Source organism: Aptenodytes forsteri, unplaced genomic scaffold (assembly GCF_000699145.1).
Source record: "Aptenodytes forsteri isolate BGI_AS27 unplaced genomic scaffold, ASM69914v1 Scaffold53, whole genome shotgun sequence".
Lineage (NCBI taxonomy): Eukaryota > Metazoa > Chordata > Aves > Sphenisciformes > Spheniscidae > Aptenodytes > Aptenodytes forsteri.
In genome coordinates, this window is record NW_008795909.1 from 8,101,598 (window position 1) to 8,169,444 (window position 67,847).

At 43.5% G+C, this 67,847-nt stretch overlaps 2 protein-coding genes across 2 annotated transcripts in view; both read left to right on the forward strand.

Annotated features, from left to right (window-relative positions):
- The window catches only part of CUNH3orf67 (chromosome unknown C3orf67 homolog), an 86,449-nt gene extending 56,352 nt beyond the window's left edge, over window positions 1-30,097 (forward strand). The window contains exons 14-17 of the mRNA XM_019473455.1: window positions 3,725-3,928; window positions 10,037-10,098; window positions 24,904-24,995; window positions 29,922-30,097. Coding sequence (XP_019329000.1) covers window positions 3,725-3,928; window positions 10,037-10,098; window positions 24,904-24,995; window positions 29,922-30,034 — 471 coding nt within the window. The 3' untranslated portion in view covers window positions 30,035-30,097. The remainder of the gene's footprint in view (window positions 1-3,724; window positions 3,929-10,036; window positions 10,099-24,903; window positions 24,996-29,921) is intronic.
- A 25,612-nt stretch (window positions 30,098-55,709) lies between these two features.
- FAM3D (family with sequence similarity 3 member D) lies at window positions 55,710-60,332 on the forward strand. Its single transcript, XM_009284395.2, has 9 exons — window positions 55,710-55,722; window positions 56,311-56,592; window positions 56,912-56,932; window positions 57,604-57,727; window positions 57,930-57,988; window positions 58,364-58,414; window positions 59,686-59,770; window positions 59,906-60,032; window positions 60,243-60,332. The coding sequence occupies exons 1-9, from the start codon at window positions 55,710-55,712 to the stop codon at window positions 60,330-60,332; spliced, it is 852 nt and encodes a 283-aa protein (XP_009282670.2).
- The last annotated feature ends 7,515 nt before the right edge of the window (window positions 60,333-67,847 follow it).

The window sequence follows — 67,847 nt, forward strand, 5'->3', positions numbered from 1 at the left end:
AAAAAATTCTTTAAACAACAGGTTTTGTCAATCTAAAGTTTTAAGCGCTTAATAGAAATATTTTATCATAAGGGGAGGATATGCAAAAAGACAAGAAAAGCTTTTATTTACTAAATGAAATATTAATTTTAGACAAATTTGTGAGTATTGCAAAATTACTTACATCAAAAGTTTCTCCTAAATTACAAAGTGAACTTAAATTCAGTTTTCAAATTCTCTCTTTGAAAATTGGCTAAGACAATATAAAATTTGTGAAGAGGCTTTTTTGTAGTAGTCCTCTGAAGCTACAGAATAAATAGTCCAAACTATTTCTCCTTTATTACAAGGAATTTATTGTACAGGAAGTTTAACACAGAAAACTGTCATGACATCTGTTTTCCTTTCGGAGTATAGTATTTCTAGGGTGAGACCATTACTAGAAAAGAAAACAGAATGACGATTTGAAATAAGCTGGGGAGAAAAAAACGACAAATGTTTTGAATTGTTTTGTAAAAATTCCAAAAATCTGTGCATCTTTCTTCATAGACGTAAAGGAAAAGACAAGCAGGGTTGGGCAATGTTTTGCCTTTATTAAAAAGAGAATAAGAAAAATGTTCTTTCGATGCTTAGTGCTTTTATTCTGCATAGCACTATTTCATGCTGTCATTTTAATGACGGCATGCCAATTGCTTCTTATATGAGGTAAGAAGGATAGGCCAAAGCTTCTCATAATAATCAAATAAATGCAGAAGGCTTCTATAGGGGAAAATTAACAGGAAATCAGTATCTTCAGTAAGATCAATAAAAGTTATAGCAGCTGTAGATCTGGTAGAATACTAATACATCAGAGCAAAGCAGACTTTCCAGACGTAACATAGCAAGCCTCATATGAAGTAAACAAATAACTAATAGTAACTGAGCTAATAACGTATGTTCAGTAAGGGTCTAGAGAAAACATCATGTATTATTTTAGGATTAAAAATGGTAGTAATAATCACGCTATTCAGGAATGAAGCTTGGACTTCAAAAGCCAGAGGTAAAAAAGGGGTGGCAGCTGTGTTAACAGCTTCTGTCATCTTATACCTCGTACAAAATGCATTTATCTGAGCCAAAAAGTAGCCTCTGAGTGCTTGAGGTGATTCCGTAGGAAAAATCTGTGCAAAGACATTTGACTTAAGAATTTGAGATACATAGTAAAAAATCAAAAATGTTTGCAATAGGCTTTGTGAAAAAGACAATTAATTCTAAAGATTTGCATACTTGCACATGCAACTGTTTCCATGTGAGCGCCCTTCAGTCATAAATCCTGTTTTATGTGATATATTTACCTGCTGATTGTCAGCTTGCAGGCACACTTCCCATCAAAGGTAGTTTACTTTATTTCAGTGCTAATTTTCTTTTTGACTGGTTATTTGCAATGGATGGTTTTAAGTGAAATCTAATATCATGGTAGTCTGAATGAAATGTCTAAAATATATGATGGAGTTGCTACTCCCAAAAAGTTAATGTTGGGCAGCAATCTTTACTGAATGGTACTTAATTTCTTAACTAGAATTAAAATAGGAAGTATTACTTTACATATTATTGAGATAATAACTGTTGATTTCTTTTATGGCACCCATGAGGAAATAAAAATATGCTACATGTTTTTATATTCTAAAACTATTTTTGCAAATACATAGTAAAATATTCTAGAGCTTGAGCTGAATTAAGGTTCTGTACATTGCATGATGCCATTACATGTATCATTAATAAGGAAGGGTTTCTCCATCTGTCCTCGATCCAAAATTCCCTTCCAGTGTGCATTGTATTGCACATCCTATACTTGGAGTTCAGCACTGTGAATGAATCTATGAGCATATCCCCAGTGAAACTTCTGGAGGGGAAATAAGTAATGTGGTATCCTTCATTATCTGGCTTTGCTCTGATCCCAAGGACAAAAAAAGCTGGCAGGAAAGGGGATCAGATGGACAATAATGCTTTTCTGATTCACAGAAAATATAGTTTTATTAAGGTATATGGAACTCCGTAAAACAGAAAAAAGTACTGTGTCACTGAAAAGAACCTTCTTTTTCAGCAGTGTTGTCATATAATCTTTCTAGTGAAAGTGTGCACTTTGCATGTGAGATACTAAGCAATATACATGAAAATCTAGGATATATACATATCTTTTTGCACAATTTTCTTAAAATAAGGAAATCAATGTCCAATATATAACATCTTTTGTGGGCTGTTTGCATCATACCTCTGTGGAGCTGAATAATTGAACCTATATAATATTTTAGTAATCACTTGCATATATTCATGAGTGTTTTTAAAAGCAAATGTTGTGTTTGTGTGATGTCATAGCCTGAAGGTATTGAACGTTCCTGTACTATTTCTCTTACTAAGATAAAGCTGCAGTTCAAGTTTTCCTATGTCTCAGGTGTGACCAATTCATGATTATAATCCACACAAAAGACTTAGATATGTCTTGTATACATAGGAAGAAAGCAGAGGAGGTTGTTGTAATAATTCCAGTGTGTAGTATTTCAGTGTGTCTTTGTAAGGTGGCTTTTGTACTCCCAGAAGACACACTGAAATATTACACACTGGATTTCATAGCAGGAAAAGCTAGCAATGTTCATATCACTAGTACTGCTGACTTGCTTGTGTTCTTGAGGTCTTCAGTTACACTGTACCTCCCCACAGCAAAACAGACTGTGAGATTGCCTCTTCTGCCAGGAGCATGATAAATTCCTGGTCTAAAAGCCCCTTTCTCTTCACTAGAATCAAAGCACTGTCCCTCTGGGATAGTGTTACGTAGTGTCTTGCAGTCCACTGGCCATATTCCAGTGATCTAAATCCTCTGAAGTCCTGGTCACTACTTGGATTCGCTTTTCAAGCAGAAATGCTTTGTAATTCCATTCAGAATCAAAACTAGAGGCCTCAAGTATTAGACCTGTTCCTTTGTGAAACAGCAATCTATGTGGACCCTTTAAAAAAGGGACAGTTTTTCTTAAAGAAGGAGTTCTTTAAACAAAGATAATGCCACAGCAGGTTGGGTGAACGTAAATAATCTTATCATGAGGTTTTGTGTGAGGCATAAGTACAAACTGCAAAATAGTTAATACATGTTTTTAGCTTTTGGCCTGTGGATCAAGTTTGATATAACGATTAGAGTTACACTAACAATTCAACCAATGAATATAAAGGAAAATGAAAATACAGTGATGTTTATTTTAAAACGTATATGCTAGCAAGTTACCAAAATAACTTTTAAAATTTAGTGCTGACATGTGTAGCTTTCCAGAGAAATTTTATGCTGCGCTTGACAAATAACTAAATGTTATGTTGATGGTGTTTATGATACTATGATAACTGTGTGATTGGGTTCATTTCAGGATTTGCATTTAATGCTTAAGCAATTTTAGCTGCTGGAGTTTTGAAGTTCTGAAAGCCTGCTTTTATCTTCTGTTTTTAATTGCAGTGGAACAGCAACTTCACCAAACACCCTGGATCCAAACTGCCATCCATAACAGTGTTTGTGTTCGTCTTCCTTCCTGTAATTATGTGTAAATATGCTTGATCTTCATAGCTGAACAGAAATCTGTTAACTAATCTTTTGTAGTAAACATTTTGTTTTTCTTTTAGTATTGTAGCTTCTTGAAGATTCCTCTAGACATTCTCCAAGGTATCTGTTTCATTCATATATTCTGTTCCATGATCCTGTCTATATTGTTGACTTTTCCATTTTATTTCACAGGAGTATGACTGGAAAAATTACCAGTCAAATAGACTGAGTTCATCTGAACTACAGATGCTGGCTAGCATGAAGAGACAACAAAATGAAGAATTAAGGGATACTGGGATCTCACATGGGCTGAGCGCATCACAGATAGACAACTGCAATGTTAGCATAAGTACAAGCAGTGATGATACAGCAACCTGGAACTCTTGTTTCCCACCAGTAAGTCTAAACCCACGGTATTTTCTCTATTCTATCAATTCTGAGATTCAGGATTCTTGAATATTAAAATTTCTTTTATTAGCTTTGAAATTTAAGGTATCATTACCAAATGTTTTTTAGAACTTATCAAGTAAAACACGCAACCAAAACACACACACTTCCAGCAGGTTCTGTGGTACCACCATGGACAAAGAGCAAATCTATTACACATATTCCTTCCTAGAATCCTGAATAATCATGTAGGCTGTACAGCTTGTCACAATAGTGGCTGACAACCTGCAGGTGTGTGATATAGTACTTAAAAATAGTTCCAAAATGAATGAAACCCAGAGTGAGTAATGGAAAATAATTGCTTCTTAGAATGATAAAGACTCATTACTGAAAAGCTAACTGTTTAAAGGACTGAAGCAGAACAGCGGCATAAAGCTGCAGTCGTTCTGAGTGCTTAGAATGTGATCCTTCTGTATTTCACACCTTGAATCCTTATTTGTCCTGGTACAAAGTGGTACAAAATCACACACAGCTGCACTATGTGACAGAGTACTGTTATAAGAGGCAGAGGAGTATTTGTTACACTCCACCGAAGAGTATTGAGTGTATGAAGTCACTAACACTTCAGCAACTATATAAAGGTACTTGCAGGAGCTGCTGTAAAACTAGATAACCTCATACTCCATTTATATCTCAGCAACATAGTTTTATTATAGGTGAATCAATAATAAACAATGAATGTGGCTTAAGTAAAGCACACAACACAACTCTCAGAGGCAGATCCAATGTTAGAAGAGTAAACACTGCTGTGTTACCCCAATATAAACTATTGTAGAGTAAATGCTCTAAAATGTTACATGCAAATTACCTTCAGGGATCTATAGGGCTCAAATAGAGGCCTGTAGTAGCAAACTTCCCTAGTGAACGATCAACACAGTGTTGGAACTTTGTGGTACACTGGTAGATGAAGGTTTCAAATGAGAAGAGATGTATCGATAAGTGGGTAATTGTACAAATAAGAACTTGGTTGACAGAGTAATATTTTGCAGGATGTCAGAGAAACATTAGTTGGTTTTAAGTATTTGAAATATGTCAACATTACACATTTAGTTGATTTCGTCATATTTCCAATGCGTTTTCTCAGTACTCGCTAAATAGACTCAAACATGGTGTAAATCTGCAAGACTGGACAAATGAACAAATAAAGAGAATAGCAGTCTCATTAATTTTTGAGTAGTTTGATTATAAGGAAATTTATAAGAATATTTAGACATGTCAGGTTTGGTTAATACAAATTACATGACTAAAACAAAATGAACTTTTAAAGTAAAATGTACTGATCCAGTATTCAGCGAAGCACAATGTGATTGCAAAGACAGTTCTTTGATCTTACTGCCTTGATCAGCTTCTGTAGCATCAGACTAATAGCATCAGTCTAAAAAAGTGTTTAGATATAACAAGTTAGTCATTTAAATGGTAATTTAATATAGCTGTAGTTTTTCATAATAGTCCTTTGTGGCCATCTTTCTCTACATAAATCAAGCGTAAAAGGCAACATATTAGTCTTTGAGAGAGAAGTTTTTCAAATTTCAGTCAGTTGAGTGAAGTGTTGGCGTGTCTTACACATACAGCCTTGTCAGGTTTCTCCTCTGCGTCTTGCAAGGTGGGCACTGAGGTTTTAAGATTTAATGGCAAGAACTTCATTTCCAGGAAGAGGTAATTTAGAAAGCAAACCTAATCTTTCTCAGATAAGGACTAACCACTTAGTGCTGAAATTCAGCTTCCGTGGTCTTCCTTACCCGTATACCTCTGCCTTTACGCAAATAGACTCTCTGTACCAGTAAAATGTCGCTTAGTCCACAGCATCTATTGATTCTGTTTTCCTTTCTGAGATAGCTGCCACAGCACCAGCTATTCATAGATGTGGTACAAGTTTTTGGAGTATGGACTTGTGTGTTTAACTGCTTGATGTAATTGTGTTCCAATAGTTGGAAAAATGCAGAGTAGTTATGTGAGGGTGATAATTCATTTTCTAGACCTTTAGTATCTAAGAAGGTTATAAACAACATTTATTAGGGAAGGTGATTATTTAATCATCCCAAGTTGTTTATCACAGAAGCTTTAAAAGAGTAATTGGGGGCATTTTTGGTATGCTGGTGTTAAATTTGAGTATATTTTTATATGCTTACAACATTTCAGAAGACTGAGCAGAGTGATGCTATGCCAGTATTCAAATGGGTAGCTGAAATGAAAAAGTTAATGTAGGCCAGTTAGTCTGATAACATTGTCAAAACAGTGAAAAATCTGGTGTGGGATTCGGTTAACAGATTTAAAGGGTGGTAATATGGTTAATGATAGTCAAGATCGTTTTATAGAAAAAATGTCCTGTTCAAAAAAAATCTGTTTTTCTTGATGAAGTTACAATTGATAAGAGAACTGCTTAGATGTAACATACTAAGACCATTGTAAATACTTGTTTAAAAATGAGCAGCATGCAATATTGATAGAGCACACCCTGAATGAATTTAGAACTGGTCAACTGACAAATATCAAAAGCAGTCAGCAGGGAAATATCTGTGAGTCGAATATATTCAGAGGGACCCACTTCACAGTTCATTCAGTTCTAGACCTGATGATGTTCAGTGTTTTTTATTGGTGAGCTACAGTTTAATAGCCTGTGACATACATGTGGTCATGAGTTGATCTAATTCTTCCCTCTGGCTTTCAAATCTGTAATCTATCAGATAATTTCATATAGTTGTTTTCAGTGAATCCCCACACATAGCATTCTCATGTGCAGTAAATGTGTTACTCTATGCATAGGTAGTCTACATAACTGAGAGATCAAAATCAGCCTAGCTGGAGTCATTAGAACACGTTCGAAGGTTGTTGCTAGTGGATTTCAGTCTTCTGCCATGCATGACTTGGTGTAAGACCTAAAATGAGTAAAACCATTGTTTCTTCAGCTTCCAGTTTTTACCAATAAGTGTTTCTTATATATGTATTTATTCCTTATATATATATTATGCAAAAAATGTGTAGAATAAAAGCAAATTTGTTTTTATGTCACCGATCTTTAGTACTACTATCATTTGAGTTGAGTCAAAAGAATTTGCAAATGATCAATCCTTCCAAAATCAGATGTACAAACTGCAGAAAAGTTTGTATGTATCTGTAGCCATCTTCCAGTTGCGTAGGCAAATGATTTTAGCAGTGCAGTATATAGAAAAGAAATAGAAATAATCCTTGTATTGTAGTTAGAGAAATTAAGGACAGCTTGAAATTCTTGTCATGATTAAACTTTCATGCTTACATGTGTTTCCAGGTTGTAGCTTTCTGATTATTTAAATCAGTAGTATCTATTGCTTTCTCTTATGTTCTTCCAAGATAAGTAAGGAGTATTTTTATTCCAAATTTTCCTTCATTTTATACAACATTTTTGTCCTTTAGTGGAATCTATGGCAACAGCACCACCAGAAGGCAGCTTTTTGTGTATCTTTCATTTTTAAATACCTATGATGTTTTGCAAGGCAAGGGCAGGATATAATCATGTTAGATAGTGAACTTATGCATCAAAGTAGTGTTTTATATATAAAACATTTTAGTGGGTTTATTTTTTCCATCACTTGCCATTGTTAGTCTGATTTCCAGATTCACTGAAAATTCTCATGTTACTGACTAATGAAGCTCAGAAACCCTTCTGAATGTGAAGGCACATAGATCAATCATATTGCTAAGTTGCAGTTAGAACAGATGTCCTTAAACAACTATAAAACAGATATATGAAAACTATATTTTACAACGTATGATAGTTTACCAAGAACTGAATATATGCTGTCAGGAGGAATCGTTGAAATGTAAGTTGTTTAGCAGCTGCTGTAAACTATGAGAGCCAAAAAGGAATAAAATAGCTTTGAATATTATACATTACCCAGCTTTGCTGTCAGTTATAAATATGGAAAACTTCTATTTTAAAATGGATTTACTTTGAAGGAGAATTGTAAACCCTTGTAAAATGTGTGTGGGGCACAGTGACAAATAAATAATATGTGTACGTGGAACTAAATATTTTAAAAGACTTTATTTGACTGTGTCTTACCTGAATGTTTTCTTAAATCTTAAGGTCTATGAAATTCCATGTTAGCTTTGCAACAATATGAAAGACACAGTTCTGTATATTGCAGAGTGTAACGTGTTTATACCCACACATATACAAATTATCCAAGAAAAGTTGCAAAGCTTACAAAATATTTCTGCTTAAATGCCTTGCTTTGTTCTAGAGATCCAGTAAGACCTTCCTGCCCTGTCAGGGAATTGGCCCATTCTTAGATAGCCGAGTCCACACTTCAGACACCGCTTCAGATATAACACAAACATTCTGGAGCAAGATCATATATGAAGAGAATTCAGGATATCTTCTTGCATATGGTCCCTGATTCTCAGTCAGAAATGCAGAGAAGGAAGATTCTCCTAGACTGCTCATTGATATATCCTAGAAGCTTGTAGTGGTATAGTGCTCCATGAGCAGATTCCAACATACGCTCACCACTAAGACCTGTCTTTCGAGTAAGGAGTACTCACAGAGAAGAAAGATTACTTGTTCCCCAAGCAACTTCCTAAATATAAATTCAGTCACATAGGCCTTGATCTGCAAAATATCTGACAGGGGTACTTCCAGGTTCATACCTAATTTGTGGAAGGTCTTCTGTCCTCCTTTGTAATGATTCAGAAAAGAAAGGCACTTAACACAAAAATGATCTGGCAGAACTGAAGTCTGACAGACAAGAGGAGTGATATTTAAACTCAGAATTATTCCAACAGAGAGCTCAGTTTGACAACCCCTGGAGGGATCTGTTCACATCAAGTCAAATTGCAAAACTGAGGCAGACTATTCTTTACTGTGAAATAAGACTAAAAATTATTTAGACAGATACTCTGGTTCATAGACTGACTAATTCACTTTCTATCTCATCCTCAGTCTTCCACTAGCCATCATTTGGGAATTGCAACTATCCACCACCAGGCAGTAGCTCATATCTGGCAGTAATTAGGATGTCATTCATCCTGAACATATATTTTACAACATCCCTCCCTACTTCCTGAAACCATGAGAACATACTCATTTTTATATTGATTTCTGAAAAAAAAAAAATATTGCTTTCATAATGCTTAGTATTTATTTTTAGCATTTCATGTAGTAAAATGTACAAGTATTGTTAATGTATGCTTGTATTTTCACTTCTTTTGCATTTGCTTCAGTGATTTTTTAGAACTGCTTTTGAGGTGTGTGATAATGGCAAGGGGGGGGTCTCTTCTGGGAGCACTACATACATACTGAGAGAAAATGTATTTCTGAATTTTAAGATTCTTGAATTTTTATACCAGTTTATGAATATTGATCTTTCTTGCAAATAACTGTTTTTAATGCCATAAACCAAATGTAGTATAAAACCTTTGGGGCACATTCTTACAATGGGTAGGTAAGATTTGAAGACTGTGGAAAATCATCATATTTTGTATGAATATTCATACAGTCCACCGTTAGCTATTCATGAACAGCTTAATCCAGGTTTCAAATTGGCAGTGCCATAGAGAAGCGTATGTGCTTCAGCAAACTTCATTTGGGACTGCTAAGATTGCTGTTAATGGTGCTTCTGAGAGAGAGGAATCATGTCTGCCAGCCCCATTAGCTCTGGCTCAGGGTTGTCTAGTCTTAAGAATGGCTGGTTCTGCACAGATCCAACTAAGAATCCCTGCACCATGCTTCCTATACACGTACAGTCCAGACTGTTCTATCAGACAAGACTTGGCCACCCTTCCCTCTCTGTTTCCTGACTCTGTCCCCACACAGGCAGTAGAGAAATGACCATGTGGTTGACTCCTTAATTCATATGTATTTCCACCCAGACAAGAATCATCTGTTAAGTTGTACTTTTGCACAGTTAGGATCTGAATATATCCCTTTTAAATTTCACAGATAAGAAAAAAAGACTGTAAAATTCTACTGTCAGAAGCTGCAAATGTGTACGCTCATAAAAGATCTCTTACATACTTCTAAACATTCTGAAAGAATATTTGCGAAGTTATTTTCTCACTATTATTTTTTGTTTTCCGTAGCCCATCAGTCAGGAGCATCACTATCAGAAAGAAATGAGCCCACTTTCTCATTCCAACCCACGGTAAGATTCCAGTTATAGCCTAGGCAGTAAGGATTCAGTTAAGAGTGTTCTGAATATTAAATGTGACATTCTTTGATTTAATCTTAAATCTCTTTTCAATTGCAGCCTCGTCTCAGAGGGCTTTACTATTGCTCGTTTTAGTCATTGTCTGCAGTATGTCTGTGTTGTCCTGGAATGCAGAACTGAATTCTGCATGTTCTGGATGTACCACTGTGTATTTAAAGTAACTGACATAGGCCTTGCTCCTACACCTGCTTTGATGCATGATTCGGCAAATCTTCCTCATCTGACATACATACACCTATCTCTTTCTCCCTCTCTTCCTCTCTGCTTTGAAGACTTAGTACTAGAATTCTGTACGTGACTGTAGGTGTCAGGGAATCTATTTGTTACAAAAGATTTTAATGTTACTTATTTAGACGGGACTTTTCAATAGATAGCCCAGTCAGGAAGAGGGTGTTACAGCGCTGTAGGATAGTTCAAAGGGATCCTGTCTACGTGTTTTGGCTGTCAAGTTTTCAGCTTGATCTGTTTTGTTTAGAATCAGCAGCAAAATCCCTGTGACTTTAAGGTGAGATGGGGATTTGAAGACAAGGGGAGAGGGTGGCTAGGGAGAAATAATCAAATTGAGACAATCAAAATTAATTGTCCAGTTTCAGAACTGCCTTGTACCTGTGAAACCCCAACATCACTTTGTCAATTTTTTAACAGCCTGAACAAGAAGCATACTTATTTTAGGAAGTAGTCCTGTTTCATTTTCACTTTGTGCTATTAATGTGGATTTTGCTTGTCCAAGTTTTAACTGGAAAATGTATGTGTGTTGGGAAGGGTAGGAGGAGAGGACATTTCAGATCCAACTTCTTTATCTTTTATCAACAGTCTGAAATGTTTTATGATAGTGCACTGCCAGTCAGTTGTGCAGGATAATACGCATTTCTCCTCACACAGATGTTTTCAGTCACTTGTCTCGCTTGCCATCCACATTTTTATTATCTTCTTGTTAGATTTTATGAAGTGAACACTATGAAACTTGCTGTGCAAGTTCACCCAGATGCATCAGTTATTGCAACATGCAGCCATATGTTTCCTAGTGCACGCAATATTACTGGAGTTAAAGTATAATCCTGGATTCCTGTTCCCTTTCATATGTAAATCAAAGTGCTCATGTTGGTCTAGAAAACCACTCTGCCTTGGGTGCTGGTTATCAAAGGAACTATCTCTGTCCTTATGAATTGTTACAATGAATGAAATGGACAGTGACACTTGACTGTAGTCCACAGAGTAAGATATCAGGTACGTTGTGACTGACACTTTGTCGAGGACTCTTTATTCCAGAATCAATTTCATAATTCTGCTGGCCTTAGAATTGCCTATATTTTAGTGCAAGCTACGTTGTTTGTCTTCTTTTTGCCCGTACATTGGTTGAGTCAGGTTTTATTAAGTTATTTTTATGTATGTGCTAAAGCAATTTGGAACTCGGTACATTTTATATACTGAAAAACAGAATAAACACCATTATCTGTAAAAATAAAGCGTTTCATCACATCAAGTTAATATGATCAACAATGAAAACTTGTATTTCCATATAATAAAATTTAAAACAAAATAGTATAAATTACGACTTAGTTCTTACGCTATTTTAATCCAGTACACACAGTAGACTTAAATTTCTCTAGAAATCATTTTTGAGAAATGCAGGCAAAGTATTTGTAAAATACCTAACTTGGAAGTGCCTCATAAATTCAATAGCCCTTGTGAACTGCCAGAAAAGCATTATTGGGCTGTAAATACAGAAGATGACAAAATTATGAGGTCAGTTTGCATCATGATATAAAAACTGGAGATGATGTGACTTGAATACCATTATTCACATCATTACCTTTCATTTATGATGGAAAACTCTGTAATGTTTTTCACAGAGAGTGTGTACCTAAATGAGAGGAAGATAAAATTAATGGTAATTCTATAACTTAGTTCCTAAACTGTTTGTAAAGCCAATTTTAACAAGTAATGTGTGAGCAACTGGGAAATGTCTAAGTCTTTGTAAGCCTACTGTAGCGGTGTAGGGGAATACATAGAATATTTGAAAAATTGATATATCCTATGTAGATGAGCGGGTATAAATGCCATGGCATGATGACAGTTACGTGATGCACTAACTGAAACAACGAATAGTTTGTTGTAAAGAGTGGTAAAGAATTTGACAGGTCTCAAGTAACTTTAAAAAGTGTTGTAGTGATATTTTCTGGGAAATGAAAAGAGCAATGTGGAAGCTATTGTCCAGTAAATGTAGCTTCTGTCCATAAGATAAAAGAACAAGCCAGGAAAGAAAGCACCTGTGAAGATAATGGAAATGCAGTCAATAAAAAGACCCAGCTAGACTCATTTTCCATTGGTTCCACTGGGTAAAGGTCATAAGTCTGCCAAGAATATTGCTGCTGCAATACAAATGACCTCCACATCATGCTGCTTTGCAAGGCGTAGAACCAGTTAATGAAAGGAGACAGTCTGATTGCAGAGGCTACAGAGCCAGATGAACAAGATGATGCGCAGTTGTTGCAAGCCTTAGCTATGCACTTCCCACTGACTGTTGTGCTGTATGGTTCTAGCTGAACTTCAGAATTGCACTCTCCTCTTCAAATAGGAAGCTGTAACTATCTATGTAACTTCTTCCTCCAGTGCAGGGGCTGGAAATTACTATGTACCCTGCATCTACTTAGTAAGCTTTTGTCCTCCAAAATACTTGTGTGTCATAGAAGGTTTGGAAGTTTCATTAAAGGAAATCCTGAAAGAAAGTAAATATTCTAGAGGAATTTCAGCCATACTGAACTGCAAAATGTGGAGCTGCTGTCTGAAAAAGATCACTTGAGCCTAATCTTATGAATATATTTTCTGAACTTCTACAAATGCTCTGCAGAAAATTCATTTCTGATAAAAGCTGATTTTTCCATCTTTGAGAGAGGGGTTTTTTATAAGTTGAAACCTATCTTTGTAAGCATTGCCTTACCAGATCCTCTCTTGGCATCCTACTCAACTCTTCCCAAGCTACCAAATAAAATTTGTTCCTCTGAAGTTCAAACAGCTGTTCCCCAGAAACCACACTAAAGTAGGACACAAATATTTCAGTATTTCATTGGGTATCCTTTCACAAGACGTATATTTTACTTAAGCAATTTCATACAAAATGTACACAGCCAAATTTCCAGTTAGGTTTTTCCTAGATGTTTAACTCTACCTGTTAAAATATTGTATTCCCATCGTGATTTGTGGGTACAGAAATTTGATGACAGTAAATGTCTGATTTAGACTATAGCTGAGAATACAAGATCAGCACAGGCATCATGTTATGAGAAAGTCTATTGAGCAGTGGTCTCAAACCAAAGAACTAGTGATCAAGCTGTTTCATTCACAAATGAAAATAATTGTTAAACTGAAGTTTAATTTGTTGTCCCTATTAATGGCTGGTGGGTTTCATATGTTAACAGCTCTAAAATCAACAGCCTCCCCAAACTACTCCATATATGTGGGGCTAACAGCTTTTTCAAGGGTGGTTGAAACCTGCAGAAGTTAATTAGTGTATCAGTCAATGAAAATGATCTTTTGAAGTATTGTCTGTGCCTCTGCTGTGGGCTTTGTCAGGGTTACCTGCACAGAATTACCAGGAGTAAATAAAACTGTACTCCCTTGTTAGCTCCACGTCTATCTCCTCTGCACTGCTCGAAGCTCATGCTTGTCAGGCTGGTATGTGAAAGTGTTATATGCATCAGTATATAGCGTACCCTACCCATTCAGCCCTATGTGTTGGAATTCACCCCACCTGATGGATGATCATGACCCAATGTGGGAACAGGAGGAGAGTCTTAAGCCTCCTCGCTGATACTGAGAGTCTTGTTCTTCTTCATGACCTTCTGACCTGCAACCATGGACATTATTATCTCCATAGGTTTTGCTATGAAAAGTGAGTATTACAGTTGCTCTGAAGTGGTAGGATTCAGGACCATCCTCAAGCCAGTCCAGTAGCTAACTTGTAAAATAAGCTAGATTTATCTGCTCTGTACATGCAAGTCAGTTGCTTCTTCAGTGGGATTTTTTTTGTGTTTAAATTAGATTCCATCAGTGGGTTTGTTGTGAATAAAAAAGAAACCTCTTAAAACTAAGGAGCATACAAGGTCCCTAAAATGTTAAGGAAAACCAGTGATATTTTGAAGTGTTTACTAAAATTGCTAAATGGAAATATGATGCAATTCAGGCCAGCATTTTGTCTAGATTTATGTTTTATCTATAAAAAGTGTCACCACTGTACTGTGGTTTAAATCCTTTGTAGCTTTGCCACTTGTGGATGTGATACAAAGTTTCTTGCATCTATAATTGGCTGATAAGGGCCTGCAGTCTTTGACAAATGATTAATAGTCACTGATCTCACTTCACGTGGGCTTGGTACAGGCTGACTAAAGCAAGCTGTCTTGTCATTGTAACCTACATGTGTTACATTGGACTGATCAGGATATCATCATTCTTCTTTCCTCTAGAGTCCAAAAAAAAAACCCAACCCAAAAAAACTAACAACTTTTTCTTCCCTTTTTTGGTAAAGGTATCTCTCCAATTATGATAAATCTCAAATCTGTAACATTTATCATCACAAAAGAAATATTTCATTGACTTGCAGATTAACATGTTTGAGGAGGACAATAACTATACACTTCCCAGAAGAAGTTGTAGGTTTTACCATAAGATGAAAAAAGCAGAACCCATATCTTTAATTACTACTTTATCAAACAATGTGATTTTCTTATTTTTTGTAATGATATGTACGCACAGTAGTCCAGATAATTGATCATGAAATAGATAAACATGTTTAAATACATGTTGACTTCTTTTCAAACTTGATTATTAGTAAAATTCTGGTAAATTAGTTAAATATAATGAACACCTCTTTCTATGCATAACTGACCACTCTCTATTGATTTTAGGAAATAAATTATTTCTTTCACTTTCTTTAAAAGTTTATGCTACAGAAGTCTCTTTTTAGAACCTATTGTTGCCATAAATGTTGCCGTTATCATGCCACCTGAAGTTTGCGTAATATATCAATGATTCTAACACAAAAACACATCCACTGCAAACTCTCAAGTATTAACAGTATGTTCAGCTTTGAGACTACCATTCAAGTACTCTCATCTGTCCCAGATGAAAACTAAACATTCCAATAGCTCATGCATGTGTTACTATACCATTGAGAGATTCAGTAAGATTAAACTCACCTACAAAATGGTGCAGTAAAAGAAGGATTGTAGTTATAACATTTATTTGCACTACACCAGAACTTCTCCAACATGCATGCTGTGAAATTCAGACACAAAAGGTCTTTGTCTCCTGTGTTTCCAAGGAAAGGCTTAAATAGCAGAATAACTTAAAGTTAAGAAGCAAATTTAAAGATTGAGTTTTGCAAACAAAGAAGCGTATTTATTTTTATGATTCATTACAAGATCAAAGTCATACAACTCCATTACTTCTGCAAAACAGACAATATTACATTATGAAGTATTATAAAATTACAAAACAGTTGTCAAAATAAGTGAACAAGAACAATGTATCACAAAATGTACTTTGGTTTTTCATTGTATTGTTCAGTTACTTTACTCATCCACAAAATAGAGTAATTTGCAATAGGTGTCCCAGTCGTTAATCTGAATTAGCAAAGTTCTGCTGCATTTGTCAGGCTATAATATGCATGAAAAAGAACATGACAAATGAAGCAAATGGCACAGGAAACATCTAATTGAAAAGGTTAAATTTTTTAATCATGATGGTAAAAAGCTTAGCTGCAGAAAGGTTTTTGAGAACCAAGTGGCTAACACGTAAAAGCTTGTTAAAATAATCCAAAAATGGCTTTCCCTTGTATGGGAATCTGAGAACATGAAAACGTGGCAGCATATACACTAAGGGTCAGCCACAAGCTAGCATCTAAGGTCTGAGTCCAACTTCTGACAAATCTTAGAGCCTTGAGATTTTAGGGTAGTTCACAGGGCGGGCAAGCTTCCAAATAGGTTTCGACCAGTGGTGGTGTTCCCTTTTCTGGAGAGAAAAAGCTTACTACCACTAGCTAGCCCCCCATCTATGGAAATATATATTTATTTCTCCATCCTCCTTCTGAACTGGAAGCTTATTTAAATACAGACAAATCAGGCTCCTTGACCGATATCCCACACGCATACAACATTTTCTTACAGAGCAAAACTGTCTGGGTTTCCAAGGGCACAAATGCCCACAGTGCCCTTCCCTGCTATTCCGGTATCATTTGTGCAAGAGTGTTGTTTTTGATTCCTTTATGTTACTTTACATTTGTTGTTGATTAAACTGAGGTAGCATCATTCTCTCTTTATGGTAATGATTAAGTTTCCAGCTTCATGCTGTACCATTCATTGCATTAATATACTAAAAGGTCAGAGTTTTCTTACGTGCTTTTTTTTTTTTTTACTTTTCTGTAAAAGAAAACTTTTCACAGTCAGGGAACATTCAACAGCATCACCTTTAACAAGTTTGATAATATTAAAGTTAGTGTTCCATTGAGTCATGTCTCTCCATTGATTTTTAAAAGCCCTCTGGCTCCATGTCGTCCATTAAAAGTTAAATGGGCTGCAGTCTACATCCAGGATGCACAGAACAGTAAGATGCTGTTGGTGGCTGGCTGTGGAGAAAGGAATTATTTTAATTGCAACAAGACTCGTTAGGTACTAGATTCAGGTGTTTTCTGAACTGGTGGAATATTAAAATACAATTTTTAAAATGAATGGTTTATTTAATAGTTAAAAATATGTAAAAAAGGAAGCACACCCTACCTAATGGACACTTCATTAAATGTGGAAATCCATTTGATTCACTGGTCAATGACTATCTGATGTAGTTATTAGAATTTACTTGCTTAAGATTAGATTAATATGAAGGAATTTTAACACACCTTTGCAAATTCATTACTTCCAATTTATACAGCTGATCTTCTGATAAATGAATCAAAACTAGCAAAGAAGAAAGGGCTAGTATTTTACCTGAATTAGATGATAAAACACTGGTTTTCTCTACTAGTGTCATTTATATTGCTACTGAATATCGAGGCTATAATCTAGCCAGCAAGCTAACATGGTGATGAACTAGAGGTTTAGTCTTTAAGTAAATTCCAATGTTACTGTCATATAACAGAAGCTGTGATAGAAGTTTCATATATTTAACTTCAAAACATTGACCAAATAGCACAATATATTAATTACTAAGCTGTTAAACCTCCAAATTCAGGTCATTCATATTTTTAGACTGCTGTAGATGACTGTGTACATTTTTAATAACCTGCACAAATTTGTCATTTGAACTTTGAAAGAAAAACAGGATAGCATTAACAGATCAAACTTTCAGCTAACACTAGTCAGCGTGATTATACTGTACACACTTGTACAGCACTTTGCACTATCTAAATATCTTGTTTAATAAGTAGAATTCACATCTCTTTTGTTATCCTAATCTAGCACCCATAAGCCAGTTCATTTACACATTTAAGACTTTAAGAGCAGATTCAAGTCTTCCATGCACAGTTGCACTTGTACTTTTTATGATCTCTTTTTTAGTTACTAATTCATTGAAAATTAAATAATTTAGTTTTTAAGGAGGTGTCTCTGCCTCCATTAGAAGTATGGTATTTGGCAGGCTGGACTTGCTGAAGTGGTCTGGAGGAAGGGAAAAGGCACTCTGCAAATATGCTTGTGATTTTCTAAATCTTAGTGCTAGCAAAAAAAGAAAGTTCCAGTAAGGCATACAGTAAATGAAGATATTATGTATTAGGGATGGAATGAATCTGTCACTTTGACGGATTGTGAGGCAAAGAACAGATTAACAGATTACTCATAGTCAGAATGCAGCTCACTGTGAAAAATGTGCAGGAAATGATAAGTGTTGGTTTGTGCTGATTTAATGATATTTTGAAACTACAATAACACTCCAGGAGAATAATACAATGTAGCTCATGGCTTGCATTTTTTTAATCGCCAACGTATTGCCAGATTTCCCTTAAATACTTAGGATATTTCTTTTTAAAATAGAGCTTTCAATTCATGCAAAGTCATATGGACATGTATATTTATGTTATTTTTCAAGACTTTCATTAAAATACGCATTCAAAAATCCTTGATTTGTATGTATAAGTATACTCTATATTCTTTTGGTAGTGTATCATCATCTGTATACTCACTCAGTATAAAGATACTGTTTTTCCCACCTGGAGCTGAGTAGCACTGAACAGTTATTGATGTATAAATTAATACTGAATGTTTCTTGGTTTATGGCATATTTATGTAAGAACTTTAAGAATGTTCAAACATTGAAATTGTTTGAAGCATTTTAGATACAATAATGGACAATTTAAGTCTAAGATGACTTCACAATTATTATAGACATATATAGTGGCAGGACCTGAAATTTGATTTCAACATTTTTTCAAATATGATTGCATTTTGTACATAACACAAAGACATCTTATTGTTAATAGCCTTCGTAAGTCCTTGCTTCACTACTGAAACTATTATTGAAGGCTTTATTTCTATGGAAATGCTTCTATTAAAAAAAAACTCCCATTACGCATACATCATTAATATATTACAAAACAGAACCCAAATAGGTGTGTATAGGTAATCTGATGTAAGTTAATGAAGTCACACATATGCATGAAGTTCAGTGGATATGTAAATAATTGAAAATTCAGATTTGCTAATCTAGAGGAGCCTAACAAGTAATACATGCTCCAAAAAAGTTGTAGGAGGGAATAGGTGAGGGGTGTTACAAAGCTAGGTGACTTTTTATCGATTTGTCTAAGAATTGAGTTAGTCTCTAACAACCTTTCTTAAATAGATATAATTAAAAATCCCAACAAGTGAGAAAATTAGGTCTTCATCTTAGCTGAATGGAATATTTAGGCTATACTGAACCATACTTTTGATATGAGCTGGCACTTTGCATTCAGTGGAACATGATAAGATATTATTTACTCACTTTGAGCATTTGCAGCAGAATTTGCTTCATATGGTATTAAATAGTACTAATACAACAGAAGTATGTGCTGAGATTTTAGTTGATAGTTGCACAAGATGTCCAGAACTGGTCCTTTTTTCCTTAAAATATTTTTATACTCTTGATTCATACATTGGCATTCTTTGGCCCTCCACAGAGTTAGTCAAATTATCCACTGTAAAAAATAGTTCAGCAAATGTGCTGCTCTTATTATCAGTCAGGCATGAGCCAGTTCTCCTCTAGTAATCATAAAGATTTACTAAGTAGTTCATGCAGTTAAATATAATCTTTTGTGTTCTTTATTGATTGTACTCCAGATGCTTAATAGTCTGTCAATTTGATGTGTTCTTAATGATACAAAACTGATGGTTTTTTTCATTCCCTCATTTGATATAATGTAGCCCTTGCCTTACATTTTTTAAGTATCCTGCCAGGCTGACCAAATAATCTGAATATTCCTTTTAACTCCTGTATACATTGTTGGACAAAACCGTACTAAAACTTTGAAGCATTTTAATTTTTTTAAGAATGTGGATTAAATGATCCCATTGATTTAAGTAACATAAATTAAATCTGATCCAAAAGAAATGCAATAAAGTGTGCTATCTCAATTCACAGCAATGTTAAAAATCTTTATACTAAGTGATTTGCCATTTTCTAAGTCCAGCCAGTAGGATAGACTAAAAGCAAAAATATCTGTAAAAATTCAAAGTATCAAAGTTGTTCAGTAAAACTTAAATCAAAACCCTCTGATTCTTCAGATTTCTGTTGATGGTAATAATTTTGATACATTGTCATTGGTAAGTGCTACTTAATAAAGCATCACTAATTTTCTCAACAGATTTTACTGATGGATGCCGTTTTCTGCAAATTTAACATACTGTCATAAAACTGGAAATGATGTTCACAAGTCCAAAAGATTCTTTTGCTTTCCATCACAGTTCAGCTATCGTGTGATTTTTCAATATATGACAATTACTTTTTGAAAGTATTTTTTAAAAGACCATAACATAACAAGATTATATAACATTTTTATTCTGTTTTGGTATGGAGAACAGCTTTCAGAATAATGAAGAATTGCAGTGCAAGCATTAAAGGTGCACGATGCTTTGAATGTGTGTGGAAGCTATTCTGAGCCTTCATGCAACACAACTCACAATGTCCAAAGACAGCACTTAGCATGCCACATTGTTATCAGGAAAGCTCTACACAGTTTATTGCATGTTGATTGTATTAATTACAGCTGGAGGCATTGATAGCATAAATAGAGTGCCTTTAATTAGTCAGAATGCATGATTAGCTTTTCTGTTTTAAGGAGATAAACTAGCTTCTTAAAGAAGTTCCCCAAAAGAATATTCTTTATTCACTCAGAATAAAAACACAATAAATGGGAACACAGGCCACAGTCTGCTTTTCTCGGAATATTGCCGGTTGTCTCCATGCTGGGCTCAACTTCTAGGCAAGATCTACAAATTTTTCAGGATTTTTTTTTTTTTAAATTAACTCATACACTCTCTCTCACACATACACATGCTTTAGTTGCTTCCTAAAAGCAGCTGCATACTTCATTGTGGAAAAGTCTGTCTTGACTGCTAGACTACAGCATCTATCAGAATTACCACTGTAATCCCACTTTTCAGAGGTTTATCAATCAACTGCCAATATTTACTCTCTACTGCAATTTGGCCAATAAGATATCAGCAGTTATGAGATTTTTTTTTCCCCCAAGATTTTAGGAAAAGTTGATTTAGACATTGCTAAGTAACATGTGGAAGTAATAAACCAGTTTTTAATAGGTATAGTGTAAAATGTTTCAACCTGAAAAGTAATGTTAAGTCAACAATGAATCCCTAATATTTATAGTGGTTTGATTACTTGTCTTGTTGGGAGGGGTTTGAATAGCAAAACTGTTAGTTTTTCTTGGACATTGAGGGGAAAAAACATGAACTGAATCTAGACTGTCTTAATAGGAAATATTAAATTTGCCAACACATTTCTGTTGCCTCTATCATAAATAAACCCTCCTTTGCCTCACTTTAGAACCATCAAAATCCCTAGATCTTACAGTTGCACCTACTAGAGAAAATAATAATTCATCTACTAAACCAGATGCATCAAAGTAAGTATAAAGGTGATACTGAACAACTCCTTTGCATGAGAATTGACTCCAATAAATGAAGGACAAAATCAAAGACAAAATCATCCAGCTACTCACAAATCATCCCATCTGTGATTTCTCAGACTTGGTCTTTCAGGAAGACCTTCCAGAGATGAGACTTCAAACTAAAATTCATAAATTTCCTGAGTAATAAGAACTACCAATTTAACAGCAATACTGGTTTAATGGCACATGATTACCTCTCTCCCTCAATGTTCTCTAAATGAATTGTCTCTTTCTTTTCCATTAGGGGTAATTGCCTTATTATCTTTCTTTCCTTCTTACTAACATCCTCTCTGCTTTCCAGGTACCAACTATTTTCTTTAGAAATTCTCTGATACATATTTTATATGAAAAACACGTTTCTTTAAACTCTTCTGGTTTGTGCCAGACCTGTAGAACTGCATATATACTCTAAAGCTTCTTTACTTTTCTAACTACATTTGTTGGTCTGAGATAATTGTCTTTAGAAGCAAGCACTGGCTTTTCTCTGTCCTTGCACCACTTTTGCTTCAGCAGTCTTCCTACCAGAAATAATCTATCTCTGGGTCTCAAAAAAATCTTCTCTGGGTCTCAAACATCACTGTCTTTTGAAAAAGCTGTAGTGAATATGGAAGAAAAGGTAGCTTGGAAAGCAGAGATGTAGATTAGCACTAATAGTTCTTCCCTACCTTCTCTAAAATTGCCACAGTTTCTCCAAGAAGGTTGCCTTTGCTGACACTGTGTTTCAGTGCAATTGTAGAGAGTCAGGTAAGTGGTAAGGCTTTGTGCTCTCTGACCACATCCTATGAGCATGGTCAGATTCTAGTGCTAGGCTTATGTTGGCTGATTCTGAGGCAGCACAAAACCACACATGCAAGTGGCAGAAATGGAAAATATATTCTACCATGCCACAGTGGATATCATAGCATGCATTTAACTGTTATTTCTAAAAACTTTTGAAGCTTTGGTGTAGACAAAGAGTCTTTGACTGTATTCAGGGAATGCAAATACAGTGAGCAAAGAGAGAGAGAGCTAATAATGAGATGTCTAGGCAAGCATATTGCTGTGTGGATTAGTTGTGCCAGTTCTCACTGGCATTAGCTGAACAGAGAAGAGGAGAAGGATTGGTTGTGAAGTTGGCCATACATGTGAAAATAATATGATGGTATAAAAAATTTTGAAGTATGTTTTTTACATATTGAAATGATGGAAAATTCAATATCTCTTCCTTTAAATCTGCTATACTACTTGCTGGATTTCTACACCAGCAGTTCTGTTTCCTGAGGCAGAAAATTAGTTTTTTCCATTTTGACTGCAAACAGATAGGTGGTTGTCCCCTGATTCACCCCAGATTATGCGTACATGCCAACAGGAGATGATGTGGAATCAATAACAAGTCTAGAAATAGCAGAAAAACTAACAAAAAAAAAAACAATTGGCATATTTTAGCAATTATAACACATGACAGCCTTCCCAGATTTTTCTGTCAGAAGCAAATCTTACATGAGATCATCAAGGCTTTTCAGAAAGCAGAAGTACATTACCTGTTTACTTGGTGTTGGACAATTGAGTTGAGACATTTGCAGTCCGGCAATGTAAAGAAATCTGTCAAACTTTTGAAAACTTCATCCTTCTAGAGGAAGCCATGGATGTTGAAGTTACCTCTACAGCTCTGGCTAATCTTCTTGGCCTCTAGCACAAGTTTGCATGCATAATGTTTTTGTGCCAGCTGTTGGAACAGCCGTGGCCAGACATAAGTTGAATCAACCCCAAACCAAGTTTAATTTACTCGGTAGAGCTGCCCTGTTCCCACCAGCATGAAGCAAACATAAGGGAATTTAAAGACCCCTTTTCCCTTCCATTCCCCTTGCCTTGAAGTGAATTTGACCAACCAATTTGACCGTTGGTCAGAAAGGATGGATCTGGTTCTATCAAAATTAGATGATTTACTGAGGTCCCTTGAATTCTGTGTTCAAGTATTAACTTGCAGTTATTTAGTCTAGTTAATGGTTATATGGAAGCTTTAATGTATTACAGCTCTTTACTGTTGAAGAGGAGAGATGGGAACTTAAGGAAGCATCAGCTATGCACAGTGTACAGAGGTTAGTTTAATATATGAAAAGAATTACAAGACATGGTTACCTGCACAAGGAATGTCGGAAGTTTGTGACTTAGATGTGTCCTTCCAGGGCTGTCTTTCTCTGATTGATAGTATGATATGAGTGACCTCTCATTCTTTGTGTTTCCTACCCGCTTTTTCAGTGAACAAGTCTGCAGTTCAGTTTGCAATAAAAAGCAATAACAATAAAAACGACTGTTCTGTTTTCCTTTCTTTGAGCTGTAACAATCAAAGACAGTGTATCATAAAGTGGCGCATGTGAAATGGACATTGAACTTTGCAAGAATGTATGATAACATGAAAATCATCTTTAAACATTGAACTTTGCATGAATGTATGATAACATGAAAATCATCTTTAACAGCTATCACAAAGTACTGTTGAGGAGAGGCATAAATTGCCCAGAATGGGTGAAGAAGGTCTGTACTCCCTCCTTTATGGTAAAGTTCCCATCAAAACTTTTTTTTTTTCACAGAAGCAAAATAGATATGTGACAGCTGTGATGAGAAGAGTCCTCTGTATAGTCTTGCCAGTAGCTAAAATCATGTTACGCTCAATAACAATTTTTTTATTTATAACATATAACATTTTATAGCAATAAAAAATTGTTACAAACAATTGTTTATAATGTATTTACCTAACAAAGTTTTTTTTCAATATCAACAATTGTATCAACAATAAGATCTGGACTCAATCCAATGTTTCCTTCTTAAAAACACTAGAAAACTGTTAGCATGTTATTCTTCGCTCTGATCACTAATTCCATCCCTTTATTGAAAAATTTTAAAGGTAAATTAAACTGGAAAGATTAAATTATTTAATACAAATCAGCTGTCCCACAGTTCATGAGCACTGAGTTGGTATCACACTGTTGGTGGCATCCATCTCATGTCTAAGCTCAGCTGTGACTCGCCAACCATCCAGACTGTGAAAGATACCGCACTTGCTCTGTCACCCTATTACAGGGGGCTAGCCAGGCAGTGCCAAGTCAGTGGTAAGCAAACACATCTCTTGTGATTGTCTTTAAGCCTTTTTCCTTAGAGAGGGTAAGGATTTTTAATCAAATTGACCCCCACAGTCTCTCATCAAACACAGGTTGTTCATCTCGAGTCTTTATTCCTCAGAAAAAGACTCTCATGAGTGCCGTAGGCTTTCAAAGTATAGCTCTGTGGATTATGGATCACACCTCATGTACACCTTTTGCTGGCAGAGCAATACCAGCTGAAATCTGCAAAGCAAACCTGACTTAAACCACAGATTTTTAGTGTGAGCGGAACAGGTGAAAAGGCTAAGGAAAGAAGGAAGCCTCAACGTTTAAGAATTGTATTAACTGCAGAGTTTATTTTTATAATAATAAAATCCAGCTTGATTTTGTTTCATCACACTTGACAACCTGCAATTTCCTTTGAAAATTTTTTTAATAATCAAAAGAATTAGAACAAATAGGAACACAAACTGTGCTTTTATGAATGATATTTTGATTTGTATTTTTCAGGGACTGGTTGAATGTGTTCAGTCCCCCCATCGTTCCTGGAAGCCAACAACCGGAAGAGCACACTAAATCTTCAACAAATCAGAATATTCCAGGTAGGAATTAATGAAGACAATGAAAAGGACCTGGGTAGAAAGACATTTCTAAATGCTGTTTCTGTAGTGCTGGTACTGCCTTTTCGTAGTTTTCTATACTGCCACATTTTGGTTCCAAGTTCTCTTATTTATTATTCTCAGCTCAAGCTAGCAGAGTTTTCCATGCAGTATTATTTGCCTCTGATAGAAGAATAACTTATGCAGTTGCAGTTTCCTAATGTTCTGGCTTGATACGGATAAACTCATAAAAAATGCATCTTGTTTCTTTAAAATAAGGAATTTATGCCAGTGGGGATGGCAAACCTATGAAAGAAAGAACGCAAATACTAAACATTCTTATTCAGAAGCACAATTAGGCTTATGTAAGTGATACTTCTCTTATGAAGAAAAATTTCAGATTTAGCCTTGAAATCTCAGCGTGATATCCTGAGTAAAGACTGTTGTCACCACCTAAAGTGTTACAGGTTTTTATTTATTAATGGTGTTTGCTTAGAGAATGGCAAAGAACTTAGCTGAAACTGGAAAGTCAACAACAATAGAATAAAACAAATACCTTGTTTTCTTCAAATGCCCTTTTTTCTTATCGGTTGTTTTAGGAAACAGGGTAGATATCTGGATTTTTCTTTAAGTCTGGGGAATTCAATGTGAAATCTCATAAATCTGACCTGTGTATTTTGGCTGCCCGAGGGATGAAGATGTCTCAGTGATTTACTATCTAAAATAGATTATGCCCCTGAAATTGGGAATGTTTTCATAGATGTATATTTGTAATTGTTTATGACAGCAAAATAGAATTTTGCTGTCAGGAAGGGACCTTACTTTGAAGAATCAAATAATACGTTTTGTTAAGGGTCCTAAATAAGCCAAAGAGAATTGGACAGTAATCCTTGAGTTAAAGGCATGTTGGATGTAAATTTGTGATGGGTCTCTGAAAATTTTTTTATGTTAGTATTATGAGATCTAAGGCTTGCTGCAGTAAAGCTAGAATTTCTGTAAATTTTAAAAATTGGATTATTATCTTTAAAAAGCTTTAAGAAAGAAGTATACTTGGGAATTTGTTGGATTTCTTGTTATTCACACTAGAATTTCCAAACTGTTTTGTGAATTGTTCCTAAACTCATTTTCCTTTATGCTGAAATATTTTACATCATGTGTCCATGATTGCACATTTGGAGAACAGAAAATCTCTATATACCATAGCTTTTTATTTTGGCTTTTTACTTTTGTGCCTTTATTCAATCAAATAAAATTCTGACTCATGTATATGTATGATATTTGTAATTTTAATAACTTCACACAGAAACTTTTCTATCTCCAAATACTCAAAAAAAACTGCCATAGTGTTGAAGCTTCATTTCCCCAAGATGTTGGAGGAAATAAGAGAGAACAACAAAGCCGTTCCATGACCTTCCCTCCCCAAACAGGACAGTTTGGATTTTTTTCTGAACTACTAGACACCCTTCCCTATTAAAGTAGCAGAGAAGAAGCAGAGTAATTGTAGCAGCTGTGGGTAGGGGAGGCCTGATTGGCAAAGTAAGGGGGTACCTGTACAATATATAGCATCTTCAAGCAACTCCAGACCTCCCTTTCTGATTGTCTACAGGCCTTGGAAAATAATGTCCTTGCACTATATTGAGAGAAAGCTGACGTGGTTTTGCTCACATAAAAGATACACTTAAGTTAAACACAGGTCTTTGGACATAATATGGCGGTGTGTGAAAATGCAGTGCCGTGTAATACATGCCTATCAGATTAGATAGTACCTGTTGAACATTAGAATCTGTGTTTTCCTAGATATCCTAGATATCTTGGTTTAAAAAAATCTTGATGGACCATGGTAACTAGATGGTACCATTTTTGAAAGAGATGCTAAATAGCTCTTGTCCTGTGAGACATCTCTAGCACTTCAGAAAAAAAATTTTTTTTTCTTAATCACTTCACTTGAGGTTAGTTATTTGTGTGACAAAAGAACTGTTTTATTACTGACAATTAAGTACCAGATCTGATCAACAAACTGAATGCTCAAATTCATTCCAGAAAATTCTGCTGCCCTACTCACTTTAAAAAAAAAACCACATCACATTAAAAAATGAATTATTTCTCATGTTGGGAAGTGACTTAAGTGTCACAAGATTATTTTGTGTGTGTGTGCAGTTTTCCAGTATTCCAAGTATCACAGGATAACAAAAGCATATTATCAGTACTGAAAATCTGCAGTGAGTCATAATGTATTCAAGATACTAATTTTATCTAAAAGTATCCTTAAAAAAAAATGGATTGTATAGCATTAGTATATTTATAAAAATTCTTTAATTCTTATATTTAGAAAAAATCTTTTAAGTTGGGGCATAACTTTGGGGAAAAAAGGTGATTCATTTCTAAGAAAACGTTTCACTCTAGTTCATTTCTTGACGTTTGCACCGTCCATAGTACATAGTTAAATAGGGAGATGTAATGAGAAGTAGTCTTCTATTCAACAGGTTTCACAAGACAATCAAGAGGAAAATTTAGACACGTAAATATGATAAATTTCCATAGATTCTTCCCTTATTGGGCATTGATATTTCTGATTCAAAGACAATTTCATTTATCTTGACTTAACAAGTCATACAAGAAAGTTTCCACAGTAAGTGACAAAGGCAGCGTCAAATTCTCTGGAACTTACTTTATTGTATCTTGCTACTTGTCTTAAGATTGCTCTAGGAACCACCGCACTAGTCTTCTTTCTTGGACTACAGCTGTTGACAATAGTCGTATGGTAACCCTGCAGTACATAATTACAGTATAGATCTGAGCACTGTAGTTCAACGTTCAAGGATCATATCAGAGAAAATATTAGCAGTGTTTTTTTCAGCATGCCTTCTGCTGACAGCTGATGTTTAATTTTATAGTGACTTAAGAACAAAAGCTTTGATTTTGCTTTCGCCATGATATTCAAATTAAACTGCCAGGAGGTCTTTTTATGCAATCCTGAGCAACTTCATCCCAAAAGGGTGGATGGTGGCAGCATAAATAGCTATGAAAATTTTCTTTGAAAGTGACTTGTTTATCAGTTAATTTGGCCATGAACACTTCATTCCTACATATGGTCAGGTTGCACACAATATACCGTTTGAAAGTAGAAAGATGCCTTCTAACACAACCATTACACGTTAGTTGAGTCTTTTAGAGGAATTTCACTTAATTTAATTAGTACTTCTTTTTAGGAAGTAGAAGAACAGAAGTGAGGTTTTCATATGGTTTTTTTAATCTGTTCAAAACTGAATAGGCCATGCTGCCATTGGAAATCTGTTGCAACATCTAGAAATGCCTTAAACTGCATTTGGGGATATTGTGAGATGCTAGAAGAAAGAAGCCTGACTTTAAAAACATGATACATCTAGAAAACTAAGTTCTCTTCTTGTTCACATGAAAATAGATGCAGGGAATTATTGCTATAAAGGTATAAATCCAGCTAGTCCTGGATGCAGTCTAATTCTGATTTGGTATGAATTCAAGGCATACGGGGAAAGAGGTACACCCCTGATGAGTCTGAAGAATTTCTTATTCCTAAATCAAACCAGGGAGTGTATTGAGAGGCCAGTTCCTAGGTAGAGAGGGAAGGAGATTTAAGCTTAGAGAAGAAAAGAGAATCATTTTGAATAGAAGCATAGGCAGGGAAAAGCAAAACAATAAAAGGAAGAATTCAGTGGAAATAACATGGTTTCAGATGAAAATGTAAGGCTGTGTGAGGGAATGAGGCATGAATACCATTTGCTTGTTTACTATGATCTGAAGTGTGGAAAAAGACTTTCAGTTCTACGCCTTCTTTCTGCACTGCATAGTTTTTCCCAAGAGCTGTCCAAACAAAGTATCTCAGTTAACCTCATTTAGCTTACCAGGCCAGGTGAAGTACCCACAGCAAGGAGGGCAGCAATTTAGCTTTACCTTTTTACCTTTGGTTACAGTAAGAGACAGTTTCTTTCTGATGGCATTTGTTAATGCTACTGAGGAAACAAAAATGAAATCTCTTCCCAAACGATAAAGTGCACACTTCTTCTGTATGCATTAAGTGCACCAACCTACTTTCTGGTCTCTAGATAATGTAACCTATATATCGTTGTGTGATCCTGGCTGTAAATAGATCTGAGTGTTGTGAAACTGCTGCTGTTAGCATAACAGGCCATTACTTATTATGAAGTGTTAGAGCATACAAAGCATTTGGTTTGTATTAGCAGTCTGAGAATGAGATGAACGTTTATGATGAAATTCAAGATACAGATTGTGTTCAACTGTGAATTACTTCTTATCAAAAAGCTATAGATCATATAACTTAGATTTAGCTTATATGAAAGATAGACAGGTTTAGAAAAGGAGCTACAGTATATAAAGCATCTGTAATAAAAGTCTGTGTGGCTTTATCAGTGTATTTTAGGCTAAGGATTCATTTCTGTTACCTGAAAACGTTCTTACATTTTACATAACTTCAGACAACCTCGATTTAAAATCTTTATTGTCTGAAAGAATCTTATTTCCTCTCTGGTATTGAAAGCTCTTTTGTACAGATTTGCCTATACTGGACATTTAGGTGACATATTGGATACCAGACATTCAAATTCTTTCATTCTTACAGGCCTTAAGTACACACTGACTGTCTTTGTTCGTACTAAAATATTATTGTTTAAGAAAAATATCACTTCGGAATACTTTGATCCACTATCAGTAAGGGTACTTCTGGTGAACTGCTCCACTGACATCATTTCACCTCAACTAACTACAAGTCTTCAGAAATATAACAAAAATGCGAGTTGCTGTTATCTTGAAGGTAACAATTCAGAAGTCAAAAGAGTATACACTTTAAAGAAAAACTCTGTCACATCTGACAAAGGTATTTCCGTGTTCTTGTCGAAGTGAATGATTTATTCTTACTTTTCACACTTAACACAGGTGAAGATGACCTCAGTGCTGAAGAAGATGAGGAAGTTTTGACTCTTTTGTATGATCCATGTCTGAACTGTTACTTTGATCCAAATTCTGGCAAGTACTATGAATTGGCATAGTCAGATCATGAGAGGATATCGTTTTGTGTTCGGAGTAGGTTTATCTTTTAACTGTTTGTAAAGTGTGACTGAGCTGTATAAATTATCATGTAACTTAAAATTGAATTAACCAATAGTTTTGCAAATGAATATATTTTGTAAATAGTGTCTTATTTTTATAGTTTTTTATTAAGTTGTAATGCAGTGGAAAATCACATAACATAAAAGTTCCTTGTGACTAAGATTTTTACTTGTTAGTCTAATTTATTTCCAATATTCAAAGGTTCTATATGGAAGCAAATGAAGTTGAATCAAGAGGGTTTGTGGTGTTCATCTGTAAATTACGGTTTTACTCAAATAAAATTAATTTTTTTCATTACTTGCTTACTGTATATTTTTAATTGGTTCTGAGCTATCTTATTCTTTGTACTCTAAGATATACAGTGTGTTGTTCAAAGGCATCTATTTCATAAGCTCACTCTCTCCCTTTAGTCACCAGAGAAAGCAGTATTTTCCTCATCTTCAAGAAATTCTCTACTGTTGCCTATTACAGTAATGGGATGATGTCAAAGCTGTGGGGTGGTACAGTGTGTACAGTGCGGTGCACTCTAAGGCGTGTGCCTGGGCAGTTTATAAATCTAGACCACAACAGAGTAAATATGTCAGGCTCTGAGAGTACCAGCTACTGTCTACTTTACTGATGTAATTTAACATAGGACTGAAAAGCATAAGAGTGATTGCTTCAACACTCAAAAATTGAAGCCTTGTTTCATGTAAGGCAAGAAGGTGTGTATATGATTCATATGGGAAGCTGTGCTCAGAGTCCAGGTCTTACATGTTTGTATTAGTTTTTCCGTTACACCTTGCAATAGAAGAATGTAACTTATTTAACCCATCTGTATTGGGTTTCAGTGCAGTTTTCAGTGAGGGTCCTAAAGTTCCAACTTAGAGATTTAAATTGCCTGCATTACTGTGCAATTTTTTTTTTCTATGGTACATAAAATATCCCTATTGACCATGGAGAAAGATTGTAGATATAAACCAGATCGTACGTAGCCATTGAAAATGAAATCATTATATGGAATGAGTAAAATACTGTGCATGGAGACATATCAAGCTTTGTCTGCTCTAAAAAACAGTTAATCTGATCCTGATGTTTCTGCATTGCCACGGCTGCTACTTGGCTCCAAGCAGCGCCCGGCATTTCCAGCCCCAGAGCAAGGGAGATTCTGCAACGCTGTGCAGTGCTGCTCACCACTAATGGCCCCCCCAACCAACAGGACACTTGCTCAAAGGGTAAATAAATCATTTAAAAAATCAGCTGCCTGGTATTGAAGAAAAGGTATGGGGCAGGGGTTGCCCATGAAACAAGAAGTCCAAGGAGTTGTGTTGTAATGGAGTTGGGTTAGCGGAGCAGCTTTGGAGTCCACCAGTTCAGTACATAATGGTTTTCTGGGGACAGTTGAAGGGAATGTCAAAATCACATGGCAGAAGTGATCTATAGACATTTCTGGTGATTCTTGTTCTAAGCTTCCACTTTATTAGATCCAGTGCTATTCCACTGTAATTATTTGCAAGCTGATTACTCAGTGAATTTTAAGAATAATGTATTTGAATGTCATAAAGTGAGCTTAGTAAGCTCACTGGCAAGTGATTTAAAATGATATGTCTGTAAATTATTTGTAATTATGGATCCCAGTTAATTAATATCCTAGAATCAATTGAAAATGCAGTTGTTAATAGTGGCTTGGCATAAGATCAGATTGTGTATTTGGCTTCTGTGGCAGGTACAAACATATCATCACAAATTGATTCAAGTAAGAGTAGCACTGAAATCCACAGGAAGACAGATACTGTGTTGAGATAATTTACTTACCCTGCCATAGCCTGTTTCTCCCAGAATGATTTGTACCTGTTCTTGCTAATGCCATAATCAGTTTAAAAGTTCAACGAAATCATAATTTTGACCTTCAAAAATCAGATGCTATGTTGTACATGCTTGTGCATGTTTAACCACTTTCCTTTTAGCATCATTTAGTGATCAGCACCGTGCTCCCTGTATCTGTGGCGAGGGCTATTTAAAATGTATTGTTAATTTTCCTTTCATAGCCCCATGTCTCACAGGAGTGGTTGGATGTCCTAAGGCACCACTGTGAATCCAGACTGGGCCACTGATGCTACAGAGGTAAACACTCTCTGAAAAAAAAAAAAAAAAAAAACAACAAAAAACTGGCTGCAAACTGGTGTGTGCTATTTACGAGTCAGAGGCCTGCAAAGGTCCAGCGAGTTGTCTGCCAGTGCCTGTCTGGGTAGATATGCTTGTTCTGGCTTCACAGCAGGCAATCACTAATGTGTCACACATAAAAGTGTACCAACGGACGTCCAAAGCTTGGACAGTCTCCAAGGGAGCCCTTGGAGACTCCATACTCTTACCCCCAGCTTTAATGGGATAAGGAGGCAGGCGGGTAGCGACACTAGGTTCAGGGTGAGTCTGCTGTTCCAGACAGGTTCATAGGCAAGTCCAGATACACTCTGTTTTCCTGTCATTAGCGCAGTAGTATTTTATAGGTAGGTCCTGCTTTTCAAAATCAGCAGTTTGGGATCCTTGCCCTTTGTGTTCTAGTTAGCAGCTTTATGTCTTCAACATCCATGAGGATTGATTGCCGTAATGCTGTGAACAACACCTGTGAGTTGAGCGGCATGAAAGGCTTAGGTACAAGGACTGTGAGTTTTGCTCACAATGTTTTTCTTAAGCATCATCCCGTGAACCTAGAACTAAAGCACTGCTGGCACGCAGCATGCTTTTTGTTTAGCCAATTTGTCAAAGCCAGCGTTTATGGCAACTGATGAAGAACAGAGAGGTTTGCTCCTAGCAGACATGTGCAATGTTTTAGTCCATGAGAATCACATAGTTCTCACTAGAGTGTGCTTTCCAACAGGTAAAAAGACCTGTGTCTAGGCATAAAGTTTCAGGTTAATGAAACTGTCTGCAGGGATTTATTTCTACAGACCCAGCATCAGTTAGGATTTTTGAGAACATTTTGAAATGCAGTAAATTTTAGTAAGGCTTCATTAAAGTTTCTTATATGTGCATTGAAAATAGAGAAATTCAAGGTAGCTTGGTAGAGCTGCTGGAGTCAGCAGATCACAAGTCAATCAATTGGTCTCTCAGGCCTTTCTATGTTCCTTACACACGTGAGGTGTGACAGACATCTCTGCTTTGTTTCCAGTTCCTAAAAAGCGGAGTCAACCAGCTTTCAGATAGTTGCGGAGGAAGAAGAAATCTTTAAAATGCTTTTTAGCCACAGCCCAGAGCAGTGTGTTTCTATGTCACTGCAATGATTCTCCCCATTTCTCTCATTCTTTTTGCCTTAGGTCCATCTACCGAGGTTTTCTCCAAAGCCCGACCAAATAACCAAGTTGCAGCCTTTAGATCTCTGTGGGCTGCAGCAGCATTGAGTTGCAGTTCACAGACAACCTGGTACATCTGAGCACCGCCATGGACTCCTCCGAGCGGCTCCTAGGACTTTGTAATCTTTGATCTTGCAGTACTGTCACTTGTACCCAAGTGCCGTGTGTACGTGTGAGCCTCATTGTGCCGAACAAAGAACACACTCTGTCCTAAGGAGCTTACAGTAGGACATCAATATTGAATTTTCCCCTCTGCTGCCATGGTTACTAGGTAAGAAAACATGAAAAGTCATGCTTTATTATTCACATACCCTTCAGCCATAAAGCATTCTATTGAGGGGCACATCCTCTAAACTTTGGGTCAAATGGCAAGGTTGCATAGGCTGAAAAACCCTTGAAAATAATTTTGCATAATGCGTTTCATATTCAAGTTATTTTTCCATGGTATTCCTTTATTTTAGAAAAGGGCTTATTTTTTAAGCAATGGGCTACATGTAAAATGAAAAGACAATCCAGTCTGTCTTTTCTATGTGGTATTGCCGATAATCACCACTTTTCTCATGGTTACTATAGTAACTTGGCATCCTTATCTGCCACCTTTTTTGGCACCTTGAAAAAAACTATTTGAATTCAGTCCCCTGATAAACTGAAAGCTTGGCTTCACGATACCCATGGGAGTATGTTAGTGTAACAACAATACTTGTCATTTTTTCTTACTCGGTGTTTAACTTGCTTGTTAGCAGCTGTACAGGCAGTTCTAACTGTGATGTTTTGGGACCCTGCTGCAGGCGTTACAACCAGCGCAAATGCGAATGCCCTGGATGAAACTCCAGAAACAGCCATGAGCTCCCAAAGGGTCACACATGGCAGCCCACGATGCGAAGACCTGAGCAGGATTTTGCTCTTATCGTGCCACTCTAAAAGCAGTTCTGTTTCCAAGCTTGACAGTTTTCAAGAGGAAAAATAATCTGTGGACGTTAAACTATATAGTAAGAATTATTATGAAGGTTCCTGTGGTAAATCAGTGGTGAATCAACGACCTTGTGATGCTTTTAATCCCTTTCCAAGTGTGTGACACCCAGTCTGCACGGCAGATGAGACCGAACCCAGGCTGGGGATGCTGGAGAGCCGGGGATGCACAATGCACTGCTGAGAGACATTTTTGGAGGTGAGTTCATGGCCAATGCAAACACCAGGTGCCCCAGCTGCGCACGGCTCCCCAGCAGTTCCACCTCTTTTTTTGCTCTAAGGGCACCAAAATCATGCTTGTGATAAAGGTTGTTTTTCTAATTTTGTCAACATGTGGCCCAGATACATCCCTCTGCTCATGCAGACCCTGTGCTGGTGCCCTTAAACCTCTCTGCACAGAAGTACCCTCATCACTGGAAGAGAAAAGGAGATGTCGACACCTGAACAGCTGGTGTTAGCTCCCGGCCATCAGGCACAACGGTCCGGCGTGTCTGCAGAGGGGCTGAATATTTGCTGAAGCCAGAGCATTTGGTGATCCATCCCTGCAGCTGTGGCCTCTTCAGCAGATCTCAGGCTTTTTCCTTTGTTATCATGTTCTTTTGCCTAGAGTTTTGAAGAGCAGACAGGTTTGAAAGGTATGTGGTTGCAAAACAACAGAGGAAAAATGTTATCAAGAGCCATTAAATAAAAAGCAATTCTATTTTTGCAGTGTGGCTGGAGTGCTTCTGGAGACTGACAGCGTGCCCTCATCCCACTCCTCACAGATACCCTCCCCTGGCCACTGCCAGAGAAAAGACAGGGGCTGTGGAGTGCTTCTAGACTGACAGCGTGCCCTCATCCCACTCCTCACAGATACCCTCCCCTGGCCACTGCCAGAGAAAGGCTATGCCGCCAGCGGGTCCTCTGCACTGACCAGGTACGAGGTACGTAAAATACTTTTCATAAAGAAAACCAGCTAGGCTCTTAGTACAACTGTTACTACACTGGTACTGCTAGTGTACTTCAGATGATGTTTACATTACACTGCTTAGGGTTTTTATCTATTAAAAAGTTCATTATTGGATGATTGTGCTTTTTATCTGTGTGGGAGACCAAAAACCTTAGGTCACGCAAATTACAGACGTCGTTTTAGAGCACTGCATATTTGTTAGGCCATCTGCTACTGCAGCGCTCAAGGCAAAAATCTTCATGCAGGCAATCTATTCACAGCCATTGTTTTACCACCTGATGTGCAAAATATCAAAGCTCTGGATGGATTTATTATTCTCCTGAGTAATTTTTTAATGAATTCATAAAGCTCGGGAAATGTCCCATGCAAGAGTTTCCTTTACATTAGGCTGCTGTTTTCTCACCGGGGCTTGAGAGGGGCCTCTGAGGAGGAATCCCATCATGTCGATAGGTTTGTTATGCTGAACACATGGCTTGGTGGCACTGCGTTTTGTCATTCCAACCTCGGTAAGACAGATTCTGGCTGGAGGGCTTGGCAGATACGTGTATGGCATTTCCCATGTATCCATGTGAATCTCAAATTAAAATAGCTGCTGTTTTCCCAAGAAAAAAAAAGCAAGTAGCTTTTCAGAAACAGCCAGTTCCAAAGTAGCATTAATGCCTGGGCGAGCTGCATGACATCCACAAGAATACCAGAAGATGATCCAGCTTTTGGGTTTCCTTGTTGTCCTGTCTAGTAACTGCAGAGCCTCCACGGCGCATGTGGTCCCTTTGTGGCCCAAGCATCTTTATCCAAACATATCCCCATGTCTTCTGGGACCGAGCCAGGATCAGACCAATGGCTATGATAAAAATCACCCTCAGTGCTGAGGTAAGTGCCTTGTGTTCAGAGCCATGCAGATCACGGCATAGCAGCGAAAGAGGTTTGGCACCGCTTGCCCGCTCAGAAATACAGCGTTACTTTTCCAGGTACCATCCAGCCATTTGCTCCATCCCAGCTCAGTTTTCAGCCCTGTTCTCCTGCTTGTAACTAAATCCCTGGGAGCAGGGAGAGCCGCCCCGTGCCTGGCTCGCACCCTGCACCCCAGGGCCTCTCCTCCCTATGCTGTCAGTGTCCGAAGATGCTTAATGCCACCAGGGCCAAACTGCTACTGCTGCTTACACTTTTGCAATTAATTTGCAATACTCAATGGTGAACGATGGAGGGTGAACCAAAAGGGCAGGTTCCTGCTCCGAAGTGTTAGTGTGGTAAAATACGGGCATGCCATCTGTGTGCACGCACATCCCTGCACGGGGCTGTCCATCCCCGGCACGCCATGCTGCTGGGACTGGGCAGAGGAAAACAGGGATGGACAGGGGCCATGTGGGAAAGCCTGGACACCCATGAAGGGTTCCCGCCATCCCCAGCGAGTTGCTGGTCCCCTGCAGTGCCACATAGTTGGCACTGCATCAAGGGTCCCGGGGTACCCAGCCCCAGATCTGCCTTCTCTGGGGTGATACCAAAGGGGCCAGAGCTAAACGTTTGCATTGCTGTGAGGCTCCCAGACACGAGCCCAGGGCATCATGTCCTGAGCAGCAATGTCATATATTATTCAGAGTGACGTATTTCATAAGGCAGTCTCTTACAGCAACAGACCCTTCCCCTGCTCTGTGCACACTTACAGTAAGGCTGGGACTCTTTACACTCAACCCCATGCAAAACACTGAGACTCCTCCATCTGCGCTGAAACAGCTTTATCGTGCCCGTGGGTGTCTGCTGCAGCAGCGGAGCTGGAGGTGAGCGCCTGGCAGCTATTGTGCCGTGATACATTACAGTGCCCTGATCTCTTGCAGTGCATTACACCTTATTTAATATGATCTGTAAATCCTCATGTGCCAATAGAAGGAAATGTCTGATCGGTCTGTAAGGTGCTCAAAGGACACATCTTTTACTGATGTCTTCTGTTAACTTCCAGCTCATGAGCAAAGCCAACACACGCCAGGTGCTGAGATACCTGAGAGGAGCATGTCGGCTCGCATCGATCCATCACTCTGTCTCCTGCTGCGACTTCCCCTCCAGAGCCACCTGCAAGCCACACGCACACAGACAGAAGGTATTTATACCTTCCTCCAAGTGAAACATGGGGCTTGGTATTACTTTGTGCACTGATCATGTTGAATGTAATCGTGGGAACACTCTGCCACTGTTACAAGTTAATGACACATTGTTTAAGTGGGAAAGAGACATTTATAGCCAAATTTATAGCTGGAGTTGTAACACTGAACCCCAGGCACATTGCTGGCGGTGCTGAGCCATGGCAGTGTTGCCACTGCTTGTGGCAGGGAAGCCGCGCTCAGCCCTGGCAAGGCTGGCGGCCCAGGGGAGCTGCTGCCCTGGCCTCGCTCCCTGGGACACGCTGTACCCCTCCTCGGGCTCCGCTGGCCCGGATGCCATCCATGCGCACCCCGGGGCACCCACAGCCCAGAAAGCCTCAGCCACGGGTGTTTTCAGGTTCCTGCACAAACGGCTCCAGTGCATCCGGAGCAGCCCAGTGAAATAAGGATAACGGTGCTAAGTTACGAATTGCTTTCCCTTGCCAGTCCTCTGATACCTCCAGCTGTAAACTCAATGCCATGAGATTAAAATGTACAACTGTGTGACGCCTTATAAACCACATAAATATCAACTGGCAAGGCCCCTTAACAATGAAGGATTTTGCACAAAATCTTCAGGCACTAATTCAATCTCAGGGCTCTCTTTCCATTGCAGTGGGTATGCAGTGCCATTAGGAAACCTTGACTGAATTATAACCTTTTATTCTTTTAAGGCATCTTTTTTTCTATCTGCAACAAGGTTTTATTTTGACCCAATCATGAACATAAAAAGCATAAGAGATACAAATGCACTTAGTGATAGATTTGTCTTCTTTGGAAAAATGTGTGACATTGTGATGCTAGGAAAACAGCTATTAATTTGGAGGTTATTTTAAAGCTAATAGATAATTATTATTCTGTGGAATTTTCTTCCCAGTTAAGAGTTTAGTTTGCTGAACGGTCCCTTTCCATTTGCAGCGCTGATATTTCTTTTCCCCTGCATTAACATGTTACGATTCAAAACGAATGGCTGTGCTTTTGGCTTTGAATTTTTCTCCTACATTTTTGACAATTGTTTTTTATGTCTTGTATAAATCACTGTAACACATGATAAAGTCAAGCACATTCAATGCCTGTGAATAGTTAAGTTACTGTTTCTCCTTTGTGCAATAGCCCATAACTATATTTTAAAGCAGTTGCAGTCTTTTATCAAGCACATGTATTGGCATATTTTTGTAACTGGATTACTGAGCATACTGTAACAACTCTTAAGCAGCTCTCACAGACTATCATGTAAATCCTTCTTAATTCACGGTTTATTGACCACAGTGGTTCTGGATGAGCGTGTGGTGCCAGTTCGCTCCCATGGGCAGCATGCCACCTGCTACCACGTCTCCATGGAAATTCCCAAAGTTCCTCTTGAAAAACCAATCTGTTTGATGCAGATCTTCACTGCTTCTGTAGGAAAACCAAGCCAGAGAGGCCACACCGTTTGCAGTGGGTTGATGAATGGAATAGCCTGCAGCCAAGCAGACAGAAGCCCCTTAGTCCCGCTGGCACCCCACAAGCTCGTGGGAAAAGCTTCGGTCTCGTGTGGTGCGAAGGAGCGGGAGCGCCCCATCCCCGTGAGCAGGAGGGTCAGGTCCTGGGGAGACAGGAGGTGACACCCAGAACTTGGGGACATTTGTGGCTGTAACCAGCCCAACAGCACCTGTGTCTGCAAACCTCCTGGGTGTCCCAAATCAGCATGTAACAACACCCAGGACACCATTTGTTCAGTGCAATCTGCAGTCAGTGTGGGTGGAAGGGGTTTATTTTGCTCATTTCATGGGCTGATTTATGGCTTGTTTACTTGGATGCCTCATACACATTGCTAATGTTGTAATTAAACCTTGTTAAAGTGCTCAGCCCCCCCTCAGGCATGTGGTGTAACTTTTTTTTCCCCTGAACAATGATTATTATATAGGGGGGAAAAAAACTGTGTGGTGAGGAAGGGTGTCAGGCAGGCTTGGTTGTAATAAATACCTATTTAGCAGGCAGAGGATGTTTAGTGCTAAATCAAATTGTATATTAAAAGTGGAAATTGCTGAGATTGGTGTTTACCTGTGAAACCAAAATTGCTTCGTGAAGAAAATAATTATAGACACAGACTCTCTAAAAAACCAGTTGTAAACCCTCATTAAATAGTTAAAATCAAGATGCTGCTGTGAAGCACAGCATCAGCACATCATGCGTGGGTTGGCTTGGAGGGATCCCTCTGGCAGAAGCATGTCTGTGGGCTGTGTGTGTACATATCCCATAGAGCTCTACCCCACTTTTTCCCAGTGCGTTGCAATGCCTTCCAAGTTTAAGGTCTTCTAGGAGACAACAAACCCCATGAAGTAATATTAAATCAAGCGAAACAGGGCACAAGGGAGGAATCCTATTACCAGAAAAGGCTGATGAGTTCAGGGAATTAGTGGGGGGAAATGAAAATTATATTAATAATAGTTGTTTATTACCTGTAATGAGGCACCAAACACCCTAATGAGCGAGTACAGAGGCACAGTGCTCACCCATGGCCATGGCACCTGTTTTGCAGAAGCCCTTCCCCTTATTTTAAAGCAGCTTCAGTTCAGCTTAACTCAGTGCTGGATTTGCCCAGGGACTTCTCTTCCGAGGCAGGCCCAGCAGTTACTGCCAGCAGAGAGTATCTATAGATTTGTGTCTATATAGATACTTACACAGCTAGGTGTGTGTGAGTGCCGGTGGGCCAGGCGGGAGAGCCCCAGGATGCTCTGGGGGAGCTGCTCGGCTACATGTGCCGCACCGGAGAGAGGTGTTGGTGGCCGGGTGGCAGCGCTGATGGCCCCACAGCAGCAGAAAACCCCACAACGCTGTACAAATGCGTATTCAAGGCTGTCACAGGGCCAGGGAGCTGCTTGCTGTCACCTAAACCTGCTGTCCTCCTGCGGACACAGAGCCAGGAACAGGGTGGCCCTTTCCTGTAACTCTCCTCCAGTGCTGCATCGTGAGATGGCTCTTCCAGGAACAGTCTCCTCGCATTTGAACTTTACGGCTGAGGCATGCTGGAAGCTCACCAACTACTGCTTGGATGTGGGCTTTTTTTAGTCAACCCTGTCCAAAAGCAGAGACTTTCTTGAAATAGCAGGTGTTCCTCCTGGAAGAGTGGTTTAAAGCCGGATTCTGGGAGGGTCACTTGAAGGACAAAGATGCAGCTGAGCTTCATGGAAACGGTTTGGTCTGAACCCGGTGCGCTGCCTGTTGATGCAGCCGTACAGCCACAGCCGGCAGCGTCGGGGCAAACAGCGCTGCTCCCCAACACACATCATTAATGTGCTGGGACATCAGTTATTCACCAGCAGTTTGACAGTGTCTTAAAAGTTATGTTATTTGGGAAAGAATAGCAGCTCACCACAATGCATGTGACGTAAGGTGCTCGGATTTCACGAGCCGAAGAAATATGAGTGTCTTTAGTCCAGATTAGCACTTTCCCCTCCCGAGGATGACGGAGCTGTGGTGAGGGACCCCTGGCAGCCCGAAGGCCTTGACTCTTGCCTGGCAGGGACAGTTTGCCTCAGGAGCTGCACCACTTCTCCATGCAGCTCCTGGATGGACACTCAGTGACTGTTGGAGGTGGGAAGAAAAGGGGGAAAAAAAGCCAGATTTTTCTTGTGGAGCTGCATGAAAAAAATTCTTTATAAGGTTTCTCAGGCAATTAGCGAGTGGTACTAGATGGCATGTGGAATCATTCCTAAACATGAGCTGGTCACGGTGCTGCCCTACATAGAACTTAATGGATATTAAAGCCACACAGTTTTCAAAGAAATGCAGGCAGAAGTGCAGGCAGTTTGCAACCTGCTTGGTGCAGCTATACAGTCAGAGTGTGTGTCTGTGTCTGTCTGTCTGTCTCTCTCATTAAGGACAGCCATTAGCTTTGGCACCGGTTCTCCAGTCAAACACGGGAGACCAGCGGTAAGGAGAGCCCAGCGGTGAGCTTTTGGATGCTCTAGAAGTGCCATTTATTGATGGGAGAACAGCATCTTGCACTGCCTCAGTCGTGAGGGAATTTCTTTAACATGTGTTTCACAAGTGCCCCTCACGTTTGGCCAGTCTGGCCTGAAAACCTCTGAAGGAATTTGCACCTTTGCAAATTTTACCATTTCCTTTAGTAGCATCAGCCATTCCCTCTGGAACCAAACTGCTGCTGTGATGGCTTTGAACTGCATCGTTGATTAACATCCTCTTGTGTACAGCAAACCTACTGGGAAAACATAAACTATTGAAATATAGCAGACAGAAGAAAGACTTTTCAACCTCTAAGACAGTAATGCTGGAGCTGTTGGTGCGTTTTCACTGTAAGGGACGCTGGGGCCAGGCTCCAGCACGGATCTTCACGCTCTCTCGGGCACCTCCTTTGGAAAGGGAGGAAGGCAACTCCAGCCTCTCACTCATCAAATCCCTCAGTGTACTTGTCTTAACAAGAGTAAGGGCTAAATAAACACATCTAAACAACTGAAAAGCACATCAACATCCAACTTCAAAATAAAATGCAGTGAAGTGTGAAATTATACCTTTTATTCCATAAATCTCCAGCAACCGGCACAGTTTTATAACTTGTATCACACTTTAATACTGGCAGAATTTAACACACCATGCAAACGCCATAAAGTAATTACATTTCATCTCAACAAAGAAACAAGATCCCAGCTCATTCAACCCCCTCCATCTGAGGAAGGATTATAGAGAATTCAGTGCATGTAGATTTTTCCTGGTGATAAATCCAAAGCAGGTTACCAATGAAATGGTAATGTGGGTTCCCAAGGCAGCTGATTTACAGGGAAAACCAGAGATGTTATTTGGTGTCCTTTGAGGCAGTGTCACCCTGCTTTCTGAAACTTCCTGCGGTTTATCCTCTACTTAACCCTAAAAATGTAAAACTTAACTTGAACAGACCACTTTGGCACTTGGCAGTTGCCCCTGTGCAAGTTGGTTATGTGCTTCACACCAGATTCCCATTCAGCTTTTAAAGAGTTATTTCATTTTGCAATAAATGAGGTTATATGAGTGATGATGATGAAAGCCAGCAGAAGACACTCGTGGGTCCACATCTTGCAACACCGGCCATCAAGCCCCAGGAATTTGGGCACTGCAGACCCACGGGTCAGGCTGGAAATATTTGTCATCAGAGCATTTTTCAGCTGCACTTCTGCCAAACCAAGGGTATGTCTGTACACAACAAACCACAATTAATGTAACTAATTTATCTATGAAATGCCTTCAAATAAAGCCTCCAAACTTTAATTAGACCATTGTGATTGAATGCAATTAAAATGTTTAAAGCAAGTCAACAAGGACTGCAGACACTCTCATTGCCAAAGCCCAGCACAATGCTGCAAACACACACAGGAACAGGTAACTGAGGGTGATAGCAAAAGACATGTTTCCCCACCAGGCACAAAGCAACACGGCACCAAAGACTTTCTACCACCCCTGGCTCAGCCACTGCAGCTGGGCGACATGAAAGGGGACACCTTGGAAAGGAGACAAGTTGCAGCGGCCTCCTGAGGAATGGGGATGAGAGGCTTAAATGTCCTAAAAGGGGAGACGAATATGATTGTCTGCCATGGTCTGTGTTGGTGCAGCAGCTCAAAACACGATGACACCCCTCAGCAGCACTGACAGCAATGGGGCTCGGTGATGGGATGGGCACAAGGGAACTCACTGATGTTTGCTGCAAGTACACAGGTTTTTTCCTTTATTCATTTCAAACCACTAGGCATCAGTTTGCTTTTCCTATCATTTTTATTTGTTTGCATCTCAGGCCCAGCCTTGCTTCTGATCCAAGCAGACTCTACCAACATGAAAAATGTTGCACAATGATGGGAAATGTGTTGGGAAAAAGCCATTGCAGCTTCCCAGCATCTGGTGCTGTTGTATAAAATTTAAGGCATACAACGCAGAAATAACTTGCACAGGTCTTTCCATGCTTTTTTGGCTGATACGCCTCGTGAATGTAGCTCAGTTCCCAGTTCACGCCAAGAAACCAAAGACATGGTGCATGCAATTGCATTGCTGTAGTTGAGTCTTGTGCCTGGAGAGGTAGGAGGGAAACCATCACGATTGCCAAGAGAGAGCAACACTGGGCAGTAGCAGCAGAAAGGGTTAAATTATGCTAAGGATCACCTGAACACAGAGTGGACTTGGTGGAAGACATAAAATTTGATGGGAAATTTTTATATCAAAAAGTTCACAAACTTTCTAGGAGACCATGAGCAGTGAAAGACCAAAATGAGGCAAAAACCTGCAAGGTGAGTGCTAGTCAAGTTGCACGGGGCAAGGAATTTGGTAATATTATGATCAATTATGGTAAAATAGGCAAGACAAAACTAGAAAGGACTCTGAGAGGCCAGAAAATGTCATGTGGGGGGAGGGCAGCAAGGAGGTGAGCAGCAAGCAAGAAAAATCAGGTTTCTATATATAAACCCGAGCCAGGTCCCTGATTCCAGCTCCGGTCATTTCTTTTGCCCTTTAGACTTTTCAAGAAGCTGACACTATGCTATAACTTTAACAACCCCAAATCACTCCTTCTAATGGCACCTGTATTCAGATTTATATTCTGTAGTGAGTGGAGTAAAAGGAGAGTTGCAATAGGCACCCCGCAGCACGACGGCCACCGCAGTTCAGTGTGTGCACACCACCAAGAAAAACCCAGCAGGTGCAGGAGAGTTCCCCGAGTTATTTCCTATTCTCTGTCTAGCAATAAAGACACAGTTACACCGGCTGGTAACTCTTAGCAGATGGTGACTTTTTAAAGTTGATTGCTGTATAAATGATACTTTCTGAGTTTGTTCCTTTTAATTCAGATTCTCAGTAGCACGTTCAAATGTCGGAGAGCATCATACTTCTATCTTTTATTTCCTTTGTGAGCAGAAATCTTCTTTAAGAAGCCTAGGAAGTACAGCTTGGGAGAAAAGATAGGCTCTCTCGATAAAAGTGATCTACTTTACAAATGTTACAGAATACAATAAAAACAGTAGATGCAAAAAGCCCACTGGCTTTGTTCTCAGTGGAGAGTTTTAATTTCTATTGCACTTTTTAAAGAGACATTTTGCCTGCACTGTAATGGTTTACTGGATCAGTGAGGTCCATTAGCAGCACAAAGGCAGGATTTCGTCTGCTTGCAGCACAGGGAGGTTGGGGGAGTGGGGCTGGAAGATATCTAATTAATCAGCTACTACCGTAGGCAAATAAAAACAACAGGACAGCTGAATGAGTACCTTATTTACCCCCCAGCTGCCTTGCAGTCCCAAGCCGGGGTGGCCATGTGCCAGACCCCTACTGCATGCAGGGATTTTGGGGCTGAACATGGCCCAGACTGGCAGCCACAGGCTTTAAGGCTGTGCTTTAGCATAAACCAGATTCAGAGAGACCAGAATCAACGCACTTTGGCTCCGGCTGCAAATCTGAAGCCTGTGCAACAGCTCCCGAAGGCAAGAGGGCTGGTACATTGCTTCAAGCTACCTTCCACCTATGGCCGGTGGGTTTACCTGCTTACCCTCCCCTTTTTACTCATCTGAGCAAGGTGGCTATCGATCATCTATTGGCACCGTGGTCTCAAAGAGCTATTCCTGCACCTGGGAGCTGCATCTGGAAGGCTTTCTTCATTTTCTTTCAGTCCCTCAAAAGCCTATTTATATGAAGTGAGCATCTGCAAGAAGTGTGTACATGTTGTCTTTTTAATGGTATTGCAGCTGGAAACCGGATCCCCCAGCTAACCTTTGCAGCAAGGGAGGGTGTTCAGACCAGTGAGGGCTGCTTACGCAAAACTCATGAGGATGCAGGGTTCACCCCCAAAGAGGAGCCCCTGCAAGGACGATAGGTTGGCTCTAAGGGATTCTCTCTACATCAGCCACTAAATCGGGAAAGATACATCTGTCAATAACTGGGATATATTTTACTGCAATTTGCTGCCACCGCTGCCAGCACCAGGTGCCAGCAGCCCCCACGCAGCCCCGTCACAAACACCAGACGTCGCCTGCGTGAGCTGTTCCTGGGGGAGGCATAAAGGAGCAAATTACTCCCCCCAAATCCCCCTCCAACAGCCGGTCAGCGTGCTGGGGTCCTCCACGTACCCCCAGTGAGGTTTCCTGTGGGGCCAGGAGAGCAGCCAAGGGCTCGGACAGTGTCCGGCCCCCCCCGAACCACGTCTCCACCTGCGGGCTCACACGCTCGATGTCACCGTGCTTCCCACTGCTGTTCCCCATGTGGGGCAGCCCATAATGGCTCATTCTGCCGAATTACAGCAAATAGCAGCAGTTTTGGAGCATTCAGATGATGCATCCCCATAGTCCTGCTCTGCCATAACCGATAAGCAAATCTGGCCAGCCTGGCGTGCAGGATTACCATGTGCTCCTTCAAATATTGCTTTTCAATGACACAGACATATCAGAACCAGTCACAAATAAACCTGCCCCCCCCGATCCAGCACTGAGGACTGCTGCCTCCTGCTAGCACGTGAGTACTCTGGAAAAAATGGCAGTGACAAATAGATGAAAGCACCTGTGTGATTTGTACTACTGCGGACCCCTTGCCACTGCAGGACAGCCCCTGTGTTCCCAGCTTGGGGCAGCTGTACCAAAATCAGTGCCATTGTGGCAAACCAGGGAGATTCAAAGGGCTTTGTTGCAGCCGCTAATCTGCCCTCTGCACTCCACCTCCCCTCAGAGTCTGTGTCTTAGCCCATTTATTTATTGCACCTCATTGGCAAAAAGGGAAAGACTTCCCCTGGCCAGAGGGAAATGTCCCAATTAAAAAGCGAACGATGCAGTAAAACAGCAGAGCATTCTTGAGAGCAGTGGTAAAAGCAGCCACCTCTTGTCCTCAATTTATGCTGTTCCCATCACCCTGGGCATTATATTTGTGCTGACAAGGATCAGTTTAACCCCTGCCTGCAATCTAATAAAAAGCTGGCGTGGTGGAAGCATGCATAATCCTTCTTCAGTGTCCTAGGAATGGGCGCAATAAAAAACTTCTGCTGCTGCTGCTGCTCGGTGGCTGCAGCCTCTGCCTGGAATAAATAACTCCCTGCCCTATGCTGGCAGCATGAAGTGCTTTGGACCACAGGCTTCTTGGACCCTCGTCTCTTTGCACTGCCTCAGCCCAGGGTGGGCAAATCATGTCAAAATAGATAAAAATGCCAGAATTGCTGTGTGGGTCAGACCAAAGTGTCTGCAATAACTCAGGATACTGTGGCCTGTGGCAGGGAGCCAGCGAGCCCATCCTCTCCTCCTCCCCCTCTCCCACGGCTGTGGGGCACACATCCTAATGCCCCAGAGCATCTGCGAGCGCAGCACGTGGCCGGTGGTAGTCACCCACCATCCCTTGGTATTTACTAGGGGCAAAAGAAAATGAAAGCCCCAAAGGCTCTGCCATCGCTAAACAACAGGATCTTTCCCGCTCTCGTCATTCATTGACCAAATCAGTGCTGCAGAGCTGGCATTATGCTCCGCTACGCTTTGCAATTAAATCACTGCCTGTGCTTAAGAAACAAATTTAATAATATGATACTAATAGGGTTAGAAATTTCCCATGCAAAGATTAATAATTTATATCTACTTTCATTTTTTAATACTGCTTGTGCTCTGTAACAAGAAAATACTGAGGTCTACCAGCTTCTCTCACTGATCTTGTCTGGGGAGGGCACAGTTGTTACTGGGCTGGAGACAGAGGCCCCCAGCACGATTTCACTGGAGGCACAAACTAGCATTTGGAAATCATGTCCTGGCCTGCGACCATGTTTTGAAAAAGAGATGATTCTTAAAACATGAGTGCTGTTTGCGTGGCACCAACCAGCAACAGGAGGTGGATGGTGAGCTTTGGTGCTGCCCAGACCCCTTCCCGTGGGCATCCCCACAACACCCACACCGAGAGCCGGGGCTGCTAATTGCCTCTGCAACGAACCTGGGTGAAATGAAGCTGTGGCCCAGTGGTTACAGATCACACTGGGCACATATCTGCATTTTGAGGCAGCTGGCAGCAAAAAGAGCAGCCTTTGGGCTGCAGAGCCGGAGGGATTTTGGCACTGTGGGGGGCAGGGGAGGGGAGACGGGGGGGCATTTTGTTGTAGAAGTAGGGAAGGATTTGTGTTAAAAGTCCTCTTTTGCAGCAGTAAAAAAGTATCTTAAAGGAAGGGCAGTGACTGGGGACGTGAGGGGTTGAAAGAGAAGCTAATTCCCTCAGACAGACATAATTACTGCAATTCAGAATGCTAAAAATGTGAAATTAGGAATAATCAATGGCTGTTTATGATCAGTGTCTATACTGTGAATTCAGCTAATCTGGAGTAATTACACTCTGCTAATTCCTGGTATGTGTTATCGTTCGGTTGCAGAGGAGTCCTGCAAAACAATAAAAACAGATTGGCTGCACTGGGCCTGAAGACTGGGGGCTTAGCACTGCACGAGCTAATTTCTCTTTTAATGGTAAAAGCAGTTATGATTTCCCTTATTTATTTTTCTCTCCTAGCGGCAAAGCCGGCGTCGGTGGGCTCTGCTGCCAGGGCTGCCGCGGGCGCAGCGGATGCGCTACACAACAGCACCCCCAATAGCCAGCACCGCCGTGCTGCCGGGCGAGAGACGGCACACCAAACCCCCTTGCCAACCAAACGCCACCCTTCTCCTCTTGTGAAACAGTATTTTCACCTTTTTATCCAATATTGTGGTATCATCCCTCCTACCAAACTTTGTCCTCACACATTTCTTCTTCCAGCCCATCCGGCACAAGGTAACCCTGCCGGTGTTTCACCCGGATGCTCGGGCTGTGCTCGGTCACCAGGATGCCGGTGACACCTGTGGGACGGATCATCAGTTTGCTGGCATGATTCACTCTTCAGTCAATGAAATACTGCTGTTTACTAACCTATGCAAAAGGGGGAGAGGAGAGGCGAGTACCGCAGCAGGATGGTTTATTGGTGGGTGAATAGTTCCGTGCGGCGGCGCAGGTCGGGGGGGTGCGGACTGCAGGGGCAACCCTCGCCCTCTTGCACATGGCGTGCAGACAATGCAGGTGGTGTTTAACACTAGATAAAGAGAGATGTAAAAGACTGTTTCCTTTTAAAGGTGCTATATTTAACATCTGCGGTACATGGCTTAGCCCGGCACGAGCAATCTGAAACTATACAGCCACAGAACTTTTCAGGACAAAGTTTGCAAAGCGGCAGTGGCCAAACCTTTCCTAAGAGCAGCAGAATTTGTGATTAATTTAGCCCAGCAAGCACCTTGCAAAGCAGTGTGTCCCTGCAGGCACTGCGGAGCCCTGCAGACAAGGGATCTTCAAGGGGGAGCCTCCCCCCCAGTGCTGAGCTCTCGTAGGAAACAGCTCCTCAGAGGGACAGTCCTGCAGCCACTGGGATTTTTTGGCAGGAGCCACCAGCGCCCCAATGCTCCCTACCACCCACTGAGGTCCCACACGGGGCTCATGCAGCCAGCACTGGCACAAGGAGGGAGGAGGAGAGCAGCTCCTCGTCCGCGGGCTTGCTACTGCTGATCCTACCATGGTGCTCATCGCAGTGCTGTGACTGTGCACCACAGATTATTCCTTCCCCAGCCTGGCAGCTTTTTGATATCACATCTATTATTTTTTTTCTTAATTTCTCTTTCACCATATCATGCAGAAGCCTCCCGGGGGGGGGGGGAGCCTGCAAATGAGACTGATGTAATTCCATTGCACTGCACAAGTTAATTATTTGCTGAGTCGAGACCAAGCTGGTGCCCTGTTCCCAGCGCTTGATGTATTCACTAATGTTATGTGTGATTTAAAAGCACCTTTCTGCCGTGTGCCATAGTGGATGGGCAAAACCTGGGCTACTGCAGGGCACAGGGACAGGACACGAGGGCTCCCCGCGCCAGCACCACCTCTTGGGCTGTGCCGCAGACATGTCCCACAAGAAAAGCACACAGCTCCCCATCCTTTCCTGTGGTTTCAGGGAAACATCTTGGATGAAATGTGCAGTTGCAGAGAGCAGAAGCGTTTCATGCAAGGTTTCTTCGTTGGGATGACAAGGCCCCTGGCCCTGCTGATGTTTTTTGCTTGTTTCCTCTTGCAAGTAGCAGCAACATCTCCATCTCCATAGAGGACCCAGGAGGCCTCAGGTACCTTGAAGAAGGAGGACAAATTCATCACGAAACAGGCATCCCCCAGGTGCTACAAGCCCCGCGCCGTGGGCCAGCTCCTGGGCGGGTGGGAAGCAGGGGGCGGAGCAGAGACACATGCTGCAGCACGCCGGGGCTTGGGGCACTTCGTTATTGAGCCAAGCCAGTTATTGCCAGCAGCTAAACAAACTAATAGGAAGGATATTTCCCCGGAGAGGGAGGAGGTTTCTGATTTAGACTGCGCTGTTTAAGCCCAGACTCTCACCGCAGCTAAAATTTCCTTCCGAGGGCAGTAATTATCCCAATGCAAGGCCCAGGCCTGTGTTTGCTTTTCTGCTCCCTGTCTGGAAGGTTTCGGTGTAGTGGCTGTGATTTCCTCCAGTGCACAGCCCAGCACCCCCTGCTCCCAGGCCGTATCCTGCACCCCTTGCCCAGCACTGCAAGCTGCAGTCCCAAAGGCAGCACTGCCACTGCCGGCCCTGTGTCTCCTCTGCTGGCTCTTGGATGAAAATTGTTTTAAAAGCTCCAAGAGAAGCCATTAGGTTCTCCTAAGTGATGGGAATGGAAAAGAAAAAGGAAAAAGGAATGGGAACGCTTTTGTTCTCAGCTGCCAGGTAAATGAGGTTCAGCTTTGGAAAATGTATAGGGCCTCTAGTGCTAACTGCGGAGCTGGAGTCTCCAAGGAGTGATTTCTTCCTTCAGAAGCATAATAATAACAATAAATGATTAAAAAGAAAAAGGCCTAAATCTGTATCTACAGTTAACTCAGGACTCCTTTGGAGTTCAGGACTGTTACTGGATAAATAAATGCTTATTTGAAAAAGGAACCTCCAACCTTCTGCAAACGAGAGGCAGCGAAGCGGCGCCAGGGGCCAGCTCACACACATGTAGTGCAGCTGGGGGGAAAACCCTCCAGATCGGGTTATTCCAGATTTATCCCATGCAGGGGGACATTAGTCCTGGCTTCGTGCCCACCCGCTCCCATTGCAGTACCCTCCGCCAGCCACACTGCCCGATGTGCTGGTTTGGTGCAAGAGCAGAGGGTCAGGCTGGTGCCCACCCTGGGAGAGGTTTTCCTCTTCTGATGTGGCAAAAAAGCGAGTGCCAAAGTGGAGAAAACCTCCAAAGGAAACGCATGAGCTCGTGGCTGCAGGAATGACTTTTTTTTCCCCTCCCACAGGACAGCTGCTCCCAGCTGCTGCTGGCCACTGTGCCCCGTGGGGTGGCACGCCGGGGCGCCCAGCCCCATGCCAGGCAGTGAGATAAGGCTCAGGGAGGTGCCGTGAGTCACAGAGGGCAGGGCTGGGCTGGGCAGCCGTACCACCACACTGCCGAGCAGATGGTGCCCCAGCTCCCCGCGATGCCCCGGCACCCACGCTGCCTGCGGAGAGGGACGGCATGCCCGGGACACTGAGAGGTATGTAGGCTTGCCCCCTCCCTGACCACCTTGTGGAAATGGGGTTTCTAGAGCATGGCTGAAATAATGCCTTTCTGCAGCACTTTTCTTTTGACTTGCTGGCAGGTTTAGAGGGTTGCACAGGGAAGGTTTTAGTTGTTCCTCCTTCTCATAGCATGGAGGTGAAGGGCAAACCCCACACACTGGCATCCTTTCTGCAGGGTGCAGCTGTGCCAGTTTCATAGACAGAATTAATGAATTACCTGTGTTAACTGCAAGGGTCAAATCTGCATTTCCACCCATTACAGGATATGTGGTAGAATCAGCTGTGTGATGTCTGGTCCAGGTCAAACCCCTTTATCCATCATGGCTTTGGATGAATTTGCAGGTTGTTCACTATGCAACGCGCCAGTGCACAGCCCTAACTGCCAGGACAACTCCCAGGTGCCGACAGGGAGCCCTCGGGGTGCTGGCACCCAGGGCTTTGCTAGCTGCCAAAAATGCATTTCAGGTCCTCCCGTACGTGCAATTACTAAAAACCAGAGCACTTTGCCGTGGCTGCCCAGTGGAGGGACTGCCTCATAGCCCACACTTACCCTGTGCTTTCAGCCCCAAGAAGCGCCTCTTCCCAGCAAAGAGAGCTTGCTGCCAGCCCTGAGCACCAACGCTTGTGTCCCTCCTTTTTCCCTGGGGTTTTGGCACGGGACGCTTTTGTACAGTCTGCGATCCACAGCACAGGGATGCCTGCCGAGCTGCCGGCCAGCACTGTCGCGCCGGAGGGGATGCGATCGTTCCCCTCCATCTCTCACCGCTGCCACAGCTCTTGATTCACTGCCTAGGGAAACCTCACCGGAGAGGCGAGCTTATAGTGATTTAGCTTTGGGCTTAGCGACATGTACAGAGACCTGGACAAGTGGCCGCCAATGACAAATAAAAGAACAAGAGACCGAATCAGTAGCTGCCACAGATGGGTGACGCTCCTCTGGCAGCCGCAGGCAGCCAAGTGCAGGATGGGGCCGTGCCTGCCCCATCTCATGCAGCGGGCAGGAATGCAACTGCAGCAGGCACCAAAGTCCACCTGTGCCCTTTGCACCAGCCCCACAGCCCGGCTTTCCCGGCAGCACCTCCAGGTGTCATGTCCCACCTTGGCTGCAGTCCTGCTCCCAGACGGCGCTCGGCCACTGCAGCTAGCCCCAGCCCCGCACCCCTGCCCACCACCGCGTGCATCCTGTTCGGCTTCTGTTTCAGGATCAGGGCCTTACCCCGGTTAACCGTTGACTTGTGCTGGGGGCAGTTTCGCCATAAGATGGCCTCTCCAGCCATTTGGCAGGTGCAGCAGCTGGCCAAGCATTTCTATGAGCTGAGGAATTTATAAGTCCTCTGGCAAACAGCGCTCTCCCGTTGAGTAACTCAGCAAAGCTCAGTCGGATTGACTCCTTCTGAGACTAAAAATGGCATTGTAGCATCCTCCATTCTCCTGTGGTGGGACCAACCCTGGATACACAGTGGATGTTCACCCACCCTGAACCAGGCCCCTCCCCTGCATTTAGTTTCACAAGGAAACCCGGACTTTTGGAGGGGTGACTCGCTGGGTGTGGGCATGGGTGATGTCTGGAAGCCACCCTCTTTGGATCCGCATCCCCACCCCGCACCAAAATGATGTCTTGTTCATGGTCAGGGACCTGCTGGGAGAGAGAGGGACGTATGGGGCTCAAAAGCAGCAAAAAAAACCCAAAACCAACAACGCCATAAGTTTCTGGGGACAAGAAGTGACATTTTCCTCCGGTGCTGGGAGAAAATGGGAACATTCACCCGCCGCATCCTGGAAAACCTCCCTGCGAGGGCAAGGATCTGCCCCAGTTTCTTCTTGGCAGCAATAACTCGGCGCTGCCACAGGGCACTTCGGTCCTGAGCAGGCTTGGGGTGGAGCCTTTGCCTTACAAGGCCACAGAGCTCGCTCTTTATCAATATTTGTCCAAGAACTTTTTTGTTCCTGGAATGGTTTTTAAGCAAATAAGTTACAGGGGTTTTTTTCCGGCACAGCCTTAGGAGAAAAAATAAAAAATCCAAACAATTAAAAGAGAATACAATAGAAATCCCAGGACAGGGCTACCCTCTTGTAATGCAATCAGGTCCCAGGAATTTCAGCACCCAGGGACTTCGCCAAATAAATTTTACCTGAGATTAAGGTGAAGATAAATAGCCCAAATAAATACATGACTTCCCTAAAGTGGTAGTGTTTATCGGTTTATTTTTCCATTTCTCTTCCTCTGCAACAAAATCAATAGAAAAAACCCAAATCTGGCAAAGGAGAGCACTGTGCAATGGGCCCCAGTGAGGCTGGTGTCCCCTGCAGCAGTGGGGACTGAATGGGGACTGTTTTGCACACCCAGGGGAGTTTTGCTCCGCTCGCTGTGTCCGAATCACGGCCCAGGTCCAAATCCTCACCAGCTCCAGGCTCTGCTCATGGCGTTTGGAGGGGAACTCAACAGGCTCCAAGCAAATCAATACAAATTTCAAAGACTTTGCGACTTGCCAAGGGGGATTTAAGGACTGCTCTTCTGCTCCCATCACATCCGTCCCCTTATCAGGCACCGGGCTGGGGAGCCAGGTGTGGGAGAGGCTTCCTATGTTTAAAAAGCAAAACTTCATGCTGGAAGGAGCAAAAGGCAAGAGCCCGGTGCTGTCCTGCCAGATCCAGCCACGAGTAGCATTTGTCCTCCAAACCCTTTAAACTGTCTATTTTCAGGTCTGTGGCTCTTCCACCAGCTCAGTGAAACGAGCTTGTTCATGCCAACTCCGACACAAGTTTAAAACCCGTTTCAGGGATACCATGCCGGGGCGGGGCTGGGATGGGCCAGGACCAGGTGGCATGGGGAAGGGCTGCGGGCGCTGCAGACCCCCGTGCTACCTCCTGCGTAGACAGATTCCCACTCATGGTGACCTTCCTCTGGGAGGAATAGTTGCAGAAAGAAGTGAGATGCTGCTAGGAAGCAAGTGCGCTTAGCCGATACCTTATCAAAGACACGCTGCCGCGGTACCGAGGGTACACATATACCTTACAAGGCCTCCTTTAAAATGCAGATAAGCTGAGAGGCCACTCTCCCATGGGAAGCTGCCAACTCCCACCTGAACGGCTTCGGCAGCTCCTCCTTGCCGCAGCCTCATGGCAGACACGGGCGCAGTGGAGGGACCTCGTGGGGAGCGGTGCTGGGCTGCGGCTTCGGACAGCTGAAACGTCACTGCGGGGCTGCCGCTCCGGCCAGGCACGGGCCACCCTGGCCCACTGCAAACTCCCTCCAGGGTCTCAGGCCAAGCAGGAAAGCAGCAGCTTTCCTCCTGCAGTGAAGATGAGTTTCCTCCTTGTTTTTAAGGCTACCTAAAAGCCCCATACGGTGATGCTGCAACCTACCCCAGGGTGCAGGGGAAGCCAAGGGGAAGCCAAGGGGAAGCATCCCACTGGGGTGCTGAGGTGGGATGCCGGGTGCATCCCACTGGGATGCCAAGGTGGGATGCCGGGTGCATCCCACCCACGGGCCAAGGGGGGATGCTGCACCATGGCCAATCACATGGCCATGGGCACTTTCCCTGAAGCCAAGCCCTGGGAGGGAACCCAGTGCGGGGCTGGGCAGGGGGCAAAGCTCTTCTCTCCTCCCTCCTGACGCAGCAGCCTGAAATCACATTATAGCCCAGCCCTGCTACAACCCATTGCTCCTTATTTACCCTTCAAACAGGAAAAGCAGCTCTCAGCATAGCTCTTCTACAAATTTTCTATGTCAAGCTTCGCTAAAGGGCTGCTTTAGTTAACATTAGGCTCTTTTTAACTCTGAGCACATCTCACAGGCGATAATTTGCCTTAGGACTCCGGTGTGGTTTCCAGGACAGACATTCACCAGACTGCATCCCTGAATTTCAAAGGTAGGAGTGGGTCCCCAGCCCCCGGGAGCCTGGTGCGTGAGGTGGCAGGTGCCCGTCCCATCGTGGGGGCTGGCAGCGGGAGGGAGGGGGGCAGATGGACTTGCTTGGGTAGGAAAAAGTTTACACTCTAAATTACAACCACTCCCCATTCGCGTGGGTGAAGACGCTGCAGGATTTGGACAAGTGGAAACATGTCTGTCCTTAAGTCAGATGTCCCCAAGCCTTGCTGCTCTGCCCAGCTCAGCAGCGCTGCACTTATTCCCTTCCCTTTCTGGTTTTAAGGAGGACAAGCTTGTTCCCGCAGATTCCTCTGACTGGGCAAGGCCAAATCACAGCTTGTCAGATGGCATTTTGCAGCCCCTAATATTTGAAACCTGCTTCGCATAATCCCAGAAGGAAATCAGAAGGAACTGCAGAAAGCCATGAGTGAAAATGTGCTCCTTGAGCTCATCACAATAGAAAAGCATGGTCTGTTACTGAGAAAAGGACATGAAACAGGAGCACACAGGGCAGCAGACAGTCACAGTGAAGAGTTCAGAGGCTTAAAAATGAAGCAAGCTCAATCAGTGCAGCCTGCTCCAACGTATGGGAGCCAGGACTTCAACATCAGGGTAGGACCAAGCACATGTGCCTGATGATAGGAATTTATACATCTTCGGTGACCTCTTAGTCATTGCAAATATGCCTAAACATAGCAATTATTTTTTCATCTAATATCTTCCTGGATTCGGTGAGTTACAGGTATGCTTTATGGCATTTCCTCTTTTTTCCTCAGGGTGACTCGTGACCACTGACCACCTCCTCAGTTGTGCTATCTCTCCCCGCCACCATGCGGGCGACAGGTAAGGAGGGAGACAGAGATTTACTTTTCTCTGTCCATTTTTCTACAGTTCTTTATGCCTCCTTCTCATTTACATGTCCCCTTCCAAGTCCAGCTACCCTGACCTTTTCCCCTGCCAGGGCCATGGGAAAGGGCCTTTGTATAAGCATCAGGTTTTTAAAAGATTTGTGTAGATTTCAGCCTGTTGTATTTTTCCCAGTGAAACCCTCCGCAGCTGGGAAGAGATGGCTATTGAGACGTTCCTGGTTCCATAAGAGCCATTCAGCTGCAATATAAGTATATTTTTCTACTCTCTTTCCATGCAGGACTGGAACGTTTTGCTCTGATGAGCGCTGCTTTAAAGCCAAATGCCAATCACATTTGTATTAGCAGCTGCTCGGCTGTAGCTAGTGACTAATTGGGGGATAGCAGCCTTCCCAGTACTGGGAACATAAGAAATATTTGGATTTACATAGCTTTCTGACTAATTATCAGATTTACTTTAATGCAGAGAGAAATATGAATAGTGCCTCCCAGTAGAAGGGTAATGCCTATCTGAGCATCACCACACGCTCTAGAGATATTAATTAAGAGATCAGAGTCTTTTTAGAGGATGAAGGAAGGAGTGTTAGCTGCCTTCCCACACCACATAAGCACTGGCTGTCACCCTGTGCCTTGGTCCTGCACACATGGACCAAGTCCCCAAGAAGCCAGAAGGATGCTCTGGTCCCCAACCCGTGCTGCTGCTGCTGCTCTCACCTGGCTCCTCTCCCACCCCTCGCAGGCATGATCCGGTACATAGCACTGCTCATCACGCTGCTGGGCATCTGGTTCATCATGCAGACGTACTTTGAGCACAGATGGAAAGCTATCAGCCTGCGGAGCTGGCTCGGTGAGGCACCAGCAGGGCTCCAACCAGGTCTGGAGGGAGGGTGCGGGCAGCCCCATTGCGAGCCAGACCCCAGAGCTACACATAGTTGCCATGAACATTTGCACTTGCAGTACCTGGCCAAGGCTATAGCCACCAGCTCTGATCATCAGGGCAGGGAGGGGACAGCGTAGGTGGAAGCTGCACTGGGGCAGGTGGCTCCAGGCGTGCTTGCAGCCACAGGGAGCAGTTTTGGAGAGACAGTGCCTGAACAGCTGCTCCTGGCTTGGGGAAGAGCCAGCAGCTCTCCAGGGTGTCTAACCCTCCTGCTTGGTACCCACAGGTGTCACAGACAAGCCCAGAAGTGAGTACCGCTCTTGACTTCATCTCCATCACGCAACACCGCTCCGGGGCTGAGGGTGACGGTGGAAGCATGATAGCTACCCTCGAGAGCTCCCTTCCCAAGGCAAAATCCCACCCTCCCAAACGCAGGGGAATTTTGTCATTGCACACAGCAGCAATGTCTCTGGCGGGGTGTGCAAGCACATGAACCTTCACATGTTCTCCCTGCCCCAGCAGAAACACCCCCAGGCCAGGCTACAGCAGGAAGCAGGTTGCGGGCCCCATCCGGGCGGCGTGGCACAGGTCCCTACCCTGGCTGAGAATGCGGAAGCTCTGGGCAGAAAAGCCACAAGGGGCTGGCCTTGAATGAACACCAGCTCCGAATGCTCCCCGGCACACGCCCCTCTACAATTCCCATGGCACCAGCTGTGCCGTCCTGCTGCTCACACCCAGAGCAGCACCCAGCGCCCCGGCCAGCTTGTCCCACCCCAAGCTTTGACACCATAAACCTCAGAAAAGAAGCTGGTCCTAGTCCCAGGACAAGCCTCCTTCATGCAAGAAGCTGGTCCAGGCATTGCCCCCTTAGTGGGCCACTGTGCCTCAGTGCCAGCCCTGCTCAGCCCCTCGGGGACACAGCCAGTGTCCCCCCACAGGGCCAACGCCATGGCTTGCAGCTCCGTTCCTCCCTCGCAGGCAAGCAGCTGCCCCGGCACAAGTGTGGGAACCAGAAGAGCTGCTCCCAGAACTATTTCGCCTTCAAGATCGTCAGTGGTGCTGCAAACGTGGTGGGACCCTCCATCTGCTTTGATGGCACAGTGTAAGCAACACATGGTGTGGACAGGGCAGCCACGGCTGGCCTGGGCTTGAATAGGGCGAGTTTGGAAATAGTTTTCTTTGCTACTGCTTCTGGGGGCATTTTGCTATCTGCAGCCACATGTTGCCCCATCACACTCTTTCACTGGCCCCAGCCTCTCCAGGGCATCTCTGCACTGACTGGTGCTCTCTGCTTTCCTTTCCAGCCTCATGAGCAGCGTGAAAAACAATGTTGGCAGGGGCCTGAACATCGCACTGGTGAACGGTGAGTTGGGTGGGCATTAACCACCTCCCCACGGCTGGGGTCCCTTTCTCCCCTGGGAGGACACAGGCCACCGGGGACCCCATCCCAGGCACCACAGCTGACCCAAAAGCGCATCAGTCCAGTGTTGCATGGGTGCACAGCCACAATTATGGTTGCAAGCACTGCCAGGGAGTTGGAAACAAACCCACCTGGGTCATGCACGATGGCTCCATGAACTCCACCGAGCACCACATTCGCCATCACAGCAAATATGACACACTGAGGGAAGAGCAAAGCGTTTTGCAGCAGCAGGAACCCCAAGCTGGTGGCCAGGCAAAGCCTCGAGCCACCCCAGTGCAAACTCACTGTTTTCTGTTTTGAATTTTAACCTTCCAGGAACAAGCGGGCAGCTCCTGAAAGCAGACACATTCGACATGTACTCCGGAGGTAAGCGCGGTTGCTTTGCTGCCTGGTGGTTCCCAACCAGGGCTCACACCGGCACTGCTGGCTCCTCTGTCGTGTATTTAATGATAAAGTCTAGTGGACTTTGCCCAGGATTGCCAGCTCAGGCAGTAAAAGCTCAGCTTTCCCTGAGGCCATTGAGCCTGGAGTCCTCGGAATGCATCCGCATCCAGATTGGTTTCTCACTTCTCTTAGGTGCACGTAATAGCCTGAAAAACATAATTCCACTAAACTGAATAAACCAGGGCACTCGAGACCTGAGAAAGGCTACTTTCTGAGATCAGGTAGTTACACTAATCCTGAGATTTTGCAGCTTTCAACTCAGTTTTTGAATGCTGGTGGTGGCTGAGCCCCAGCTTGTTCCCCTGCCTCTTGCAGGAGGGTAAATGAGGAGCTCAGGGCATGGGGAGTGGAGCCTGGTGGCAGCAAAGACCATGACCCTGTGCCTGCTGGCTTCAAACAATCTTCCTAACAGCAAGAAGATGCCCTGAGCTGGGGCAGCACCCTCTCACAGCCCATCCGGCACTGACTTGCAGGATGCTGTAAATCTCACCGTTGTTGCAAACCTGTTACCAAAATTTCCAGAGTTTTGGCAGGAGTCCTCGAAATCACGTGCTAAAACCATGTCTATAGTGCTTTTGTTTTACACCCTTTGCTCTTTGAGCCTTCTCCAGGGATCAGTCACCCCTTTCTGCTTTTTGGTTTTGCAACTTATTCTTGGTAACTCTGTAGTTTTAAGGAGAAACATCAATATTATAAGATTTCCGTCTAAGTTTGCGAGCAAGACGCGCGGTGGGAGAGGCACCGGGAAGGAGACAGCAGTCGGCTCCTGTGCCACTAGATGGGGCATTGGACTCGAGCATCCCATGGATGCGGGATGAGGAATTTTTCCTGCAACACAGCTGAAGGCAGGATTGCAGGGCAGGCAGTTCTGCAGCTGAGCAGGCTCGTTTCTGGTGCTTGGAAGTAACCAGATTTCACAGTTAGTGAGCAAACTTTAGACGCAAATTCCCCCCCTGCAGTTGTCGTGCTGGCAGGAGGAAAGCGCCAGCCCCCGGCACTGCAGGAGAGCCCAGGTGGGAACACAAGATGGGAAATGCAGCATCTGGGAGCCAGTCCTTCCCCAAGCCCATGACCCCGAATCCTAGCTAGCACCAGCACAGCCAGGATACTTCCCACCGACCCAGAGGAGGTTCCCCCAGCTGCCACGCAGCTGCTAAATCCCTTTTTCTTTCCCTAATTCTCTTCTCTCCCAGACATTAACAAACTGGATACCTTCCTCCGAGAGATCAAGCACGGCACCATCGTGCTATTGGCCAGCTACGATGATGCTGCCACAAAGTGAGTTTGGCCCTGGGAGTGATGCCTGGCTCCCCAAAAAACAGCAGCTGGGGGGAGCTGGAGGTGGTGCTGCCAGGAACAGAGAGGGGACAGGAGGGAACACCCACCTGGCACCACACTAACACCTTCTTTCAGGATGAACGACCAAGTACGGGCACATTTTGTGGAGCTGGGCAGCAGCCACGTGAGCCAGCTGGGCTTCCGGGACAACTGGGTCTTCTTGGGAGCGAAAGGGCTGATGAACAAGAGCCCCTTTGAAGAGGTATGTGGCCCTCCCCTGCCACCAGCTTTGGAGGCTCCTTCTTCTTCATAGCACCTCCTGAGCTCCATCTCACCTACCTGTCTGTGGAAGACGTGGGCCAGTGGTGTTATCCCCCATGTCGAGCCAAGCTGCAAGTTTTGTCACGTTGCAAACTTGCACTATGTCACCAACGTCCTCATTCATTTTCTCGCTCTCTTTTTTTTACTCCAGCACATCAAAAATGCTAAGGAGACAAATAAATACAACGGCTGGCCTGAGCTGCTGGAGATGCAGGGCTGTGTCCCCATGAAGATGGATTAGCATCAAGCCCCAGCCTGCCACAGAGGTGAGACCAGTCTCGCCAGGACACCAGCCCCATCGCAGGGACCCCAGCCCCATCACGCTGACCCCAGCCCCCCCCAACCCGGTCACACAGCCCAGCAGCAGCTGCCTGATCCCAGGGACCAGCTGTTCCACAGCAGGGGCTGTGCAGGGCTTGGAGAAGAGCTGTGCAAGTGCCTGCAGAGCCTGAGCAAACACCCAGCCAGGTTTCAGCCAAGCTGTCCTTGTCTATGGGTCAATTTGGGGTATTTTATTTTTCTGTCTTTAAACCAAAAACTTTGTAGAAGGTTTTTCAGATCTTAAACAAGATATCTGATTATAAAACACTACCTTCTCACTTCATTTTCAAGCATAATCCAGGCTTTTCCCTGCAGGCACAGCATTGCCATGTCCTCTGCCACCAGCTGGGCATCACCATCACCCATCCCACGGCACTGCACACAGGTGCTTCCCCTCCGCCACGGCACAGGGCAAAGACGTTCCTGGGGATGCTCAGGCCTTGGTGGTTCCCCCCCGGGAGCTCCTGCCAACCCCCCGCTGTCTCCTATGGCCACAGTAAGGCCAGATGGCCACAGGGATGGCTTGCAGCAATATAGGTTAATATTTGTAGACCAAAGTGTTTCCCACACCTGGTTGCATCTTTCCTGGGTTAAATCCAAGCTAAATCCTCCGTGGTACATCCCCATCAAAGGTCAGGATAACGCCAGCGAGGTGCCAACCTGACTTTGCTCGGCAAAGAGGCAGGGATGGATGCGCAAGTTTCTCAAGCCAGCTGAAGTTGTGCAGCATAACCAATAGGTGGGAGCCTTTTACCGGGAGAGCCGGAGCCAGCATCAGTCTGGAGCTATACAACACACCCGGGCTGGCACCCATGCACCCGCTTTCCTCCAGGAGCTGCACCCCAACCCAGGGCCAGCCGACACCACTGGGAAAGGAGACACCCCTGCCCAAACACAGGCCAGCAAAGCCCCACAGACCTCCTTCCAGGGTGGTTCCCATGCTGCTGCCCAACATCGAGGAGGTCCTGGGGGAGCATCTGCCCCCGACTCGTGTCCGGGTGCATTCACCCAAGCACCGTCTGTACCCAAAACCTCCCTGAGAGCAAGCAGTGCTGAGATCAGATAAGCTGCATGAGTGATGGCCTGGGCTTATCTGTCATCATGGACACGGATAAATTTGCATCATATACAGATTTTAATTTCCTATGATTGTATCGGTTTTTTCCCCATTCTTTAAAGCAGACCAGCAGTTTTGCAGAACATGAGGGTGGAGCATTTCTGCTGGAGCGCTTGGAGCTGTGCAGGGTAACACAAGGCAATCCTGGACAGCCTTTTCTGCCTCTAACAGCAGGGTTTGCCCCAGCACAGCTTCTACAGGCAGTTCACATTTGTTTTCTGAGCCCACAGGTCACCCCAGGTGAGCAGAAGAAGTGAGGAGCGTTGGCAGGATAAGGCCAGGAAGAGACACAGCCTGTCCTACACTGGCCACGTTGGGGATGAAACCCTGGATCCAAAACCCAGCACCACCATCCAAAACTAGTGAGGCAACCGGTTTTCCCTAACCAAGGAAAAATCCCAAAATAAATTGTGTAACACCTACAAGAATTTCCAAAGTCAAAACTGAAATAAAACTGCCAAACAGCCATCACAGAGGAATTCCCCAATAGCTGTAGTATTTTACCCCAGCTTATCCTCCTGCGCTCTTAATGTGCACCTGATCGCACCAAGGGAAGCCTCCACCATAAATCGATCCCTAAATCTGCTGCAACAGCAGCGGTTAATCCCAAGCGCTGAATCATCCCTACCCATGGCAGCAGCGAGAAATAACACAACGCAACAGACACAACAGCCCTCACATCACACAGCCCTGCCACACTGCCAGCATAAATATGCCAACTATTTTAAGCCCCCTCAAAGGATCTAGATTCGCTCGTAAGCCAAACTGAAAACGGCCTAAGAGCTGTAAAGGTGGCTGTATGGGGTAAACTGGCACACAGCATCAGCTACAGCCCAGAAAACAACCAGCCCCTTTCAGCCACGGGAAGCTCTTCCTAGCCCTGTGCAATGCACATTAGAAATCTGGTTTAAAGACAAAATAAAGGAAATTTCTTTTTCAGCACACTACCAACAGTTAAAACTAGCTCCAAATCTATTGCTGAGCAATTACTAAGGTACACCACTATTTTCAATAAATAGGGAGAGCTGAAAGTGCAACTCCTGTGCAGGGACCTTAATCATCAGCCAGTGTTTTGAGGAGCCATTCCTGCCAAAGTCACCATGTCCCAATAAATAAATCTGAGTTTTTCAAAAGTCCAGAATCTGGGAGGCAGGGGTATAAATATGGCTTCAGAAGTCAAATTTAACTTGCTCATCTTTTAAAAAGGTCTGAAAAGGCTGCTGAGTGCAGGGACAGCGATCCCTAAATGGAGTTTTTTAGTGCCTTGGCATTTTGAAAGCTGTATTACTGCAAAGACAGGCACCTACCTGGCTGGTTTTCACCATGCTGCATCCCCCAGAGACTTCAGCAAACACAAGCCCTGACCTGCCCGGCCTCCCAGGACGCAGCTCCGGGTAACCTGGGCTCACCATGGGGCCACGGTGTGCTCCAGCAGCAAACAGGCAGCCTGGGGCGTTCGCAGGAGCAGAGTTTGCAAAATCCAGTGTTGGGTAGGAGCCAAGAGCCAGGATGCAGGCAGGTAGCAGAGGGATAATCCTGTCGTATTTTGAGGGTATGGATTTATTTCGGCAAAGCACCAAAGCAGCAGCTAGGAAGGATGCCACAGGCGAGGACCAACGGGTGCCGGGGCCCCACAGCCAGGCGAATCCACATCCTGTGACATCTTGCCCTGTCAAGTGCAATTACTGTAATCTTCCACAGCCTCTCAAAATACGGATCCCAGCTTAGAAACCGGGCATCCGCAGCATGAAAGCTGCCTTTGTGCCCAGGCAGAGCCTGGGCGCGAGCCAGCCGTTAGGTGCATGAAGAAAATGAGTTCTCCACGTGCTGGGAGAAGGGAGGAAAAGCAAGCTTTACCACTCGGCCCCGCTGCAGACGGGCTGGATTTCACCCGTGTCTCCCCGCAGTGGCCGCCGAGGGGCCGGGAGCTGCACGGCCACGCATCCCCCCGAGAGTAACGGGGCCAGTGACCGCAGGGAACCGGCCAGTCCCACACCCTCGGTGAGCAGGGCACAGCCGGCACATCGGACCATGGGGGCGGCTCACGGGAAAAAGGTAACGGGGCGGTTTTATTTGGGGCTACTAAAGCGGTGGCGGGATGATGGAGAAGGCACCATCTGCTCACATGTTGCTTGTTTTGCCCCGCGCGTGCTAAGGCAGCTGATGGCAGCAAGGGATTAGAGGGAACAGACACATTCCCAGCGCGGGTGTCACTTGTCAGGGCTGGATTAAGTAATTCCACCTGATGGGCTCAGCATGGAGGCCTGCCGGGGCTTTCAGGACAGCAAGGAGGGGATCAGAGCATTGCATTACGACAGGCAAAGTTTGGCTTTCTGGGAAGAAACATCAGGCTTGCTCCAAGCGCATCCAGCAGCCTGTGGGCGGTGCAGAGTGAGCCCCAAGTATTTCTTGGGCTGTGAATTGCTGCCAGCTCCCTCCCAGGACAGGGAGGACCCAGGCCAGGTCCCACAGCACCCACACACATCTCCCTTTCCTCCAAATCCCCCCGGGAGAGCACTCAAACAGCTCCGAAAGGAAACAGGGCTTTACGGAGTCAGAGCCATGCAGAGGCACAGAGAGATGGTTGTGCTGAGGATGCTGTTAGATGTCATTTTGCTTTCATGTCTGATGACATTAGTGCCTACAGATGCATCATCACTATTCAGTTGTGATGCCTTGATCCGGTATTAGACTTCTGGAGCTTGTCTCCCAGCTCTAAGAAATGCACTTGTGCACCACACTAGGTCAGTAACTTCTACTGCAACGGGGACAGCAGTGACCCTTTGACCCAGGAGGGACCCTGCATGCTCAGCTGAGCATGGTCTGTGGCCTTCAGAGGTGTGGGCACATCCAAACCAAGTGCCCTGCAGAAGTTTGCAAACCTGCTGGGCTTTCTTCCAAAACCAGAGCTAGACACTGTTGCAGGGGAAACATGCGTAAAAGCAACCCACGGACCAGCATTACCAACACCCGGAAGGAAAATCAGTGCTGATGTGGGACAAGGAAACATTTATCTATTTTCCTGGACCTCAGAGAAGTGCCAGGTACAGGAGGTGCTGCTCCCAGCCAGCCCTCTGTTTCTCCGGCACCCATCTGAGGTGCCAATGCTGCGCTGGCTCCAGCACACAGGAGAGCCACAGTCATTCCCAGGGCTCAGGGCTACAACGGCACACCCGGGAGGAGCTGCGCTCTGCCTACAGCTAATCCCCAGACCTTTGCTCACATGGCCGTGACCTTCAGGCCTCGGCGTATTTGTACGGGCATTACTGAAAGCAGGGAAATAAGCTGGTTAGGTCAGGCTTGGCTCAGCGCCACCCAGTTCAGCCCTGCTGCACTCAAAGTGATCTATGCCGGCCTCCCGACCCCCAGACTGGATGGCTTTTGGACGGCTTTCCAAAACACCACAATCCCTCCACAGTCCAGCACTGAACGGCCTGGCTTTGAAACGCTCCCAGGAGCTCGGGCTCTCCCGTCACGCCAGCTCACCCTCAGCTCGCTGGCAGCCCCAAAAAGCTCTGAGGCAGTTTTACTTTCATGGGCACCAAAAGGTCAGAGATTTCACTCCCGTTTCAGCCCCCCAAACATTGCCCAGGTTGACAAAAGCCTGTGCCACCTCATGGCTAGCACCAAGCAAGGGACACCTGTGGCAGCTCCTGGGTCAGTGCTTTACACTTAGGCTGAAGCTGATGGGGGATGGAAAAAAGACAGCTCCTTCTGCTGCATTTCCAGGGTGGGCATGAACAGCAGGCTCCAGCCCTCCCCAAGGACCAGGTTGGGTCCAGGTGATGGGCAGGAAAGCTCTTCTTCCCCCAGCCCTTGTAGAACCAGCCCAGCTCAGGGCACGGGGCAGGTCAGGGGCTCTGCCAGGCATGACCCCATCCACCATCTACATCCCAGAGGGCACCCGCACAGGAGCACGGAGCAGAAGGAAGGCTCGGCACCCCTCGCCAGCACTGCCTGCATTAGCAGTCTCAGCTGCACCCCTTTTAAGCTTAGACCAGAGCAGCACTCCAAGGGGATTACAGTAGCGGATTGTGGAGTGCAAGGCAATCCCCAGCTCCACAACAAAAGGGACCGGAAAGGCTGCCAGCATGGCTCCAAGGACATTTCTACTTTCAAAGGCTGCAGCTGCTCCCAAAAAACCTGTTCTGGTATCACCACTGTCCCGTGGGTACAAGCCGACAGCAGGGCTCCAGCAGGACACAGTCCCCTGCCGAGGTACCCTTCGCTGCAAGGCAAGGACTTCAACAGGGGCTGGTTCAGGGGTGCTGAAGAGCCAGGGCCGATTCCCTGCCTATTCCTCTGCTCTGCAGAGCACCAGCCCTGCTGGGCACAGGAATGCAGCTAACATGCTTCTAACCACAGCAATCCACCTTCAAATAATACTGCAAGCACAGTGCTGCAATCCCTGCAGCCCCAGGGTGCCGGGCCAGATGCTCCCAGACCCCCAGGCAGTGGAGGCGGTTGTTTCCAGGCATCTGCACCTCTCTGCTGCTTTTCTCCCCGGTTTCTCAAGGCAGGGTTTGCATAGGGGCCATTTCCCCAGGGAAAGTTTTCTGTCCCCAAATTCCCAAGAGTGTCAGTTTACACTAATGTCAGATGAGCTGAGATTAGCCTTGCCGCTGAGTGGGGAGCTTTGCTCTGCGGCTGGTTTAAAACAACAAGAGGCAGCATGCCAGCGCCAGGGAGAGAGGCTCCGCTTGTTCAGGCGGACCGCAGTACCTGGCTGCCCATGCTGAAAACTGGGGCTTTGAGAGCATACTTTAAAACTCCTCCATCTGAGCGTTGCAGAGGGACAGGACCAGCATTTCTGGGGGCTGCAGGTGCAGTGACTGAACTGGGAAGACCATGCTCTCTCCCAGCCCCCCATGTTGTCATCCACCCTACATGAAAATCCCATCAAAACCGAAAATGTAGCCACATCTCCCCAGCACTGCCCTTGCACATTCGTCACCAGCCACTGCTCTCCCCCCGCGTCACTCAGAGCTTTTTCCCTAACACCTGCTGATGTTGCCCATCCCTGACACAGCTAATCACAAGACATTTAATCCACCCAAGGGATTTTCCTATGAACACAACTCACCCCACCAGTAAGAGTATCCCCATGGCCCGGCCGGAGAAGGGAACTCTGTGCTGGCTGGGGTGCAGGTGTAGACACATGGGACATACTCTCCCGTCTTTCATCCACCCTTCTCTTCAGGGCACAAGGGAGGTTGCCTGGAACACACACCAAGTCCCCCAGCCACCCCAGCACGGCTGGCCCAGAGCAGAGCCTTATTTCAGACCAACTTTGGCTTCTGCCAAGCTGCTCCACGAACATGTTTAACTGCACTTCCTGGAGTTTTCTGACCAGCGATCACACGTTATTCACACAATAAGGGAGGTGAAGGTTACAAAAATCAACACTTCAGCTCCAGAATAAAAAGCAAGTCCTAAAAAATTTCCTCTGCAAAAGGGTGGGAGGGGGAATAATTCTCTTGCTCTGACCCTCATTAGCAGGAGGAGGCTCTCAAACAGGTAAATAAGTGCCACTGCCCTTCCAGCAGCTCTGCTGTGGGTAATAGTGGGGTCATGTTCCTACTAAGCATCTGTGTAGAATTCAGTCATCTTGTCTGTCAGGAGAATGGTCTCAGTCTTAAAAAGGCATCCGTCTGCTGCTGTCACAGGGCAGGGAGAGAATAAGAGATAAAAGTTGTGATTTTTCAGGGTTTTCCACCCATCCTGAAGGCGGCAGGAAGCAGCAGTCGTATTTTCCCAGCATCACTTAATGCTGAGCAAGGGACTCCCTTCCCCAGACCCCCCATACCCGAAAGCAGACATCCCTCCCGTGGGACTAACCCTGACAGTTCAGCTCCGCACGCACATATCCTGCTTGGCATCACCCCAGCACCAGGTCCACGCATGCAGGGTAACTCCAGCTACAGCAGCATCCACCACACTCAGCACCGTCACTTTTCTTGACTAGCGCCAGCTGCAAAAACCATGGTCCAACGGGGAGTAGAGCTCCAAAATGCCAAGGCAACGTTTAAAGGGAAATTTTTAAAAGTCTATATTATTAAATGAAAGATCCAGATTGACCAAAAAGCTGGTTCTCACCATTCAAGAGCTTAGAAACTCTTACCCCGACTACAAAAATCCTGGGCCCTTGTTTTGGAAAGCACAGGAGCAAGTAAGGCGAACAAGAGGAGCTGTGTCTGTGGCTGGCAGAGGAGAGGTTTATAATGAGAAAGAAAAGGGCTGTTTCATGCCAGTGCAGCAGAGCACAGGGAAGAAACCGCCACGAAAGGACCAGCACAGTGGCTGGGGGGGGGGGGGGGG

Coding starts and splice junctions, on each gene's coding strand:
- FAM3D (XM_009284395.2), top strand. Junction 57,989..58,363: donor GAACATCGCACTGGTGAACG/GTGAGTTGGGTG, acceptor TTAACCTTCCAG/GAACAAGCGGGCAGCTCCTG. Junction 59,771..59,905: donor TACGATGATGCTGCCACAAA/GTGAGTTTGGCC, acceptor ACCTTCTTTCAG/GATGAACGACCAAGTACGGG.